The following is a 72089-nucleotide window of genomic DNA, read 5'->3' as shown; positions in this document are numbered from 1 at the left end:
CAATTTTGCCGTACTACGTTACTTTCTCTGGGAATTATTGTAATTCTTTCAGGTTTTCGGGCCCAGGCAGCTTATTGCTTCCACATACTCGACTGTTGGTTTAACACCTTCTTTATTTAATGTTGTTGTTGTTGTTGTGGTCTTCAGTCCAGAGACTAGTTTCTGCATCTACATCTACATCTACATCGATATTCCGCAAGCCATCTGACGGTGTGTGACGGAGGGTACCTTGTGTACCTCTATCGGTTCTCCCTTCTGTTCCAGTCTCGTATTGTTCGTGGGAAAATGGATTGTCGGTACGCCTCTGTGTGGGCTCTAATCTCTCTGATTTTATCCTCATGGTCTCTTCGCGCGATATACGTAGGAGGGAGGAATATACTGCTGGACTCCTCAATGAATGTATGTTCTCGAAACTTCAACAAAAGCACGTACCGAGCTACTGAGCGTCTCTCCTGCAGAGTCTTCCACTGAAGTTTATCATCTCCGTAACGCTTTCACGATTACTAAATGACCCTGTAAGGAAGCGCGCTGCTCTCCGTTGGATCTTCTCTATCTCTTCTATCAACCCTATCTGGTACGGATCCCACACTGCTGTGCAGTATTCAAGCAGTGGCCGAACAAGCGTACTATAACCTACTTCCTTTGTTTTCGGATTGCATTTCCTTAGGATTCTTCCAATGAATCTCAGTCTGGCATCTGCTTTACCGACGATCAACTTTATATGATCATCCCATTTTAAATCACTCCTAATGCGTACTCCCAGATAATTTATGGAATTAACTGCTTCCAGTTGCTGACCTGCTATATTGTAGTTAATGATAAGAGGTCTTTCTTTCTATGTATTCGCAGCACATTACACTTGTCTACATTCAGATTCAATTGCCATTCCCTGCACCATGCGTCAATTCGCTGCAGATCCTCCTGTATTTCAGTACAATTTTCCATTGTTACAACCTCGCGATATACCACAGCATCATTCGCAAAAAGCCTCAGTGAACTTCCGATGTAATCCACATGGTCATTTATGTATATTGTGAATAGCAACGGTCCTACGAGACTCCCCTGCGGCACACCTGAAATCACTCTTACTTCGGAAGACTTCTCTCCACTGAGAATGACGTGCTGCGTTCTGTTATCTAGGAACTCTTCGATCCAATCACACAATTGGTCTGATAGTCCATATGCTCTTACTTTGTTCATTAAACGACTGTGGGGAACTGTATCGAACGCCTTGCGGAAGTCAAGAAACACTGCATCTACCTGGGAACCCGTGGCTATGGCCCTCTGAGTCTCGTGGACGAATAGCGCGAGCTGGGTTTCACACGACCGTCTTTTTCGAAACCCATGCTGATTCCTACAGAGTAGACTTCTAGTTTCCAGAAAAGTCATTATACTCGAACATAAAATGTGTTCCAAAATTCTACAACTAATCGACGTTGGAGATATAGGTCTATAGTTCTGCACATCTGTTCGACGTCCCCTCTTGAAAACGGGGATGACCTGTGCCCTTTTCCAATCCTTTGGAACGCTACGCTCTTCTAAAGACCTACTGTACACCACTGCAAGAAGGGGGGCAAGTTCTTTCGCGTACTCTGTGTAAAATCGAACTGGTATCCCATCAGGTCCAGCGGCCTTTCCTCTTTTGAGCGATTTTAATCGTTTCTCTGTCCCTCTGTCGTCTATTTCGATATCTACCATTTTGTCATCTGTGCGACAATCTAGAGAAGGAACTACAGTGCAGTCTTCCTCTGTGAAACAGCTTTGGATAAAGACATTTAATATTTCGGCCTTTAGTCTGTCATGCTCTGTTTCAGTACCATTTTGGTCACAGAGTGCTGGACATTTTGTTTTGACCCACCTACCGCTTTGACATAACAGCAAAATTTCTTAGGATTTTCTGCCAAGTCAGTACATAGAACTTTACTTTCTAATTCATTGAACGCCTCTCGCATAGCCCTCCTCACACTACATTTCGCTTCTCGTAATTTTTGTTTGTCTGCAAGGCTTTGGCTATGTTTATGTTTGCTGTGAAGTTCCCTTTGCTTCCGCAGCAGCTTTCTAAATCGGTTGTTGTACCACGGTGGCTCTTTTCCATCTCTTACAATCTTGCTTGGCACATACTCATCTAACGCATATTGTACGACGGTTTTGAACTTTGTCCACTGATCCTCAACACTATCTGTACTTGAGACAAAACTTTTGTGTTGAGCCGTCAGGTACTCTGAAATCTGCTTTTTGTCACTTTTGCTAAACAGAAAAATCTTCCTACCTTTTTTAATATTTCTGTTTACGGCTGAAATCATCGATGCAGTAACCGCTTTATGATCGCTGATTCCCTGTTCTGCGTTAACTGTTTCAAATAGTTTGGGTCTGTTTGTCACCAGAAGGTCTAATATGTTATACCCACGAGTCGGTTCTCTGTTTAACTGCTCAAGGTAGTTTTCAGACAAAGCACTTAAAAAAATTTCACTGGATTCTTTGTCCCTGCCACCCGTTATGAACATCTGAGTCTCCTAGTCTACAGGGTGTTACAAAAAGGTAAGGCCAAACTTTCAGGAAACATTCCTCACACACAAATAAAGAAAAAATGTTATGTGGACATGTGTCCGGAAACGCTTAATTTCCATGTTAGAGCTCATTTTAGTTTCGTCCACCTACGCTCAATGGAGCACGTTATGATGATTTCATACGGGGTACTCTACCTGTGCTGCTAAAGAATGTGCCATTACAAGTACGACACAACATGTGGTTCATGCACGATGGAGCTCCTGCACATTTCAGTCGAAGTGTTCGTACGCTTCTCAACAACAGATTCGGTGACCGATGGATTGATAGAGGCGGACCAATTCCGTGGCCTCCACACTCTCCTGACCTCAACCCTCTTGACTTTCATTTATGGGGGCATTTGAAAGCTCTCGTCTACGTAACCCCGGTACCAAATGTAGAGACTCTTCGTGCTCGTATTGTGGACGGCTGTGATACAATACGCCATTCTCCAGGGCTGCATCAGCGCATCAGGGATTCCGTGCGACGGAGGGTGGATGCATGTATCCTCGCTAACGGAGGACATTTTGAACATTTCCTGTAACAAAGTGTTTGAAGTCACGCTGGTACGTTCTGTTGCTGTGTGTTTCCATTCCATGATTAATGTGATTTGAAGAGGAGTAATAAAATGAGCTCCAACATGGAAAGTAAGAGTTTCCGGACACATGTCCACATAACATATTTTCTTTCTTTGTGAGTGAGGAATGTTTCCTGAAAGTTTGTCCGTACCTTTTTGTAACACCATGTATTTCCGGCAAATTAAAATCTCCACCTAGAACTATAACATGGTGGGGAAATCTACTCGAAATATTTTCCAAATTATCCTTCAGGTGCTCAGCCACGACAGCTGCTGAGCCAGGGGGCCTATAGAGACATCCAATTACCATGTCTGAGCCTGCTTTAACCTTGACCTTCACCCAAACTATTTCACATTTCGGATCACTTCTTATCGCTATAAATACGCCTCCCCCTTCACTGTCCAGCCTGTCTCTGCGGTAGACATTCCAATCTGAGTTTAGAATTTCATTGATGTTTACATCTGGATTCAGCCAACTTTCTGTTCCTAGTACTAAGTGGACATTGTGACCGTTTATTAATGAGAGAAGTTCTGGGACCTTTCTATAGACGCTCCTGCAGTTTACTATCAGCAAATTAATATTGTTATTCCCTGTTGCATTTTGTCTACTTCTACCTTGCCGCGTCTCAGGAGGCGTCTTGTCGGGCCTAGGGAGAGAATTCTCTAACCTAAAAAACCCACATGTGCACTCCACACGTACTCCGCTACCCTTGTAGCCGCTTCCTGCGTGTTGTAGTTCACGCCTGACCTATTCAGGGGGACCCTACATTTCTCCACCCGATAGCGGAGGTCGAGAAGTTTGCACCCCAGATCTCCGCAGAATCGTCTGAGCCTCTGGTTTAAGCCACACGGCTCCAAACCAGAGGACCGCGATCGGTTCTGGGAATGATACTACAAATAGTTAGCTCAGATTCCACCCCGCGAGCGAGGCTTTCCGCCTTCACCACCTCCGCCAACCGCCTGTATGAACTGAGGATGACCTCTGAACCCAGACGGTAGGAGTAATTGGTGCCGACACGAGCAACAATTTGCAGTCGGGTGCACCCAGTGCTCTCTATTGCCGCCGGCAGGGCCTCCTCCACATCTCGGATGACACCCCCCGGCAAGCAGACAAAGTGAACACTGGCCTTCTTCCCCAACCTTTCTGCTATTTCCCTAAGGGGCTCCATCACCCGCCTAACGTTGGAGCTCCCAATAACTAATAAACCCCTCCCCCCGTGTGCCTGCTCGGACCTTGCTGAAGGAGCGGCCACATGTCCACTCACAGGCAGAGCGGGCGATGCCACACGGCCAGCCTCCACATTGACCCTCCGCCTCATGCGCCGCGAACGCCGCTGAACCCGCCACTCCCCTTGGGGAGAGGGTGGCCCAACCGCGCCCAGTACCCGCGAAGATGTCTCGACAGCAGGAACAGTGGGTGAAGCATGTAACACCTGGGGTGTACCATGCGACGCACCAGACTCCCCACTGCCGCTACACTCCGAGGCAGCAGCCTGAAGACGGCTGACCGCGGCCATCAACACGCTCAGCTGTTCGCGAACAGTGACCAGCTCCTCCTGCGTCCGTACACAGCAGTCACACGTCCTATCCATCCTAAGAAAACAATTTACTGTAGAGAGTTAATCAACTTTTAACTAGACTGCTAATTCACTAAAGGCGGCTGATTGTTGACTAAACTGATTGCTAGCCACTTCTTGTAGAAAACAATGAAAAAAGCACTACCTGTCTCTGGACTGTATTGAAAACAAACACTAGCACTACTGGCACTATGGTTGACTAAAGGGACTCTCTCTGACTGTATTCAAAACAAACACGAAATCTATGGAACACTATTACTAGCACTCGACAATTAAAGCTTCCTAAAAGCAAAAACAAACGGAAGAAGAAGTGACAAGTAAGAAAAATACAGTTAATACTTAAATTAACGTAGCTCGCTACGCAGCAGACGTGACGCAGACGACAGTTACGACGACACTGAACTCTCCATGCTACTCTATCCTGTGCAAGCTTCTCATCTCCCAGTACCTACTGCAACCTACTTCCTTCTGAATCTGTTCACTGTACTCATATCTTGGTCTTCCTCTACGGTTTTTACCCTAAACGCTGCCCTCCAATACTAAATTGATGATCACTTGATGCTTCAGAATATGCCCTACCAACCGATCCCTTCTTCTAGTCAAGTTGTGCCACAAATTTCTCTTCTCTCCAATTCTATTCAATATCTCCTCATTAGTTATGTGCTATACCCATCTAAAGTTCAGCATTCTTCTGTAGCACCACATTTCGAAAGCTTCTATTCTCTTCTTGTCTAAACTATTTATCGTCCACGTTTCACTTCCATACATGGCTACACTCCATACAAATACTTTCAGAAACGACTTCCTGACACTTAAATCTATACTCGATGTTAACAAATTTCTCTTCTTCAGAAACGCTTTCCTTGCCATTGCCAGTCTACATTTTATATCCTCTCTACTTCGAGCATCATCAGTAATTTTGCTCCCCAAATAGCAAAACTCCTTTACTACTTTAAGTGTCTCATTTCCTACTCTAATTCCCTCAGCATCACCCGACTTAATTCGACTACATTCCATTATCCTCGTTTTGCTTTTGTTGATGTTCATCTTATATCCTCCTTTCAGGACACTGTCCATTCCGTTCAGCTGCTCTTCCAGGTCCTTTGCTGTCTCTGGCAGAATTACAATGTGATCGACGAACCTCAAAATTTTTATTTCTTCCCCATGGATTTTAATTCCTACTCCGAATTTTTCTTTTGTTTCCTTTACTGCTTGCTCATTATGCAGATTGAATAACATCGGTCGGCCGGGAACAGTCTGGAACCGCACGACCGCTACGATCGCAGGTTCGAATCCTGCCTCGGGCATGGATGTGTGTGATGTCCTTAGGTTAGTTAGGTTTAAGTAGCTCTAAGTTCTAGGGGACTGATGACCTTAGAAGTTAAGTCCCATGGTCTCAGAACCATTTGGACCATTTTTTGAATAACATTGAGGATAGGCTACAACCCTGTCTCACTCCCTTCCCAACCCCTGCTTCACTTTCATGCCCCTCGACTCTTATAACTGCCATCTGGTTTCTGTACAAATTGTAAATAGCCTTTCGCTCCCTGTATTTTACCCCTACCACCTTCAGAATTTGAAAGAGTATTCCAGTCAACATTGTCAAAAGCTTTCTCTAAGTCTACAAATGCTAGAAACCAATGTCCTAAATACATGTCGCGAAGATGTAAAAAAATTAAATCCATCCAAACAACAACTTAAAATGTTCGATAGGAATCGTTAAAACAGTCTTTGTAGATTTTCAAGTTATTGAACTCCTGTGAATCCTACGATAAAACGTCATCCAGCTAGTTTCCACACGGAGGAATTCCTGAAATGAGTTTCCAAGTCCCTTTGAAATATGGCTACCACACTTGCGATCCCGAAATGTGGTCTATTGTATCTACACAGTCCATATGGTGCATTTATCTCGCAATAAGTCATCTGCCCTTGGAATAGACCGAGCGAGGTTGCGCAGTGGTTAGCACACTGGACTCGCATTCGGAAGGACGACGGTTCAATCCTGCGTCCGGCCTTCCTGATTTAGGTTTTCCGTGGTTTCCCTAAATCGCTCCAGGCAAATGCCGGGATGGTTCCTTCGAAAGGGCACGGCCGACTTCCTTCCCCGTCCTTCCCTAATCGGATGAGACCGATGACCTCGCTGTTTGGTCTCTTCCCCCAAACAACCCAACCCCTTGGAATAGGGTAGAGGTCGATTCCTCCGGAGATTGATGCTGTACGTAAAATCAAAACGAATGCAGATGGACACAGCCTAGATTCAAACAGCTGTTTATACAGGGTGAACATGAATAAAGCCGACAAACTGTAGGCACTGAATCCTGAATGGAAATGGAGGAAAAAAAGGTCCTATGAACATGTGTCCAGAAATAGACCGTTGCCACGGTAGATGGCGCTGACGAATGACAGTTCCTCTGATCACATGCCGTGTGTTCCTCGTGTGTTGCAGGCCGTGCGATTGACGCGGCGTACTGTAAGCAGCAGAGGGGTCCGCTATTCATGTGGGGAACAAGCCGAGGTGGTGTTTGTGTACGACTAAGCAGTTGGGAACGGTCGATACGCAGCACAGCTATACCAAAACAAGTACCCTCACAGACATCAGCCACATCACGCAACATTTCAAGCTCTTTTTGGGCGCTTGTGTGATCGTGCGTCCTTTCAGACAGACGAACGTGCAGGAAGGCGGTGGACTGTGCGTACACCAGATCTGGAGGACCCGATTCTACAGGACATTGAGAAAATCCCCGGTACAAGCTGGAGGCAAGTGGCCTGCCAGCAAGGTGTAAGCAAAAGTACGATTTGTGTATAAAGCATGACAACCACTACTATTCCTATGACCTGCAATCCCATGCATCTATTGTGACGTGGATGCGATGCAGCTCTATACTGTGTTCGGGCACGATTTGTTGTTGTTGCACTCATACCCTCAATTTCCGGGCACATGTTCATAGAACCTTTTTTCCCTCCATTTCCACTCAGGAATCTATCTCTCCAGTTTGTCGGTTTTATTAGTGTTACACTGTATTTCTCATACAATGTTTTCAAGTTGTTGGACTGACTGAAGAAATTTACATTCTCATTAATCTGAACAACAAACATCCGCCAGGTTAGCCGAGAGCGCTAATGCGCTGTTCCCTGGACTGGGGTAGGCGCGCCGGCCCCGGATCGAATCCGCCCGGTGGCTTAACGATGGAGGCTGGTGTGCCGGCCAGCCTGGATGTGGTTTGTAGGCGGTTTTCCACATCCCACTAGGTGAATACTGGGCTGGTCTCCACGTCCCGCCACAGTTACACGGCTCGCAGACATTTGAACACATTCGCACTATTCCATGGATTACACTCGACACAGACATTTGGGGTACACTTACTTCATCCCAGGGGGTACAGGGTGGCGGCAGGAAGGGCATCCGGCCACCCTTTAAATTAACCTTGCCACATCCTATTAACCATGGCGACCCTGCGTCATTGTGGGACAAAGGCACAAGCAAAAGAAAGAATTAATCTGAACAACAAACAAGGCCAAAATGTTACTTGCTGTTGGTGACGCTACAACTAAAATTCGAGAATGAAATTTTCACTCTAGAGCAGAATGTGTACCTATGTGACCCTTTCTGGCAGAATAAAATTGTATGGCGGACCAAGACTCTAACTCAGGACCTTTGCCTTACGTGGACAGGTATTCTACCAACTGAGCTATTCAAGCACGACTCAAAAGTAGGGAGTGCTAATCCCGCAAGTTTCGCAGGAGAACGTCTGAGAAGTTTGGAAGGTGAGAGACCGGGTACTGGCGGAAATGATGCTGTGAGAAGGGGTCATGCGTCGTGCTTGGGAAGATCAGTCGTTAGAGTGCTTTGGTAGCAGAAGTCCCGAATTCGAGTCGCGGTGCAGCACACAGTTTTCATCTGGCAGTACTCTACACATGTACATTTTTCTAATTCGTTTCAGGGCCATTGCCAGGTGTTTGCCGCCCTAGGCGAAAATTGAAGAAAAATCGCGCCCAATCCCTTTTTTTTTTTTTTTTTTTTTTTTTTTTTTTGGTGCCGTTGGCCTCCGCGATATCCCCCGCTCCGCTCCGCCTGCGGGACAACAATGCAAATCTCCAATTATAAGTTTAATTATTAAACCAAAGTAACGTGACGTCCTCATTTCTGGAGACAGTGCTCAGTTTTCACGAATTGCCCTCAATTCCTTTAAACCTGATTGAGGACAACAAATGTCCTTAATTTCTTATCTTTTGTCCTCAGTTTTTGAAATTTCCCAAAAGAATTGAGATAGGAAGAACATGCTGTACATTTTAAATTAGAATTCGATTGAATATACCAGTGTATCCAAATTTTGCATGAATTACTTATTTTACTTAATTACAAGGTTATGGACTAGTAAACGTGTAGCACTATTTTCTGGTACGAAAGAATTTTTCTTGAACTTAGAAATTATGCTATACTAAAAAATGGTTCAAAGGGCTCTGAGCACTATGGGACTTAACAGCTGTGGTCATCAGTCCCCTAGAACTTAGAACTACTTAAACCTAACTAACCTAAGGACATCACACACATCCATGCGCGAGGCAGGATTCGAACCTGCGACCGTAGCAGTCGCGCTATGCTATACTGATGAGACACATGTCGAAGCATCAAGCAACGTTACCTTGATAATCGTGGGGTTATTTCGTTTCTGTTTCTCTTGAAATATTTTTTAGAATGAGGAATAAACCTCTTATGTTTCAGCATTCGCTTTCTTGTGATTAAATAAATAAATGACGGCTTTTTTGCATTTTCTACTAAAAATTTTACAACTTTTATTAGCCGCTTCGATGGCGCAGTGTTCTAAGGGATTGGCTTCTGACCATTCGTCCGAGATGGGTACGGGTTCGAGTTCCGGTGAGGGATGGATGTTGTGTTTGTCCAAAGGCACTAGCTGGATAAATGTTGTGTTTGTCCAAAGGCACTGGCTGGCTGGATGTTGTGTTTCTCTAAAGGCGCTGACTGTTTCCATTCCCCGGCGTCAGTGGCCCTAAATTAGGGATGGGTGACTGCTTATAGTCGATTGAGTTACTCATGACGGTCATTAAACCCTTGCCGAGGAAAGACAATGCAGTTCAATGCTCGTGCTGCGAGTCTAAAAGAGTGACTTACACACAGACACGAACTCGTTTTTATGTGTTGGTACGATGAACTGCACTTACCTTTTACTCCTCTTAGATATGTTGAAAGAGAAGTATAAAGCCTAGCTTGTGAATACGTTATCGATTATCCACAGGAAACAAAAGTAGAACTAAAAGATCAGTAGGGCCACTCAGTACAACTGACGCTTGACAAAAGACCTGCAGAGACAAAAACAAAAAGAGGAACTGAAGGAGGTATCGTACAAAGTCGCAACATGACCGCAAGCCGCCGCACATGCCCTTCTCCAGCGCTCGGCAGAGGTGAATCAAGGTTATGTTTGTTTCTGTTTCGTACTCATTATCAGTAGCGACTGCTTTAGTTTCGAAGTAGACAGAGGCAATCTGTTTACTTTTGTCAAAAGTAAAAAAAGACATATAAAATAACTCTTCCATATGTATTAAAAACAACTAAAAATGTTTTAATTTTTCCTCTTTTTCTGTTTTTTTTCCTTATTTGTTCAATTTTTTTCAATGTTTGATACGAAATTAATTTTTTTCCGCCGTTTGACGTCCCTGAAATTTTCACGTCCTAGGCGGCCGCCAAATCTTGCCTAATGGTAGAAGCGGCCGCGATTAGTTTGAGAGGCACTCACATGCCTTGCTCATACTGTGGCATCAAGCAGTCAGGCCTGCAAGATGAGTGGTCTGCCAAGGAAGTGGATTTATTCTTATTTATCGCAAAACATCAATGACTGATTATGAGCTCTAGTGCTCACAATTAAGCTACAAATTATTCTCATGTTTGAATATTACGCAACGGAAACGGATAACGCACAACTGACTATTAGTAATTTACTCAACTCTGATTGTTCACTACGCACTGGCAATACCACATTTTCTTTCTTACTCAACGGCTTTTATCAACACGTGGCCATCGCACTCAATGTGAATGGCGCACACATTATAAATTCTGGGTATTATGACTACACACTATTCGAAGAACAAGGCCACCAATCTTTTTCTTTTCGCTGCCTTTTTTATTCCGATAAATTCTATTATGGTTCAAAGATAACCTAAACACACCATTACATTTTATAGAACAATTACACATGAGAAACTCCGCCCAGTGGCTTTACATTGGTGATTCTCTATCTTATGGTCTCGAAACTATCTAACGCTACAGTGCACTTTCTGGATAGGATGGTGGATCTTTTGCTATATCTCACACTCCGACTCTCACACCCATCATCACGAAAATTTACTCCAGACCGAGCGGTACAAAAAGGAACATGCATAACCCACTGCCTCTGAACCTATCTTCCTACTCTCCCATGCAAACCACACATACTTAAATTACATGAAATACATCACACTGGCAACGTAAAATACGACACAAAGAATAGCCGCAACCTTAGAATCACATCACTTTCAGCTTTCCCACTTCAATCAGTATTCATCGCAGTTTCACGCGAGACTGCCCCACTTCGTAACTTTTCTTTTCTACTATGAGCTCTGGAGGATATACAGGGTGTTACAAAAAGGTACGGCCAAACTTTCAGGAAACATTCCTCACACACAAATAAAGAAAAGATGTTATGTGGACATGTATCCGGAAACGCTTAATTTCCATGTTAGAGCTCATTTTAGTTTCGTCGGTATGGCTTCATTCCAACGTGATCAAATTCCAAATTTTCACAATCAACATGTGTGGGCTGACGAGAATCCGCACGGAACTGTGCAATCACGTCATCAACACAGATTTTCTGTGAACGTTTGGGCAGGCATTGTTGGTGATGTCTTGATTGGGCCCCATGTTCTTCAACCTACGCTCAATGGAGCACGTTATCATGATTTCATACGGGATACTCTACCTGTCCTACCCCCATGAACCATGGACCTTGCCGTTGGTGGGGAGGCTTGCGTGCCTCAGCGATACAGATGGCCGTACCGTAGGTGCAACCACAACGAAGGGGTATCTGTTGAGAGGCCAGACAAACGTGTGGTTCCTGAAGAGGGGCAGCAGCCTTTCCAGTAGTTGCAGGGGCAACAGTCTGGATGATTCACTGACCTGACCTTGCAACACTAACCAAAACGGCCTTGCTGTGCTGGTACTGCGAACGGCTGAAAGCAAGGGGAAACTACAGCCGTAATTTTTCCCGAGGGCATGCAGCTTTACTGTATGGTTGGATGATAATGGCTTCCTCTTGGGTAAAATATTCCGGAGGTAAAATAATCCCCATTCGGATCTCTGGGCGGGGACTACTGAAGAGGACGTCGTTATCAGGAGAAAGAAAACTGGCGTTCTACTTATCGGAGCGTGGAATGTCAGATCCCTTAATCGGGCAAGTAGGTTAAAGTTAGATATAGTGGGAATTAGTGAAGTTCGGTGGCAGGAGGAACAAGACTTTTGGTCAGGTGAATACAGGGTTATAAATACAAAATTAAATAGGGGTAATGCAGGAGTAGGTTTAATAATGAATAAAAAAATAGGAGTGCGAGTAAGCTACTACAAACGGCATAGTGAACGCATTATTGTGGCCAAGATAGACACGAAGCCCATGCCTACTACAGTAGTACAAGTTTATATGCCAACTAGCTCTGCAGATGATGAAGAAATTGATGAAAGGAATACAAACGTCTCAAAAATGAGATCGACAGGAAGTGCAAAATGTCTAAGCAGGGATGACTAGAGGACAAATGTAAGGATGTAGAGGCTTATCTCACTAGGGGTAAGATAGATACTGCCTACAGGAAAATTAAAGAGACCTTTGGAGAAAAGAGAGCCACTTGTATGAATATCAAGAGCTCAGATGGAAACCCAATTCTAAGCAAAGAAGGGAAAGCAGAAAGGTGGAAGGAGTATATAGAGGGTCTATACAAGGGCGATGTACTTGAGGACAATATTATGAAAATGGAAGAGGATGTAGATGAAGATGAAATGGGAGATAAGATACTGCGTGAAGAGTTTGACAGAGCACTGAAAGACCTGAGTCGAAACAAGGCCCCGGGAGTAGACAACATTCCATTGGAACTACTGACGGCCTTGGGAGAGCCAGTCCTGACAAAACTCTACCATCTGGTGAGCAATATGTATGAGACAGCCGAAATACCCTCAGACTTCAAGAAGAATATAATAATTCCAATCCCAAAGAAAGCAGGTGTTGACAGATGTGAAAATTACCGAACTATCAGTTTAATAAGTCACAGCTGCAAAATACTAACGCGAATTCCTTAGAGACGAATGGAAAAACTGGTAGAAGCCGATCTCGGCGAAGATCAGTTTGGATTCCGCAGATATGTTGGAACACGTGAGGCAATACTGACCCTACGACTTAACTTAGAAAATAGTTTAAGGAAAGACAAACCTACATTTCTAGCATTTGTAGACTTAGAGAAAGCTTTTGACAATGTTGACTGGAATAATCTCTTTCAAATTCTTAAGGTGGCAGGGATAAAATACAGGGAGCGAAAGGCTATTTACAATTTGTACCGAAACCAGATGGTAGTTATAAGAGTCGAGGGGCATGAAAGGGAAGCAGCGGTTGGGAAGGGAGTGAGACAGGGTTGTAGCCTGTCCCTGATGTTATTCAATCTGTATATTGAGCAAGCAGTAAAGGAAACAAAAGAATAATTCGGAGTAGGTATTATAGTCCATGGAGAAGAAATAAAAACATTGAGGTTCGCCGATGACATTGTAATTCTGTCAGAGACAGCAAAGGACTTGGAAGAGCAGTTGAACGGAATGGACAGTGTCCTGAAAGGAGGATATAAGATGAACATCAACAAAAGCAAAACGAGGATAATGGAATGTAGTCGAATTAAGTCGGGTGATGCTGAGGGAATTAGAGTAGGAAATGAGACACTTAAAGTAGTAAAGGAGTTTTGCTATTTGGGGAGCAAAATTACTGATGATGCTCGAAGTAGAGAGGATATAAAATGTAGACTGGCAATGGCAAGGAAAGTGTTTCTGAAGAAGAGAAATTTGTTAACATCGAGTATTGATTTAAGTGTCAGGAAGTCTTTTCTGAAAGTATTTGTATGGAGTGTAGCTAGGTATGGAAGTGAAACATGAACGATAAATAGTTTGGACAAGAGGAGAATAGAAGCTTTTGAAATGTGGTGCTACAGAAGAATGCTGAAGATTAGATGGGTATATCACGTAACTAATGAGGAGGTATTGAATAGAATTACGGAGAAGAGGAGTTTGAGGCACAACTTGACAAGGAGAAGGCATCGGTTGGTAGGACATGTTCTGAGGCTTCAAGGGATCACAAGTTTAGCATTGGAGGGCAGCGTGGAGGGTAAAAATCGTAGAGGGAGACCAAGAGATGAATACACTAAGCAGATTCAGAAGGATGTAGGTTCCAGTAAGTACTGGGAGATGAAGAAGCTTGCACAGGATAGAGTAGCATAGAGAGCTGTATCAAACCAGTCTCAGGACTGAAGACAACAACAACAACAACAACAACAACTCTACCTGTGCTGCTAGAACATGTGCCTTTACAAGTACGTTACAACATGTGGTTCATGCACGATGGAGCTCCTGCAGATTTGAGTCGAAGTGTTCGTATGCTTCTCAACAACAGATTCGATGACCGATGGGTTGGTAGAGGCGGACCAATTCCATGGCCTCCACGCTCTCCGGACCTCAACCCTCTTGACTTTCATTTATGGGGGCATTTGAAAGCTCTTGTCTACGCAACCTCGGTACCAAATGTAGAGATTCTTCGTGCTCGTATTGTGGTTGGCTGTGATACAATACGCCATTCTCCAGGTCTGCATCAGCGCATCAGGGATTCCATGCGACGGAGGGTGGATGCATGTATCCTCGCTAACAGAGGACATTTTGAACATTTCCTGTAACAAAGTGTTTGAAGTCACGCTGATACGTTCTGTTGCTGTGATTTGAAGAGAAGTAATAAAATGATCTCTAACATGGAAAGTAAGCGTTTCTGGACACATGTCCACATAACATATTTTCTTTCTTTGTGTGTGAGGAATGTTTCCTGAAAGTTTGACCGTACCTTTTTGTAACTCCCTGTATGCACGTCTTCCTGTGCAATGCAAGCCAAGAGGCGTTGCTGGATAGACGGCTGACTCATCTTGCTTCACTCTCAGAGTATTAGAGTTTGAATCCAGCGCCACACAGAAACATAACACGCAAAGTAATATTAAGAACATATTCGTCACACACGCGAGTCCTCAAATGATACCATGGACGAGTACTTCTCTTTATCCTTTGTCTCATACACAGGTTGAGACTCACACAGTACTCACCATTTGGAAGTACTCGTCTCTAATTTCAAGTCCTGCACACGCCATTTCTTAAATATTTCCAACTTATAGTACACACGCCAGTAATTCAGCTTAACTTTAGCACTCGGAAGTATTTCAACTTAGTACTAGCACTCGCAAGTATTTCAACTTATTGCTGCACGTGGTTTCACTGTGACTGTTGGTCACTTCCGAAGACTACTACGATCCCCTTAACATTATCTGCCTGTCATTTAATTCTCCCCCCCCCCCCCCCCAAAAGTTCCTGAAATAGAGAAATAATTATTCCAAACTACTCTTAAGCATTTCACATGCATACCATTTTCTCCACTCTTTTGTCTTTACGGAGCACACCTAAGACAGGTCTTACCAACACAAGGTCCAGCGCCAGAGTGCCGAAACATGGCCGTTCTTCAGGTCAGCTCACACCTCCGTCGAGGTGAGGGAGCAGCATCTTACCGTATTGGTCAACCACATTTCAGGCACTCAAAGCTCAGGTAAATTTCATCTCTTTGGTTCCACCAAAGGTGACCAAAGGACTGTCTCAAAGATGATCATATACTCACATTCACTATCTGCGGTTAGCAGACGACCATACATTCATTCTTCCGCAGATCTCACCAAATTGGACGTAGGGATTTATTTTGTGGCAGTGCACGTGTGATCTATTAAATAAATAAATTGCCATTCTTTCCTACACTGGTATCCGGCTTCGGTGTATTAAGTGAAATTGAGTTATTATTACAAAAACTATGTTGTTCTAACAAGACTAACAAAGAATGCTGTACCTATTTTCAATGTCGGGGGGTACTGTACCCTTTCAAGTTTGCATTACTTGCCGCTGTGATGGTTGGAGAGGAAGCTAGTATGTGTCCATACTGATGGTGAACACTGCAGCGCCCTTAGCGACCAGATTTTTTTTTCATTAACGTTCAGCGTAAACACTGAGTGACTGGTAGTTCCAAAGACTGCTTTGGACGCTTGTTAGATGCTATGAACTGACGTGTTGCATTGGGGTATTGCGCACGGTGGCCTAAATACGGGGCAACCACATGTCCTCTCTTGCTGCAAGCATAGCGTACTGCACTCTGATGTGAGCAGTAGTTACGACTAAGCCTATTAACGACTGTTCGGTCACGACTTGCGTGATGTTGCACTGCATTGTCTACTCCGAAGTGGTTTTGTTTTCAGCGTCATGGAGGAACTGTATTTAAGTTCAAATGGTTCAAATGGCTCTGAGCACTATGGGACTCAACTGCTGAGGTCATTAGTCCCCTAGAACTTAGAACTAGTTAAACCTAACTAACCTAAGGACATCACACACATCCATGCCCAAGGCAGGATTCGAACCTGCGACCGTAGCGGCCACGCGGTTCCAGACTGTAGCGCCAGAACCGCTCGGCCACCAGCGGCCGGCCTGTATTTAAGTGCTGTTTGTCAGTACCTACCAACGTTGAGGGGGTTTTTAACTAATTACTTCTCCAATAACTATTCTATAACATGTCGTAACCTCATTGGTTCATGATGGGCTTTTTACAGTGGAGGATAACCTGTCATCATCTGTTGAATGCTGAAAAAAAAATGGCTCTAAGCACTATGGGACTTAATATCTGAGGTCATCAGTCCCTTAAGCTTAGAACTGGTTAAACCTAACTAACCTAAGGACATCACACACATCCATGCCCGAGGCAGGATTCGAACCTGCGACCATAACAGCAGCACGGTTCCAGACTGAAGCGCCTAGAGCTGCTCGGTCACAGCTGCTGGCTCAGAACTGTGTACGAGGTGCATTCAAGTTCTAAGGCCTCCGATTTTTTTTCTCCCGACTGGAAAGAGATAGAAACATGCGCATTGTTTTAAAATGAGGCCGCGTTCATTGTCAATACGTCCCAGAGCTGGCAGCACCGTACGGCAGATGGAATTTAACCACCAGCGGCGAGAATGAGAACTGTTTTAAATACTTAAAATGGCGACGTTTTCCTTACTTGAACAGTGTGCAACCATTCGTTTTCTGAATTGCGTGGTGTGAAACCAATTGAAATTCATCGACAGTTGAAGGAGACATGTGGTGATGGAGTTATGGATGTGTCGAAAGTGCGTTCGTGGGTGCGACAGTTTAATGAAGGCAGAACATCATGTGACAACAAACCGAAAGAACCTCGGGCTCGCACAAGCTGGTCTGACGACATGATCGAGAAAGTGGAGAGAATTGTTTTTGGGGATCGCCGAATGACTGTTGAAAAGATCGCCTCCAGAGTTGGCATTTCTGTGGGTTCTGTGCACACAATCCTGCATGACGACCTGAAAATGCGAAAAGTGTCATCCAGGTGGGTGCCACGAATGCCGACGGACGACCACATGGCTGCCCGTGTGGCATGTTGCCAAGCAATGTTGATGCGCAACGACAGCATGAATGGGACTTTCTTTTCGTTGGTTGTGACAATGGATGAGACGTGGATGCCATTTTTCAATCCAGAAACAAAGCGCCAGTCAGCTCAATGGAAGCACACAGATTCACCGCCACCAAAAAAATTTCGGGTAACCGCCAGTGCTGAAAAAATTATGGTGTCCATGTTCTGGGACAGCGAGGGCGTAATCCTTACCCATTGCGTTCCAAAGGGCACTGCGGTAACAGGTACATCCTACGAAAATGTTTTGAAGAACGAATTCCTTCCTGCATTGCAACAAAAACGTCCGGGAAGGGTTGCGCGTGTGCTGTTTCACCAAGACAACGCACCCGCACATCGAGCTAACGTTACGCAACAGTTTCTTCGTGATAACAACTTTGAAGTGATTCCTCATGCTCCCTACTCACCCGACCTGGCTCCTAGTGACTTTTGGCTTTTTCCAACAATGAAAGACACTCTTCGTGGCCGCACATTCACCAGCCGTGCTGCTATTGCCTCAGCGATTTTCCAGTGGTCAAAACAGACTCCTAAAGAAGCGTTCGCCGCTGCCATGGAATCATGGCGTCAGCGTTGTGAAAAATGTGTACGTCTGCAGGGCGATTACGTCGAGAAGTAACGCCAGTTTCATCGATTTCGGGTGAGTAGTTAATTAGAAAAAAAATCGGAGGCCTTAGAACTTGAATGCACCTCGTAGTACTTTTGTAAGCACTTCATTATCAGGAAAACATCTCGGATAGGAGGTTCAACGATCACATAGATAATGTTGTGGGGAAAGCAAACCAAAGACTGCGATTTATTGGCAGAAGCCTTGGAAAATGTAACAGGTCTACTTAAGAGACTGCATACTCTACGCTTGTCCGCCCTCTTCTGAAGTATTGCTATGTGGTGTGGTACCCGCATCAGATAAGACTGACGGAGCACATCGATAAACTCCAAAGAAGGGCAGCTCGTTCTGTATTATCGTGAAATAAGGTAGGGAGTGCCACGGATATAATACACGAATTGGGGTGGCAAGCATTAAAACAAAGGCGTTTTCGCTGTGTCAGGACCTTCTCATGGAATTTCAGTGACCAACTTTCTTCTCAGAGCGTGAAAATATTTTGTTAGCGCCCATATACATCGTGAAAAATGATCATCATAATAAAATAAGAGAAATTAGAGCTCACACAAAAAGATTTAAGTTTTCGTTTCTCCCGCTCTCTGTTCGAGAGTGGAACAGTAGCGAAGTAGCTCAAGGTGGGTCAACTAACCCCCTGCCATGTACTTAACTGTCAACTGCAGAGTAATCATACAGATGCAGATGATACCTCACAGGCTTGTCATTTGAAGCAAATCCTTGTAAATCAGCTACCCAGAATGAGTAAGATGGCGCTGGTTAAATGAAAGGCGATCAACTAGTACATAAGTTTACTGTCCATTATGTTTGGACAACAAAATGCAGGTTTATGAAAACGATAAACTTCTAGAATCTAAGAGGGGCCGTAGCTTTTGCACCACCTCATATAATTCTCTGCTAAAAGACGGCAAATGGTTCAAATGGCTCTGACAAGGGGAGGCCGCCAATTGTGAAATTCAGATTCGATTCATACTGCGCATAATAAAAGCTCATGGCCAGAGGTGTAATGTGGCAAAGCACCAAGATGCACTTCTCAGCCGTTGTCGAGAAAATCGACAGTTAAAAGAAACCGTTGTGGTGAAATACTCTCTACGATTAATTATTTTCTACAGCGTTATAGCGCAGCGGTAAGCGCTGGGGTTCGATATCCGAAGGTCACCGCATCGAATCTCGCGCCATGCAATATTTTTTTATTATTAGTTTTTTGCAATTCAAATATATATATATATATATATATATATATATATATATATATATATATATAAACTGTTAATGAATTGCTTATGCATGTTGGTGAAGGCGGATCGCTCTCCAATTGTACCGCCTCCATTTTTCCGTTTGTTTAACAGGCTGTACCAAAGCTCTCACGTCCGCACTGATTTTCGACGTTGTTATAAGTTGTGCTAGGGACCGCAGCATCCACCTTCTTTCGAAGCTAGCAGGCAACTACGCTGTTATGGGGCGGCTCGTTTCGGCCCATTCAACATCTGTCCTTCAAGTGTAACGAGCGAGTAACGGAGTTAATATTTCAAACCTGCCACAGCAAGTTTGTGTTCGTGGGGTCTCCATTCTAATTCGAACGTTTGACTTACGCTATACGTATTCGTTTCTACGTCTTCCGTTAACTATACGTGGTTAACATTACGAAGACAATTAATAACATTTGTGAAATACAACTTTGTTTGTGGAAAACATAATGATGTTCGAAGTCGCCAGTTTTTCCACGACAAACGACTTTCAACAACTTATTATATGCATAATTGTTGCAACTGATTGCCGGGAATTATATATATATATATATATATATATATATATATATATATATATATATATATATATATATATATGAATTACAAAAAAACAAATACTAAAAAAAAGTTGCATGGGACGAGATTCGATCCAACGATCTTCGGAATACGAACCCGAGCGCTTACCGCTGCACCACCACGCTGTAAAAAGATGCTAATCGTAGAGAGTATTTCACCCCAACGGTTTCTTTTAACTGTCGATTTTCTCGACAACGGCTGAGAAGTGCATCTTGGTGCTTTGCCACATTACACCTCTGGCCATGAGCTTTTATTATGCGCAGTATGAATCGAATCTGAATTTCACAATTGGCGGCCTCCCCTTGTGAGCACTATGGGACTTAACATCTAAGGTCATCAGTCCCCTAGAACTTAGAACTACTTAAACCTAACTAACCTAAGGACATCACACACATTCCAGACTGAAGCGCCTAGACCCGCTCGGCGACAGCGGCCGGCCAAAAGACGGCAGTTATGCCCTTGATGCATAGGGTCTTGAATCACTTGCCTGATAGTACGGCAAAAAATCAAAGGGGTGAACTTCACAGGCCTCCTTCATTTCGTCGAAACTTGGTCAACGTGCTGGCAGCGAAGAGGCTGGTGATGGCGTACCTTGAGCCTTGTTCTGCTGCCTAATAATCTACAGCAGCTGCAGTGACTGTTGTTGTTGTTGACGCAGCGGCATTTCCTGGGGCTTCTGCAGGTACAACACCACTTGCTGTTGTCAGAACTTTAAGAACTCCGGACCCGTGCTGTTTTGTTTTAGAACGGGTCGCAACATTTGTATCCCGCAAGATACAAACAAACACTACCAGTATCTGTTACACGCGCGAAACAAGAGACCCGGAAGGCACTGGGAGGGTTCGACTCCACAACCATTAAACGCAGATGGATTGGCTGGGGAACGTGACGGTCACATCAGATCCGTGCTTGCCTGGCTGTGGGGGCGGCGACTTCACAGGAAATGCTGCGAGCCAACTGATTTGTAAACACAGTGAAGTCGATCAACAGAAGAGAACGAGCCGTCTCAAGTGAAATTCAGTACAAAATTCAAGTACACAATGAGGTGGTCAACACTGGGCTGATTCGACGCGTTCTGAACAGCTGTCGGACACTGCAGGGAACTTTACAGATCACTTGACGCCCGAGTGTATGCTCTGCAAGAGTCGGCGTCTGCTCGACTCTGCCTCCCAGCGAAATGCCCTGTGTTGGTCATATCGATGTCCAGTGGCGGCTCGGGATTATACAGTATATTCTGGGTGTTCACAAATTTTTACATTCAGATAAACGTGAGAGTGTGAAACTAATATCATTTGCTGTACAACAGTTATGCTTATCAACAAGTTCATACAAATATAGTCACTGCCAATAACAATAACAAGAGTAATTATAATAATAATAATAGTAATAATAAGATGCATAATTTATCTGACAAAAGGAAGAATTGTTTTTGTAGAATTTTGTTGTTTTGTACATAATTAAGTACATTTTAGGACAGTAACGAAATAATGTGTAAGCTTTCGCAGTTCTCCATTTCGTATTTTTCTGTAAGTGGGAGTCTTCGTGTTTTTCCAATTTTTTTTTTCGGACAAATCTCCAAGATCCCCCAGAGAGGTGTTAGTTCACGAATTTATTTCTAAACTGAAAATCAGATATGTTTACGCTGGACGCACACAACAACTTGTGTTAACTGTACACTTCCCCGATAAATGTTCGCTTGTAGTAATGCTTATTTGATTTCGTCACTCAATTAAAGGATCTGTTCTAGGAGGCCCTATTCCTTTGCGGTTAACTTTTCCTTGTAATTTACTTTTCTATTTCCAGATTGAGATTTTCACTCTTCAGCGGGGTGTGCGCTGATATGAAACTTCATGGCAGGTTAAAACTGTGTGCTGGACCGAGACTCGAATTCGGGACCTTTACCTTTCGCGGGCAAGTGCTCTACCGACTAAGCTACCCAAGAACGACTCACGACCCGTCCTCACAGCTTTACTTTTCTGTTAGCATTTAAAGTACATTCAACATAGTTCATGTTTACACTGCACACGAAATCCCATTCCGCAAGGTAAACAACCAACTGCAAACACAAACTACCATTTGTGGTAATGATTAAACTCAAGTAGTAATGTCTACCAACATAGTCAGTTGACTACAATATAAATGAGGTGCTGAGGTCCATAAGGGCCTAAAGCACACCACCGTCGATCCCGCATTTAAGTGGATATCGGAGAAACTAGTGATACAGCTTTTCGTGAATTTTCATATACACAATGTGGGCCCACAGCACAGATAAACCTCACTCACCATAAGATCAACAGATTTCCGTAGCACGAATAAATGCTACAATCTCAAAATCGATGGTGGTGTGCTTTAGGCCATTATGATTCTCAACGCCTCAAATCGATTGCTGTCTGATAAAATTCATAACTTAATATCCTATAACTCATTCAAAGACCCATAAAATAGGTTTACTGTCAGTATGCCTTTATTATATATTGACATCTGGAGTGTGCTATCATCTAGCAGGATTTATGCCGAGCGAACGGGGATAAAAGTCTTCGACAGTGTGCTACCACCTCCTGGCACTGAAATGAAGTTTTAGTTCAGTGACAAGGACTACCTGTGTACATCGTGAACCGTGCGTGTTGTTTATAAAATCCGTATGTATTTGCCCCGTAAAGCAATTACGCCATGCGAGTTGCGCACGCGCAAAAGCTCCTTAAAACATGCGCGGGGAAGCCCCTTAAAAGATGGGCAACTGAAGATTAGATTAGATTAGATTAGTACTTGTTCCATAGATCATGAATACGACACTTCGTAATGATGCGGAACGTGTCAGATTAATAAAAGGTGACTATACAAGATAAGACATTACACAAAATATTACATGACACTTAATATTATTAATTTTTTTGTGGGGGTTGGGGAAATTACCCACTTATTATATCCAAAAATTCATCTAATGAGCAGAAGGAGTTGCCATTAAGAAATTCTTTTAATTTCCTTTTAAATGCTATATGGCTATCTGTCAGACTTTTGATGCTATTAGGTAAGTGACCAAAGACTTTCGTGGCAGCATAATTTACCCCCTTCTGAGCCATGTTACATTTAACCATGAGTAGTGAAGATCATCCTTTCTCCTAGTGTTGTAGCCATATACACTGCTATTACTTTTGAATTCGCTCGGATTGTTAATAACAAATTTCATAAGCGAATATATATACATTGTGAGGCTACAGTGAAGATCTCTAGCTCTTTAAATAAGTGTCTGCAGGATGATCTTGGATGAGCTCCAGCAATTATTCTGATTACACACTTTTTTGCAATGAACACTCTTTTACTCAATGATGAGTTACCTCAGAATATGATGCCATAGGAAAGCAGAGAATGAAAGTAGGCATGATGAGCTAGTTTACTCAGATGTATATCACCAAAATTTCCAATGACCCTAATAGCATAAGTAGCTGAACTCAAACGTTTCAGCAGATCCTCAGTGTGTTTTTTCCAGTTCAACCCCTCATCAATGCATACACCTAGAAATTTTGAATATTCTACCTTAGCTACCGATTTCTGATCGAAGTCTATATTTATCAGTGGTGTCATTCCATTTACTGTGTGGAACTGTATATACTGTGTTTTGTCAAAGTTTAATGAGAGCCCATTTGCAGAGAACCACTTAATGATTTTCTGAAAAACATCATTTACAATTTCACCAGTTAATTCTTGTCTGTTAGGTGTGATAGCTATACTTGTATCATCGGCAAAAAGTACCAGCTTTGCATCTTCGTGGATATAGAATGGCAAGTCATTAATATATATGAAGAACAGCAGAGGACCCAAGACCGAACCTTGCGGCACCCCATTCTTTATTGTTCCCCAGTTTGAGAAATCACCAGTTTTTTTGCATATTATGTGAACTGCTTATTTCAACTTTCTGCACTCTTCCAGCTAGGTATGATTTAAACCATTGGAGCACTGTCCCATTCATACCACACTACTTGAGCTTATCTAGAAGTATTCCATGATTTACACAATCAAAATCCTTTGATAGATCACAAAAAATCCCAATGGGTGACTTCCGGTTACTCAGAGCATTTAATATTTCATTAGTGAAAGTATATATAGCATTTTCCGTTGAAAAATCCTTTTGGAAACCAAACTGACATTTTGTTAAAACTTTATTTTTACAAAGGTGTGAAGCTGCTCTACAATACATTACTTTTTCAAAATTTTTGGATAAGGCAGTCAGAAGAGAGATTGGGCGGTAGTTGTTGACATCAGACGTATCCCCTTTTTTATGCAGTGGTTTAACAATGGCATACTTCAGTCTATCTGGGAACATACCCTGCTTCAGAGAGCTATTACATATGTGGCTAAGAATCCCACTTATTTCTTCGGAACAAGCTTTTATTATCCTGCTGGAAATGCCATCAATTCCATGTGAGCTTTTATTCTTGATACAGTTTATTATCTTCCTAATTTCAGCAGGAGAGGTGGGTGGAATTTCAGTTGTATCAAATGTTGTGGGTAAGGCCTCTTCCATTAACTGCCTCGCTTCTTCTAATGAACATTTAGATCCTATTTTCTCTACAACATTTAAAAAATGATTATTCAAAATGTTTTCGGCTTCTGGCTTGTTGTTTATCAAGTTTCCATTCGCTTTGGTGGTGATGCCATCATCCTGTACTCTTGGTTGCCCTGTCTCCCTTGTAATAATATTCCAAATTGTTTTGATTTTATCAGAGGTATTAATTTCAGACATGATGCACATGCTTCAGGACTTTTTAATAACCTTTCTTAATGTAGTACACTAGTTTTTATAATATTTGGCGGTTTCTGGGTCATTACTCTTTCTTGTTGTTAGATACAGTTCCCTTTTGTGGTTACAAGATATTTTTATTCCTTTAGTAAGCCAAGGTTTTTTGCATGATTTCTTATAATTTGATTAACTACTTTCTTGGGGAAACAGGTTTCAAATTCTCTTACAAGTGTATCATGAAATAAGTTATATTTTAAATTAGCACCGGGTTTCTTGTACACCTCATCCCAGTCTAACTGCTGAAGATTTTCTCTGAAATTTCTAATTGTTGTTGTGTTCGCGACCCTGAGAGAGTCTAGAGGAGCAGTAGCGCGGTAGATTTAAGTGCCATACCTTTCAGATGGCAGTGTCTAAGTTACATTTAACAGCATTCAAAGAAAAATAACCAATAAATCCACTAGGTGTCGAAATTTAGGGTGCTCACGTGCTTTTGTGCTCTTACGCAGCAGCGGGTACTGTCGATATCTTCACCCGATGGTAGATCAAACACCTCTGCTTCTTCGTCGCTCAAGGATGGGGATACAACAGTTTGTGTTTTCATCGGGTTTCAAGCAATGTTGAGAGAGAAGTTATTAAAGGAGTAGGAGGAGGAGATGAGCATTTACCTGAAACGATTTAGGGGAATCACGGAAAATCTAAATCAGAATGACCGGAGACGGGTTTGAACCGTCGTCCTCACGATCGCGAGTCCAGTGTGCTAACCACTGTGCCACCTCGCTCGGCATTAAAGAAGGAGTCGTGGCAATATACATGATAAAGGAGAACAGTGTGGCTATCTGTCTAAACATCATGAAATATACAACAGGACATAAATAGGTGAGGGAACAGTTGCCAGTTAAGTTTAGAAAAGCCAAGGAATTCCTAAATTATAATGCCTAGACGGGAATTTCGATCCTGCACTTCCTGAATGTTAATACAGTGTCGTAACTGCTGGACAACCTGACCAAGTGACATAGTAGAGTCACCCAAATAAATACATTATATTTAAGTAACTGTCGGTACTCGACCTGTGATGCATATTGAAACCTGTTTCTTATATATTTCATATACAGTGTACATAGTTACAACACTAGGAGAAAGGATGATCTTCACTACTCAAGGTTAAATCTAACTTTGGCTCAGAAGGGGGTAAATTATGCTGCCACAAAAGTCTTTGGTCACTTACCTAATAGCAACAAAAGTCTGACAGATAGCTATATAGCATTTAAAAGGAAATTAAAAGAATTTCTTAATGGCAACTCCTTCTACTCATTAGATGAAGTTTTGGATATAGTAAGTGGGTAATTTCTCAACCTCCACAAAAAAGAAAATTGAGTGTCATGTAATATTTTGTGTAATGTAATATCTTGTATAGACACCTATTTATTAACCTGACACTTTCCACATCATTACGAAGTGTCGTATTCATGATCTATGGAACAAGAACTAATATAATCTAATCTGTACCGGTACCACCTTAGATTTTTGTTGGTACATGCATACTTGTAATGAATAACCCGTTCTACTCGGATATTTACATCACATAACTTGTCATTTCAAATTATTGGCAGTAATATACAATTTTTTAACTATTGGCATTAATGTACAATTTTTGAGTAGAAAATTAATACTTTTTGGTAATGATTTGAGTACTTTGTTTTGTCCTGAATTTAAGTACCAAAATTTGCGTAATAGACAACCTATAATATTAATATGCAGATGCCTTATTATCTTAAGTCATGTAGATTCATAATTTATCATACAAAAATAGTGTCATTACAACTGGGATAAAACAGAGCTTGAGTGATCTTATATAATGTGCAATTGCTACAAACATGAAATAATTGAACAAACTTTAAGACAAGTACAAATTTAAATAAAACTGGAATAGTTTGTGAATATTATGCAAAGCATCACTTCTCTCAGAGAGACGGATTTTGAAGACGATTTTGATGACGACAAATTTAAACGAGAATACTTAAATGCTTAAAATTGATTGTGAGAATAAAATCTTAAAAAGCAAAAATTTATTTTTGCCAAATAATGGCGGCTGCGGCCATTGACTCTTTATTATTTTAAGCGCAGTTATAGTTCAGCTGTGTGTCAGTTTTGGTTCATTATCGTCACACTCTCAGCTACAGCTCATTGTTCTCTTTCTTCAGTTTTGCTTCGCACACTCTTGTTTTAGATGGTCTCAGTGTTTGTTTGTTGTGATATGCATTATTCAGTTTTTAGTGCTTTGTTGAGTTATTGTTACAAACGCCTGAAGTCAAGTGAAGCAGAAATGTTTTTTATTCGCGTTTTTACTCATGTATCAATATCCGAGGACAGAAGATCAACCCCACAAATGAGCTAAAAAACCACTCTGCAAATAATATTAATGCACTAAATAAATATTAAATTTACTAAAAGTTGCAAAGGTTTAATGTGATTTGTATGTGCAAACAAACAAATGATTGTGATTTCAAACAAAGTTTCATGATATATTCAAGAGAAAGAGCTTCACAAATTGAGCAAATCAATAATGTGTTGGTTCACTTCTGGTCCTTATGCAAGCAATTATTCCGCTTGGCACTGATTGATGTGTTCGCTGTTGCCCTGGGGGATATCGTGGCAAATTCTTTTCCACTGGCGGGTGAGATCGTCAAAATTTCGAGATGGTGAGAGGGACCTGCCTATAATGCTCCAACGTACCCAGCTGGGGAGAGATCTAGCGACTTGGCTGGCGGAGGTAGGGTTTGGACAAGCAGTAAAAATTCTCGCTGTGAGTGTGGGCGGACATTATCTTGCTGAAATGTCAGTCCAGGATGGCTTGCTATGAAGGGCAAACACACTAGGTGTAGAACATTGCCGATGTACCACTGTGCTGTAAGGGTGCTGAAGATGACAATAACAGGGGTCCTACTACGAAAAAAAAATGGTACTGCAGACGTCACTCCTGGTTGTCGGGAATATGGTGGACGACACAGTCGGCTTAGTATCTCAGTCCTGTCCGGGGCGTCTCTAAAACACTTCATCACTGGTCATCCGGTCTTAATTCGAAGCGGGACTCGTCACAGGAGACAATTCTACTGCAATCAGTGAGATTCCAGGCCGAAGACGTGTTTAGAGATGCGCCGGACAGGTGTGTGAAGCCAACCAGATTGTCGTTGTGGTGTGCGTACTGTAAGACCTTCGGTACACACGCCATCAGATTATTTGACTTGTCGCTCTAACGAAGTAGGCGAGTGTCAGCAATACGTCTCGTGGTCTTACCGTGGCGTGTTTATCTTCTGCCGTGAGGTCAGACGATAGAAATGCCACTTGCACGCTTACAGTAGCAGATCGACGGAGACCAACTTTAAACAGAACTTGATTATTAAAATAATAAAAAGCATAGAAATTACTTAACTTGATTCTGGATGCTATTTACAATTGACAATCTGAAGTTCCTTTGGTCTTGGTACGTTAATCTTATTCTCACATATCTCTGATACTTGACAAAGCGTCTATACATTTCTCTTCATGGCTATGTACAGGAATATGATAATCTTATTAGGTGCAGACTGAAACTTGACTGTAGACTGGTACAGACAAATGCAGACTAATGCAAAATGGTACAGACTAATGCAGACTGACTAATCGGAGGTCTGGATACTTGTTATAATACCTCGCGCGTTCATGTATCACTGTGCGAGTGTGATCCGCGAGGAGAAAAGGTTCTACGTTAGCAGCAATCTCATTGGCTGCGTGACATATTGATACGCGGATCGGCGGAAGCAGATTTTGGTCCATCTCTATGACAGCGCCATCTCATAGTGCGGAGACGGACGAGCGCTGCGCCTGCGCTGTTGTGCTTAGCGGGGCGCGCTCTAGTGGGAAAGTTACGTACGCGCTGACTACGCGGAACTATGTACACGATAGTCGTGCACCATACGGCCCGACAACCGAGAGTGATGGTCTGTAGTGGCATTTCTTTTCATAACAGGAGACTTTGGTTGTCATCCACGGCACCCTTACAGCACAGCAGTGTGTCGACGATATTCTACGCCCCATTTTGTCGCCCTTCATGGCAAGCCATCCTGGGCTTACATTTCCGCAGGATAATGCTCGCCCACACACAGCAAGAGTTTTACTGCAGGTCTCCATGCTTGGCAAATCCTACCTTCGCCAGCAAGGTCGCCGGATTGCTCCCAGTTGAGAACGTTTGGATCATTATGGGCAGGGGCTTCTAACCATCTCGGGATTTTGATGATCTAACTCACCAGTTGGGCAGAATCTGGCACGATATCCCTCACGAGGGCACCCAACAACTTTTTCAATCAATGCCAACATGAATAACTTGTTGCGTAAGGGCCAGGTGTGGAGCAATGTGTCACTGACTTGATCAACTTGTGAAGCTCTTTCTGTTGAATAAATCATTCAGTGTTTCTCAAATCTGTTTTTTGTACGTCTACATCGAATCTAGTAATTTTGGTCTCATTCGTATATTCCCTAGCAGTGTGTATTTCTTTTTTTCGTCTTCTTCCTCTTCTTGGAGTGTATGTCGTCCATTGGAAATTTGCACAAACCCACAGATAATATTACAACAAGAACGATGATATATTTCTGGCATTGATTTTATAACAAGTTAGCAGTCAATCAGAACATTTTATTTTATTGCTTAAGATTAATGGCCACTAGCTTGTAAACAAATAAAAAAGCACAGTGTGGTCAGCCTCCGTCTTGAGGCACATAAGATGTCATGATGATGATGATGATGATGAGGTCCCATCACACTAAATTAAGAGCCAAGTCGTTCGAGAGTTCGCAGTCCATACTGGAGAAAGCGTAGAGCAAGGTTCGCCCCTGCAGGCTGTCTGGCGTCTCGCACTGGGCGGTCAGTACGTGGGTCACGTTGCGCTCCTGGGCCCACTGGAAGACGGGCTGCAGCCCGCAGTCACACCGGAGAGGGTTCCGGCGCAGGCTCAACCTGCAAAGCACAATACCCGCACCCCATTACCTGTTGTTGTTGTTGTGGTCTTCAGTCCTGAGACTGGTTTGATGCAGCTCTCCATGCTGCTCTATCCTGTGCAAGCTTCTTCATCTCCCAGTATTTACTGCAACCTACATCCTTCTGAATCTGCTTAGTGTATTCATATCTAGGTCTCCCTCTAAGATTTTTACCCTCTACACTGCCCTCCAATAATAAATTGGTGATCCCTCGATGCCTCAGAATATGCCCTACCAACCGATCCCTTCTTCTAGTCAAGTTGTGCCACAAATTTCTCTTCTCCCCAATCCTATTCAATACCTCCTCGTTAGTTACGTGATCTACCCATCTAATCTTCAGCATTCTTCTGTAGCACCGCATTTCGAAAGCTTCTAATCTCTTCTTGTCCAAACTATTTATCGTCCATGTTTCACTTCCATACATGCCTACACTCCATACAAATACTTTCAGAAAAGACTTCCTGACACTTAAATCTATACTCGATGTTAACAAATTTCTCTTCTTCAGAAACGCTTTCCTTGCCATTGCCAGTCTACATTTTATATCCTCTCTACTTCGACCATCATCAGTTATTTCGCTCGTCAAGTGGCAAAACTCCTTTACTACTTTAAGTGTCTCATTTCCTAATCTAATTCCCTCAGCATCATCCGATTTAATTCGACTACATTCCATTATCCTCGTTTTGCTTTTGTTGATGTTCATCATATATCCTCCTTTCAAGACACGATCCATTCCGCTCAGCTGCTCTTCCAAGTCCTTTGCTGTCTCTGACAGAATTACAATGTCATCGGCGAACCTCAAAGTTTTTATTTCTTCTCCATGGATTTTAATGCCTACTCCGAATTTTTCTTTTGTTTCCTTTACTCCCCATTTCTTAGCCTCTAAGTAAGTAACACTGGTTTAGCTTTACGGCAGAGCCCTGTGAAGGAGGACATCCACATGTCTAATTTGCAAATATTACTTCAACTACAACACTGCTGAATCTCGGAACTAGTGTAGCATCTATTGCGACAGAAGGAGAAAACAGTGGCAACAGCCCAGCAAGCCACAACAGCCTAGCAGCCAACATACTAGGTGTGTTAAAAAATAATGGGAATTTTTGTTTTGCGGAAAGAGTTATTCATCTGCATCAATGTCATTACCTTGAAAATATCCCCAGGTTCACATTACACACTTGTGCCAACGCTATTTCCAATCGCCAAAACACTTCTGGAACTCGATCTTTGGGACAGTGTTCAGTTCTTCCAGCTACGCGTTTCTTTATCAAGCCTGTGCTTGCAAAACAACAGCCTTTAAGATTTTCTTAATTTTTGGGAAAGGAGAAGTGTCTCGCGGGGGCCACGTCTGGTGAATATAGAGGTATAAATATAGTTTTTTTTTTAACCAAAAATACGCCAACAAGAAACGACGTGTGAGCAGGTACATTATTGTACCAGTACGGCCCTTCAAAGACAATGAAATGTTTCGCCACAAATCCGGGTGTTATTTTCGGATTGCATCAAGCAAACGGCATTGAATCTGTAAGCAGTACTCGTTTATTCACCATTCGGGTTGTGTCAAGAATTAATGGTGCACTATGCCGTTAAAACTCGCAGACCGCAGTGAGCATAAACTTCACTTTTGACTGCACTCGTCGATCTGTTTTCGGTCATGTGAATCCAGAATTCTTTCAGCGGACGATTGTCGTCATATCCGTAAACTCACGTTTCGTCGTCTGTCATGACATTTTTCAGTGGTTTGGCATCATTGTTAACTTCGTCTAGCAATAGACAGCCGCCGCTGATTTTGTTCGAAATTCAACAATTTTGTAACAAATTTTACTGTCACACATTTCACACCCAAAACATTCGACAAAAATGTCGCGGCATGAGGCAGTTGATATGGCACTATCACTAATAACTTCTCTGACTATGATTAGACGATCGTTCATAGTCTTTTCTTCCGCTTTTTTCACGATTTCATCATTGATTATGTGCTGCTGTGTCTAGTGCGTTCGTTTCGAAACACTGAGACGACTCGCAAACCATTGTTTTACTCTTATCAGACTCACCAAAAGCAGTATTTAATATTTCCAAAACTTAACTGCACTTTACCTCAGTTCGTATAGCGAAATTTTATTAGACATCCTCTGACCCATTTTTATACAAAATATATAACCACAGATACCACTATAACGTGCAATCTTTCTGGCAGCTGAGAAAGACTAATTCATTGCAGTGTGGAAGTGCTGTAACAAATACGTCTGAAATAGCCACATGCTGAATCGCTGTATCGGGTGGTGGGTCCTCGGTTCCTATTTGAGATAAGAACAAGGAGTAAAAAATTTTTGGTTTAGCTCGGACTAGTGGCCATTTCATTTGTATGGCCATTCAAACATCTGTCTTTTGTTGTAGCTATGTTACAGTATATTAAAGGAAGTTTGAACGACGAATTGGCAAATTGTGCAAATCGATTAATTCCTCTCGCAAAAGATTTTAATTTGACGGAAACTAATTCTCCGCTGATGACAGCATTTGAATGTGCACCGTTCGTATTTTACGTGCAAAAACAAGAAAAAATGAGGTTTTTGAAGCACGCCACTTCTATACTTTAAATTTTTACGAATCGGTTCGTACTTTGTACGAATGTATAAAGTCAAAAAGAATTTTTTTTAATCCAATAATCTTTATCCGATGTCGAGATACGATGATTTAAAGTTGAGCTAAATGTAGACTGTAAATTTTGTACTTGGTGAACTGCTTAAAGCGAATCCAATGAATAAAAAATGCGTTCTCCTGCTAAAATTGGAGACTCGCTTTCAAAAATTTAACTTCATTCGGATTTTACGTGCAAAAGACATGTTCAAATATTGTAATTATTGGTCGATTTGTTTTTTGTGAAGCTTTATCCATCGCCACAATACAAACAACATGGTTCGAAAGACAACTAAGGAGAAGCATATACCGGATCAGTCGTCGCTCGAGCTAACAAAATCTTCAATGAATACCAAGCTACGGCACTCTGACTTCAAAACTGTGGTAGAACAAAAGCTGATAACCAGAATGAAAAAAGGCTCTTATCGTAGAACAAAAAAAGATGGATATGTCCTGAGCAGAGTTAGTGTTGTAAAAGAAGTGGACTAGCTTTTCGACTTAACTGGCAGATTCAAAGTCATTTAAATCAAAACATCTTGACACATTCATTCTTTTTTACGAGTTAACCCCACGTCCCCAGCACAGCACAGTGAGCTCTTTTGGCTGCAGGGTGTTGGCACACCTGCGTCTTGCAATTTATGGGCTAAGGTCTCTGATCCTGAGCCCAAAGTCTAGAAGATACAGTAAACAATATGTAAAGTCATATGTATAAAGAGCGCACATGTTGCAGCTAAAAAAGTTTTTCTGAGGGGATAGAATTTCTGAGGGTCTATTTGTTCCTGGGGGGACGCTATATCAGTTTTTTGATTTTTTTTGGGGGGGGGGGGGAGGGGGGAAGGCGATCTTTTTCAGTGAGGGGACCACCTTTCCCCCAAACTCACCCCCTGTTACAAATATGTTGAGAGGTGTAAGAACAATTAGTCACAAATTTATGTGCTTCCTAAGAGTTGGATGCATGTGCTACAGGAAGTATCCGAAAGTTGGGATCCATTTGCAATAGAACGTACCTCAGAGTGGGGTTTTATGATTCCTAAACTTTAATGACACATCGTGTCATATTGTATGACATGACAAATGCCATGTTGGATGGCGTAATGGCATGTGTCATGTTATACGACATTACATCATGTATCATGTTACTTTGCTTAACACGATGCATTACATGTATATGGTTACTAATACTTACTAGCAAAAAACCACAAATATGTCAAGATTATTTGATTCAAATGTCTTTGAAGCTGCCAGATAAATTGAAAACCTAGTTCCCTTCTTTTATATCCCTAAATTTGTCCATGACGTCTTCGCCTTTATGTTACGATAAGAGCATTTTTCATTGTGTTAGTAATAAATAGCCAACACTGTATAGCCTCAGCACTTAACGACATATTTACCAACACAAAAATTGCGCATAACAAACCCTGCATTACGTACTTTTAGAACACACATAGTAATAGCCTATACATCATGAACTCCTCAAAACAGTATGTGCAGGAGTCAGACACAAATATACATTCATTTATTTTCTTTAGATACATCCAGTGCATACAATGAACTCAGTCAACTGTCTGTCCTAGACTGACGATTGACTGGTTGATATTTTTTTCATTCGTAGAACAATACAAATCATATGGCTGTCATCAGTTGTTGGTATAATGTTCCCTATGAAATAAGCGTACATAAATTCTTACAATTTTTGCTGGTTGAACGCCTTTGATAAATCCATTAAAATTCTAGTCACACGGTCACCTTTGCCCTGTGCCTCAAGTCTGCTTTTGTGATCTGTGCAATAGCAGATTCTGTACTTCTTCGAAGTCAAAGCATTATGAAGGCTGTCAGCCTCGAGATTAAATGTTGCCTCTTGGCGCTGCAGATACGTGACATGTTAAATAAAGTTCGTAAATGTAGTGGAGGCAAGTGGGAATCATTCTAGCAGTGATACGGGTCGCAAATGTGGAAATCCGCTGATGAAAGCGACTTGAACAAAGGGCAGATTGTTATAATCCAGTGCCTTTTGTTGTTGTTGTTGTGGTCTTCAGTCCTGAGACTGGTTTGATGCAGCTCTCCATGCTACTCTATCCTGTTCAAGCTTTTTCATCTCCCAGTACCTACTGCAACCTACATCCTTCTGAATCTGCTTAGTGTATTCATCTCTTGGTCTCCCTCTACGATTTTTACCCTCCACGCTGCCCTCCAATACTAAATCGGTGATCCCTTGATGCCTCAGAACATGTCCTACCAACCGATCCCTTCTTCTGGTCAAGTTGTGCCACAAACTTCTCTTCTCCCCAATCCTATTCAATACTTCCTCATTAGTTATGTGATCTACCCATCTAATCTTCAGCATTCTTCTGTAGCACCACATTTCGAAAGCTTCTATTCTCTTCTTGTCCAAACTATTTATCGTCCATGTTTCACTTCCATACATGGCTACACTCCATACGAATACTTTCAGAAATGACTTCCTGACACTTAAATCAATACTGGATGTTAACAAATTTCCCTTCTTCAGAAACGCTTTCCTTGCCATTGCCAGCCTACATTTTAGATCCTCTCTACTTCGACCATCATCAGTTATTTTGCTCCCCAAATAGCAAAACTCCTTTACTACTTTAGGTGACTCATTTCCTAATTTAATTCCCTCAGCATCACCCGACTTAATTAGACTACATTCCATTATCCTTGTTTTGCTTTTGTTGATGTTCATCTTACATCCTCCTTTCAAGACACTGTCCATTCCATTCAACTGCTCTTCCAAGTCCTTTGCTGTCTCTGTACCTAGTAAAGAGTATCTCAGAAACGGCGAAGCTGCCAACTGTTCATCTGGTACTGTAGGGAGTACCTATAGGATGTGGCTTAAGGATGGTGAAACAAGTAGGTGACAAGATGCTGTATGTCCACACCCCAACATGGAACATAAAGATTGGAGGTTTGCATGTTCTGTAAAGCTGGATAGGTGGCTATTGTGGCAGATCCAGTGATGGAGTAATGCTGGTGCAGGCATAAATGTTTCGAAGAACACTGTTTAATGCACATTGTTGAGCATAGGATTCCGCAGCAAATGACTCCTTTGTGTTTTCATGTGTTAACCCATGCCGTTTTTGCTTACGATTGCAGTGGGCACATCATAATTGAGATAGGTGTTGGATCAATGATAACTAATTGCCCAGTTAGATGAATAACATTTCTTGTTACATCAAGTTGATGGTCATGTCTGTGGACACCACCATCCAAGTGAACAGTGTCTCAAAACATACAGTGCGCCACTGATGTAGGTAGTAATATGCTATGGGGGACATTCACCTGAAATTACGCGCAGCTAGTGGTAGTAATGCAAGGACCACAATAGCTGTGGAGTATGAGAACATTACTGCAGACCACCATCATCCCTTTATGCATAATGTTTATCCAAACAGCAATGGCATCTTTCAGCAGGATAACTGTCGGCATCACAAGTTTAATCATACTTCAGATGTTTGAGGAGCGTGATACCGAGCTCATATTGATGCCTTGGCCTCCAAATTCGCCTGATCTGGAACACTATTGGGAACCAGCACATAATTTATGGAAATTAAGCAACATGTACGTAGACATCGGGTACTACATACCTCCGGAATATACCAAGGACTTATAGAATACATGCCATGCATAATAATTTATGTATTGCATTACTAAGACATAATCCCTCTTATATTGCATTCCAAATGCAGAGTAACATTCTATTAAGAAGGTGGTCATAATGTTTTGGCTCCTCAGGTTATTTGTCATCAATTTATTGAAACGCTCCTACCATTATATCCTTATTACCTACTGGTTGGCAGTCAGTTTTGGTAATACTTCTTGCTGTATATTTGTTTCTTCTTCCTCTCCAACTTTTTTCCCCCAGCTGTACAGAAGTCATGAGTGGTGAGTAATTCCCCACTCATGATTTCACAGTTAGTTTTAGTTGCATTCTTTTGATAGTCAGTGTTCTATGATTGTTCTTTTAAACTGGATTGTAAAGATGTGACACAATACTAACAATAACAAAGGAATACCTTGAAATTTACTCACATACTAATCCAAAATAAAAATGAGTAGGAAGAAGATAAAAAAAATGTTTAGTACTAGCTCAGGTTGGACACAGATGGGAAAGAAAATCACTTACAGTTTTTTAAAAGGAATAATCATCCTGGAATTCCCTTGAAGTGATTAAGGAAAACCTAAATCAAAGTGATCGGAGCAGAATTTGAGCCTCGAACCTCAAGAATGCTCGAATGCTAGACCCTTGTCACTGTGCCACCTCACACAGAAAAATAAAAGTGGTGACAATAAAAAAGATATGATTGTGAAAAAAGTAATATAAAATCAACCATAGTGTCATTAATGAAAACGCAGGTTCTGACATTCAGGAAAATATGAGAATATAGGAGGAAGAGGAAGCCTCACATACCACAGAAATATCCAGTATGTTCATGCTCTTTATTAAGTTTATGTACATAGAACATTTTAGTAGGACATGGTCAAGTGTATCTGAGTGTTCACAGTAACACCAAAAACAGATCTTTCAATTCTGAATATGTATAATGGGCAAGGACATTCCCTGTCATATACATTTAACAAAATCGTTTGTGAAAGATATGTAATTTGATTCCTTGGTATCTAGAAATAATAATGCATTTACTTTCTCGTAAAGGAGAAATATTACCTGTTTAGTCCCTTTAATGTACAAACCAAACCAAGTATTATCTGCCTTACCTGATGTCTATGATATATTCAGAGAGAAAAAATACCCATTACCTACTTTGTTTTAAATCTTTGTTTGAAATGTATGGATTACATTTCTGCAATTATTATGATGCTGCTTTTTTCCTCACTCATGACTCAAGTCTAAGAAATTCATACAAAACTGACAATCCAACAGTCCATGTTGTACACAAAAGATATAAGCAGAATATAACTCACTAACTTATCTGCAACATGAAGTGCATTTTTTCCTCCTACTCACCATTTAAGGAAGCACAATGGTTATAACATGGGGCACATATTGAAGATCTACATCTACATACATACTCTGCAATCCACCATATGGTGCGTGGTGGAGGATACCTCATACCACAACTAGCATCTTCTCTCCCTGTTCCACTCCCAAACAGAACGAGGGAAAAATGACTGCCTATATGCCTCTGTACAAGCCCTAATCCCTCTTATCTTATCTTTGTGATCTTTCTGCGAAATCTAAGTTGGTGGCAGTAAAACTGTACTGCAGTCAGCCTCAAATGCTGCTTCTCTAAATTTCCTCAGTAGCGATTCACGAAAAGAATGCCTCCTTTCCTCTAGAGACTTCCACCCGAGTTCCTGAAGCATTTCTGTAACACTCATGTGTATGGCACTCCAGATGATACCCTCACCTCTGATGAACACTCACCATTGAGGACAACATACTGGGTTCTATTACTTAAGAAGTCTTTGAGCCACTTACATACTTGGGAACCAATCCCATATGCTCGTACCTTATTTAGGAGTCTCCAGTGGGGCACCAAGTCAAACACTTTCCGGAAGTCAAGGAATATGACATCCATCTGATACCCTTCATCCATGGTTCGCAAGATATCATGTGAAAAAAGGGCGAGTTGCATTTCACAGGAGTGTTGCTTTCTAAAGTCGTGCTGATGCATGGACACTAACTTCTCTGTCTCAAGGAAATTCATTATATTCTAACTGAGAATATGTTCGAGAATCCTGCAACTAACCGATGTTAAGGATATTGGTCTGTAATTTTGAGGATCCGTCCTTCTACCCTTCTTATATACAGGCATCACCTGCGCTTTTTTCCAGTCTCTCAGGACTCTACGTTGGGCAAGAGATTCGCGATAAATGCAAGCTAAGTAAGGAGCCAATGCAGTAGAGTACTCTCTGTAAAACTGAATTGGAATCCCATCGGGACCCGGCAATTTATTTATTTTCAACCCATTCAGCTGCTTCACAACCCCAGGGATGTCTATCAATATGTCCTCCATACAGGAATCTGTACGAGACCCAAACGGTGATTTGTTTGTACGATCCTCCTGCGTGAAAGATTTCTCAAACGCTAAATTTAAAATTTCAGCTTTCCTTTTGCTGCCTTCCATTGCCAGGCCAGACTGATCAGTGAGTGACTGGATGGAAGCCTTCGACCCGCTTACCGATTTTACGTAAGACCAGAATTTCCTTGGATTTTCAGCAAGATCTTTTGCTAAGGTATGGCGGTGGTAGTGGTTGAATGCTTCACGCATCGCTCTTTTTACAGCAGCACGCATCTCTACTAACTTTTGCCTATCCTCATTCTCCCGATCTTTCTTGTACCGCGAGTGCAACTGCCTTTGCTTCCTGAGCATTCTCCGAATTGCGCTGTTAAACCACGGAGGGTCTTTCCCATCCGTAACCCACTTTTTTGGCACACACTTGTCCAATGCGTGATTTACAATGTGTTTAAAATTTGCCCATAATTCGTCCACGCCCATCATACCCGAAGTAAATGAAGTGGATTCATTTACTAAGTGGGATGCTAACAACTGCTTATCTGATCTTTCTAGTAAGAATACTCTCCTAGCCTTCTTGACTGACTTTTTAACTTTTGTAACCATAGTCATAATGACAGCATCATGATCACTAATCCCTGTCTCAACACTGACACCGTCGATGAAGTCTGGTCTGTTCGTGGCTACCAGATCTAAAATATTTCTATTACACGTTGGCTGTCAATTTAGCTGCTCAAGACAGTTTTTGGATAATGTGTTCAAAAGTAATTCACACGACAGCTTTGTCTGTACCACCTGTAATGAATCCATAGACATCCCAATCTATACTAGGTAGGTTGAAGTCGCCTCCAACCAATATAGCATGATCCGGGTACTTCTGCGATACAGAATGTAGACTCCCTCTGAATGATTCTAGAACTGTCACGATGGAACCTGATGGGCAGTAATAACATCCCACAATTAACTTTATTTCCCCTAACCATGGTAAACATGTCCAGATAACTTCACAATCACACTCTACTTCAACCTCAGTAGACACAATATTTTTGTCAACTGCAATGAAGACACCACCTCCTACGGTGTCTAATCTGTCTTTCCGATGCACGTTCCAACCTTCACTAAATATTTCAGAACTTCCTATCTCAGGGTTCAGACAGGTCTCAGTCCCGAGAATAATTTGCGCGCCATGTGCTTCCTGGAGGGCAGTAAATTCAGGAACTTTATTCTGAACACTCTGAAAATTTACTGCTAATATCTTGATAGTTGAAGCGTCTTTACACTGAGCGCGTCTTGATTTCCCTGCCTGCACGTGGACTGGTGAGTGTTCATCAGGACACCTCGCACTACTGCCTAGCCTAAAAAACCCCCATGTGCACACCACAAGTACTCTGCTACACGGGTAGCCGCTTCCTTTGTGTAGTGCAGCCCTGACCTATCTAGGGGTGTCCTACAATTCCCCACCCAATAGCGCAAGTCTAGAAATCTGCAGCCAAGACCGTCACAGAGTCGACGAAGCCTCTGGTTGAGACCCTCCACTCGGCTCCAAACCAAAGAACTCCGATCCACTCTGGGAACAACGCTGCAAATAGAGAGCTCTGCTTGCACCCTACATGCAAGGCCAGTGGTCCTCACCATATCCGCCAGCCGAACTGAGGATCGGCTCAGAACCCAAGTGACAGGCATCATTGGTGCCAACATGAGCAAGATAACCAGGTTTCAAATTCCCATCCAGTTATCCTGATATAGGTGTTCCATAGTTTTTCTAAAGTGCTTCAGGAAATTGCTGGAATGGTACTTTTCAGACAACCACAGCTGACTTTCAGCTTCAAGTTTGTACAAGTGAAATAGTGATTCACATAATTTCTGGATTCCACATTCAAACTGTTGTGAATGATCATGAAACAATTGTAACAGCAATGACTACCAAAGTACGAAGGCATCCAATACAAGTTGTAATGTTTAATATGTTCAGTAAATTAGATAAAGACTAAGTAGTGTCATATCTCAAGGAAAAGTAGTTGTCCAGGCACTCATGGATGTCACAGAAACAGGAATAGATTATATCAAAATAAATGCAAAAATGGTTAAATTTGTTTTCAAAAGTTCCTTCAGAAAGAAAGATTCAGGAATACTGTTCCAGTTTAGTTCAGGCTCTGCTGCAGAGCTGAATGATATAGATTTTAGTGTCAATGCTGTTGAGAAATAGCTGAAATCATTAAACCTGAAGAAGGCTCCAGGGCATGATGAAATTTCCATAAAATTTTATATCCAGTTTGCAGCTGAATTAAAATCTCTTTAAGCCCTAACGCATCATAGCTGCCACAAATCAGAAACTGTGCTCAGTAATTGGGATTGGCACAGGTCACACCCATCTGCTGAAAATTCGGGCTTATATGAAGGCATATAGATAGTCATTTTTCTCTCACTCGCTTTGTATGTGTACACTGCTCATACAAAACAGGACATCTACATTTCTCACATCACATCCTGCTAGCTACAGTACAAGACCCGGTAGATGAAGTATTTTTTCACTTCCAAAAAGTGTTTGACCAACACTTATTAATGAAAGTATGATTATACAGAGTTTCAAATGAAATTTGTGATTTAATTGGAGTTTTCTTGGTAGAAAGGACACAGATATTATCTTAGATGAAGAGTCACTGACAGATGTAACTTCAGGAGTACCCCATAGAAGTGTGTTGGGACCATTGTTGTACATGCTGTATGTTGATTACCTACTAGGTTATATTAATATTAACATCAGACTTTTTCTGTAGACAATGCAGTTATCTGTGCTGAAGTATTATTAGAAATAAGCTGTATAAATATTCAGTCAGCTTTTGATAAGCTCTCACAGTGGAGCAACGATTAGCAACTTTCTTTAAATGTTCACAAATGTAAAATTTTCACTTCAAAAAGTGCAGAAATGTAGTATCCTATGACTACAAGATCAGTGTATCACAGGTGGAACCACTACACCTGCATGAATACCTGGTTGTAACAAATTGTGATGTCAAAGCATTTGGTGATGTTCAGTTAATTGGCATAGTATAAAAATAAAGAAAATAGTTTAGCACCAATCCTGATTTTTATATAGACTGCTGGTCATTTATAATGCAACATCATAAAGGCAGTATGCAATCAATGTTTAATTGGTATGAAGTGTACTACTAGCTTTTTATGCAATTTCTGTGTATCTGTTCAATGTAGGTAGGAGTAAAGTCATCTACATACTGTCTCTAAGGAAAGATCATGCAGCAGATTTTGTATTCCAAAATCACATTTGAATGCTGTTTGCTTCTAAAAAAAAGTGTTATGCTGCATGTAAGAAGAAGGAAAACCTACCAGTGAATGCTGAAATTTGATAGCAGTAGGGTCCTTGCCTGTCAGAGCTGCAGCTTATCATTCTGTCAAATCATTGCTCTCATTGGTAGGGATTCCATTACTGTCACACAAATATTGAATCAGTAGGTTCAGGAAGCCCATGGTCGTGTCCATCTAGAATCTCAACAGCCTCACATGACTAGCACCTTAGAGGCTATGCGAGATTGTATGGGCTCATCAGGAAAGGGGCTCATGAATATCATCACAGACAGTGTGAAGATATTGTGGGCATTGTGGACTGTCAACCAGAAGCAGAGACTGATGCACTGACGGTCATGCACCTCAAGACTACATTGGATGCAGTAGGGGCACCATGTCATCTTTCCAATTTATTGTTTCCTGTACATGAACACAATAGGAAGTATCATGTATAGAAGCTTTGAGAAAAATGAATGTTGCTGGATTGCATTCATCATCATCATATGGGCTAGCACCTAGCGTGATGGTATGGGATACCACTGACTACTTATCACCCCAAAGCTGGTAATATGGACAGCTGCCCTTATGCCCTTAAATTCTTGATGTATTGAGGCTGGTCACTGTATCCTATCTTCCAAGCCTCCATGATATTATCTTTCAACAAGATAATGCAAGACTACACTTTGCCCATTCCATCCTGCCCTACCTTTATACAGAGAATATTTCACTGTTGGCCTGACCAGCACATACTCCAGGTCTCCTACGCACTAAAAACATCTGGTCATGGGTTACCAAGAGACTGGCATGCCAGGACTTCACCAGCCATTGTAACTGATGAACTTTGCATAGAGTTGTAGCAGCAACAAATGACCTACTCGTGTATGTCACCTAAGCTCAGTTCAATTCTGTGCATAACTAGCTTAGAGCCATTATTTCTGCCAGAGATGGGAGTTCCATGTAATAAATTTCACACCCTGTACACCTCCAGGTCAACTACAAACAAATTTAATGATGTATTCTTCTTACTGCACTGTATACGTACAATAAGTAACATTCTGTTTATTGTCTATACCACCTGAAACTGCAGTTGTATTGACCAGCAATTTATGTCTGTGATTTTCCAGATAGTATCTGCTATAAAAAAAAAAATTGTCTGCAGATGTTAGTAATACAATCAGAGCGAACAAAATAATGGAAGGGCTACAGTCAAAAGTAAATTAGCATTCTTTGATCCTCACAAAATCAGATTCTGATGAATTAACAATCAAAGCTAAAAAGTCAAACAGAACAATTTCTTAGCACTCAAAAATGAGAATGAGATTGTAGATCAGACAGAGAGAGAAGAAACTGAATGTGTAGCAAAAATGAAATTTCTAGATGTGGCTATTGATTATTGACTGAAATAGGATTGGCATGTTTTGACAATAGCAAAAGTATTTTCGTGGCTTGTTATGCTCTAGGAGTCTAATGTAGTACTAACAGTGTTTGCCTCTAAACCAAACACCCTATTTTTCACACAATGATTTGTTCCAAAGATGTGGCATTTGCATTTGGAGAAAAAAGTCCTTACAATCTTTTCACCAATCTCAATTAAGTGAAACAGTAAGAATCATAACAAGAAGAAAAAGAAACGTATGGTACTAATCTCTTCAGAATATCTGGTATCCTTGCAGTCCTTTTGCACTTATTTCCTTCAAAGCAGGGGCCCAGCGCAAGGCATGTGTGAAACGTGTGGCCGCACGGGGTGGCAACCCCAACCCCCCCCCCTTTTTTTTAAGAACAAACTCAACATTCATGCCCAAGTGGGGATTCGAAACCAAACCTCAGAGGGAGCAGCTTTGGGAACTGTGGCATGGCACCTTGATTATCTGCCAGCCACCCCTGTTGAACAAGGGGAGGGAGGAGGACTAATTTCTTCCTTGTCATTGTGGCAGCACCATCATGTTTATGCCAGAGGAACAGAGACAGGGAAGCAGTCTGGCATACACGCCAGTATTCTTATGAGTGCAGCGCTGCCAGCCTGTTACGTGCCATGCGTTTACACACAACTAATTTTGCAGAAGACGAAATCTAATTTGGAAATTCGAATGCAATGTTCAATACTGCAGTTAAATGTTAAGCCTGAAGCACTTTTGCTAAGCCCTTCAATGGCAGTTTCCGAGTGTTTTATTCTTCCCGCATTATGGAAAAAAAATGGTTGAACATTACTATAGTCAAACAGATCCAACACCTACAATGGCTAGAAGTATTCCAAATGGGTAAATAGACTACGAGTAATTACAAGGGATAAAGACATTGCTAAGAAGCCTGGCATAAGTTGGGTTTTGACGTATTTTTGAAAATTTTTACTATCCGTTTCTGAGAGATAGTCGAACGTTTTGCTTTTTGAGCCATGAAACACCTGTCTCCGCCTGCATGACCAACAATTAAACTCTGACCGGCACTTTTGTTTGACAATACTACTTGCACACTATCACTTTGCCAACATTTATTTACTGTATAATGCATGTGAATCCATGTTTCATCTTAGTGAACTACTGGTCACTTTGATTCTGATGAAAACCTGAGAAAGTATGGTATTTTAGCAACAATACCCTCTCGTCCTCACAAAATAAAACGTTCATTTTGACACCTTCTAAAACGAAAATCCATCGATAGAACATTGCTTCTAAGGGTTTCCTTGCTAGCTTTGAAGCTCATTTCTGTCTGACAAAAGTTGTGCAGTTTTTGCCAAGTTCATATTTCTTTCTATTGTTTGTAATGCCATAGAAATTGCTGCCTGATAATACATTTATCCATATCATCAGCACATACTTATTGTGAGCTTCTTGCTTCTTCTTCTTGGGCACTAGTTTAACCGTAGCCTCGCTGTACTTCGTCACATGACCTATGGCACTGTCGCATCACCACCTTTCCAGGCAATAGGTATTGTTGCGTTCTCTACAATAAAAACTACAGAATTCATTTCAGTAGTTGGCTGAGGGAGTCAATATTGGTCATAAGCACTTTCATTGTGTTCCGTAAGAACAGAAGAATTGGTGCATCCGAATTTCTTGCAACTTGGGATGTAATAGGTAAGTGCTTTCCATATAACGTGCAATTAGTATTGCGCATGCATGTTACTCATAAGTTAGAATTTTTCAACATCAAGATTGCAGAATAGGAAAATTTCAGTTCTGCCTGATGTTTCAATCTCGGAGCTTTCATAACAAAGCAGGTCTTGCATCCAGACGAGGTTCTGTTGAACATGTTATGGATGGCCCACCATCAGCATTGCTACTGTATGCAGTAGTTGCAGTACTGTGTTCATCAGCTTTCTGGTCATGTCCAGAAGATAAAGATGTAGCTACAGTAGCTCCACTAGTTTCTGCACTTTCAGGATCTATTTTTCCACCGTCGCCGCTCCTAGGTCATTCCCTCTTTGGCTTGAAATATTGTTGTAGTGCATCCTTTTGCTTCATATTGTCATCTTCCTTCAGCACCTGTCTTTTCCTGTATTCACTGCCAGGTCATCGGACATGTTTCAATCCAGCCTGTGGCCGGCCGGGGTGGCCGAGCGGTTCTAGGCGCTACAGTCTGGAACCACGCGACCACTACGGTTGCAGGTTCGAATCCTGCCTCGGGCATGGCACAGCAAATAAGCACATGTCATTCCAATAGCTAGAATGAAAATAAACCGAAGAAAAGTGAAGTGATGACTAATTTGTTACTCCTCATTCCATAATCAGACACGAAAGAAGTGACACATGGAAATTATGACTGATGTCGAGTGTCAGTTCTTTGAAATGAACAACCACAGTGCAGTGAGTTAATATATTTTGACTAGCATTAGTACCCGTCAATGCCTGGGTGTGTATTTATTGCATTATTCTGTTACTCCATCTCCCTATTCTTCATCTCTCCATTGTCTTTTGCCCCACTCTTTGACCATTTCACCTGCATCTGTAGTGAAATTCGGCCTGAAAATCAATTTCACGTGACTCAATTCTTATGGCACCATCTCCTGAACAGTGTATCCTACAGTAATATAATTTTCCGTTTACGTGCAGTGGAATATCAGGAAATTGTCTGTGAAGTGTATTGCAAATAAAGTTAGTACACTGACATCAACAGTTAGTTTCATGTAATCATTCTTTACAGGCTGGATCAAATGGTTCAAATGGCTCTGAGCACTATGGGACTTAACATCTAAGGTCATCAGTCCCCTAGACTTAGCACTATTTAAACCTAACTAACCTAAGACCATCACACACACACATCCATGCCCGAGGCAGGATTCGAACCTGCGACCGTAGTGGTCGCGCGGTTCCAGACTGTAGCACTTAGAACCGCTCGGCCATCCCGGCCGGCCACAGGCTGGATTGAAACATGTCCAACAACCTGGCAGTGAATACAGGAAAAGACAGGTGCTGAAGTAAGATGACAATATGAAGCAAAAGGATGCACTACAACAATATTTCAAGCCAAAGAGAAAATGACCTAGCAGCGGCAACGGTGGAAAAATAGTTCCTGAAAGTACAGAAACTAGTGGAGCTACTGAAGCTACATCTTTATCTTCTGGACATGACCAGAAAGCTGATGAACACAGTACTGCAACTACTGCATACAGTAGCAATGCTGATGGTGGGCCATCCATAACATGTTCAACAGACCTCGTCTGGACGCAAGACCTGCTTTGTGACGAAAGCTCCGAGATTGAAACATCAGGCAGAACTGAAATTAATTGACCCAATTTGGAAAATACCAGAGGAACATCAGCCGAGGTACTCACCACCAGAGAAGGGATTGAAGGTGAGCCTAAACTGGAAGACACAATTGACTCAGATACCAGAAGATGGCTGGAAATTATTACCGACTGCATTCGAACGACTTTGGTCATGCGAGGTCCTCCCAAGTGCATTAAAGAAGCTGAAGAATGTCCTAAAACATGGACAACCCACGTTTCAGCCCTATGCACTACAGCTATTCTTTGAAGCATTTAGAACAAGCAGATAGACATTGGTTGGTGTACTCAAAGAGCAAGGATTCTGTGTTCTGCTTTTGTTGCAAACTTTTTGCATCATCTACAGTAAAAATTGCAAAGAACAGTATAAGCGACTGGCGGCACCTTGCTTCATATCTCAAAAGTCACGGGAATACCAAGCATTTGAATTCACATAAAAAGTGGATCGTGTTTTCCGAGGGACTGAAAAAGTTATGAACTGTCGACACCCATCATCAAAGGCTTCTGAATACTGAAAGTGAACACTGGAAACGTGTCCTTGAGCACTTAATAGCAATAATTCATTTCCTGGGTCGGCACTGTCTGCCTTTGAGAGGAAGTAGAGATACACTCTTTCAACCTGACAACGGAAACTTCTTTAAACTCGTTGAATTATTTGGAAAGCTTGACACTGTGGTGAGGGAGCACCTGCACAGAACAAAGCAAGGTGAGAACAAGGGTCATCATTATCTTGGAAGAGAAACACAGAATGAAATAATTCTTCTTATTGGATCATCTATAACCTACAACATTCTATTAGTGATGAAATCTGCAAAGTATTACAGTATAATTCTGGACTGCACACCAGATATTTCAAAAGTTGAGCAGATGACAGTTGTGGTACATTTCGTCCAGGAGACAAGACTCGATGGGGTATAAGATGTCCGAATTCAGGAGCATTTCCTGGGATTTCTTCCAGTGCCCGATTCTTCAGGGTCCACTTTGACACAGGTCATACTCAAGTTCTTTGAAGATAAAAAAATCCTATCGTGTAATATGAGAGGGCAAGGATACGACAATGGGGCAAACATGAAAGGAAAGAAGTCTGGTCTCCAAAAAATAATTTCAGATAAGAACAAGAGAGCATTTTATGTACCATGTAGCAGTCACTCATTTAATCTTGTTGTAAACAATGCCGTTATGTCTTCTAAATATGCTGTTTCCATGTTTTTGACAGTGAAAAGCTTGTATGACTTCTTCTCGTCCTCCATTCGAAGTTGGGATGTCTTGAAGAAGTATCTGCCTAACCTGTTGCTGAAGCCACTGAGCGATACTGGGTTGGAAAGTCACATCGATGCACTTACTCCACTAAGGTTCCAAATTGGAGGCGTTTATGATGCACTGGATCAGATATCAGAAGAATTCTATGGTATGACTGCTCATGAAGCAACGTCACTTATGAATCAAATAAAAAATTATACCTTTCTCACTTCTCTGGTAATCTGGTAGACATTCTGCTTCGCATCAGTGTAGTCAGTAAGACCTGCCAGACCACTGACATAAATGTTTCTGAGGCCATGGAAATGCTTGAAAAAACATAAGCATATTTCGAGAACAGAAGAAAAGTTTGTGTCTTTCTTGATGGATTCCAAAGGATTGGCTACAGAATTATAGCTAGAAGATCTCACCTTACCACAGATAAGTGTTTCCAGCGACGAAGTAAGAAGCCAATACACTCTACCTATGAAGGAAGGGATGCGACAATAGATGACCCAACAAAATGTTACAAGATTGAATTCTGATATTATCTTTTAGATATAGTAACCACATATTTGGATGAGAGATTCAGTCAACTGAAATCTCATTGTGATTATTTTGATTTTCTCTATGACATCGGCGAGCTGAAGAATGCACCTGCTGACAGCCTGGACACAAAGTGTAAAAACCTTGCAGCGATTTTGCAAGATCATGAGTCAAGCAACATTGATGGACTGGAGTTGAGGGAAGAACTAAAAGTGCTTTAAACATTTTTGAAACCTGGAATAGGTCCAGAAGAGACTCTGAAGTTTATCGGAAGACATAATTTTTGCCCTAATGTTAACATCACTCCGAGAATTCTCCTAACACTCCCAGTGACAGTTGCGAGTGGAGAGAGGAGTTTCTCAAAACTGATATTGATAAAGACATACCTCCAATCAATGATGAGCCAAACTTGTTTCAATGATCTTGCAACAATATCGATGGAGCACGAGCTTGCAGAGGACTTCACACAGATCGTGTGAAAGAGTTTGCACAATCAAAAGTCAGGAAGATTCGATTTGTCTAGTATTTTTTCAGATTTTTATATTATGATCAGTGTCTTGGTTATTTACTGTGTTGTTTCTTATTTTGTTCAACATTAAATAGTTATTGTAAATATTATTGTTCAAACCAAATTATCATTAAATTGTAAGTATATTTTGTTTTCTCTTGAATACATTATCTGTTCACAACCACTGAAAATTGTTTATTTGCGTTAACTGTAAGATCATGCCGCTGGGATTAGCTGAGTGGTCTAAGGCGCTGCAGTCATGGACTGTGCGGTTGGTCCCGGCAGAGGTTCAAGTCGTCCTCCGGGCATGGGTGTGTGTGTTTGTCCTTAGGATAATTTAGGTTAAGTAGTGGTAAGCTTAGGGACTGATGACCTTAGCAGTTAAGTCCCATAAGATTTCACACACATTTGAACATTTTTGTAAATTCACAAGGCTTATTAAAATTAGCTAGATTTCTTCAATCAGGTTTGACTCCATTTTTGAGCTGGTGCCCAGCGACTGTTTTGCACGAATCTGTAGAGAATGTCATCAATCAGTCACAATTTTTGTCTTTATTTCCCAGATATACATAGATTTCGGACACAGTGTGGCTATGGTCAGTGGTTTGAGTTATGTTTACATCTACACAGTCATGCTGAACTTAACTGTCAACATGACGGTTTAGATGTAAGCACATATTAAAAGCTTTGAGACTGGCCACTCAGTGGCCAGAACCTAGGTATATCTGAAAAGTAAAAACAAAAATTGTGATTGTTTGCTGACATTTTCTACAGATTTGTTTAAATAAAATTACACAACGTTTTGGGGAAAAAAAAACGGTGGGGGGGGGGGGGGGGGGCGCCGAAATTTAGCAGCTCACATGGAGCAGCACTTGGGCTTGTGACGGCCCTGATTCAAAGTATAACATACGGTATAATCATATGATTAGCTGTTCTGTTTACTACAAGTGTAGTCCAAAAAGTCCCAGTGTGGATCGAAAGAAACAACCTACCTCAGTGAACCTTTTCTAATTTTCAATGTAGGTTCCCTTTACACCAATGCTCTTGGCCTGGTGATGTTCCAATGCTTCTAAAAAAAGTGTTCAATTCCTTTAGGCCTGCAAAATACCCATCAACTTTGTCTTTAACTGAAGAACTGACAGTCAATCATCATCCACAGAGGAAAATTTTGAGATTCAGGAAGAAATGAAAATATAATGGACCCAAATCAGGTGAATAAGAGGGGGATGTGACAGCAATCCATATTTTAGTTCAAACAATGAAAAATCCAGGATGTAATAATGACAATTTTATGAAAAGAACTGATTGCTACTCATCAGATAGTGGAGATGTTGAGTCACAGGTGGGTGCAACAAAAAGATTTCTAGACCACTAAGTGTTCGGGGGAAAGTCCTTCTTCTGGATTACACATTATACACACACACACACACACACACACACACACACACACACACACACACACACATTCATGCAAATGCAACTCACACAAACATGACCACTGTCTCTGGCTGCTGAGACTGGACTGCAAGCAACAGAACGTGATGGGATAAGCAATTTGTGTGGTGGGGGTAAGGAGGAGTCTGGGTGGGGAGGTAGAGGGATATGCTTGTGGGTCCAGAGAGGAACGAAGTGGGAAGAGGGTAGGGCAGCTAGTTGCAGTCGGGAGGTTAGGTAGAGTATGGAGGAGGGGGGGAGGGGGAAGGAGAGAAGTAAATAGACTGTGAGTGGTGCGTTGGTGGAACAGAAGGGTGTGTAATGCTGGAGAGGGAACACTGAAGGGGATAGGTGGGTGAAGGACAGTGGCTAATGAAGGTTGAGGCCAGAAGGGTCATCTACTCAACCACAATTACTTCTCTTTTGAGGACATCTCATACAAACAAATCCACGGTATCGCAATGACACCCACATGTCTCCCCCCTATGCTGACTTGTTCATGGGCCATCTAGAGGAATGGTCTCTAACTACCCAGAATCCCAAACCCTCACCTGGTTCAGGCTGTCTACCCGCACGAATGGCCACTGATAAACTGTGGTCAAGGCACAGCTGGACCACCCAACTGCTGAGCATGCCCCCAGCACAGTCTTCGTCATTTTAGTGACTGTTTCACAACCTGTGCCTTCTGCATCCTTCCTACCAACATAAGATTTTCTGAATTGTGCAGGTGGGAACTCTCCCTGTGATGTACCTACCTCCCTGTAACCCTCCTGGCCGCAATCTTCGTTAGTCACTGTCCTTCACCCACCTATCTCCTTTGCTGTTCCCACTCCAGTAGTACACAGCCTTCTATTCCATCAATGCACCCAAAGCCTTTTTACTTCTCTCCTTTTTCAACCCTCCCCACCCTCCACCTAACCTCCCGACTGCAATCAGCTGCATTACCCTCTCCCCATCTCCTCATCCCGGCATGCACCCACATGCAGCACTTTATCAACCCCCACCCTTACCCTGCTATCCCTTCCCTCTTCACCCCAACCTTCTCCTTATCCCCACCATCCAGACTGCTTCTCCCATTATGCACTGTTGCTCACAGTCTGTGCTCAGCAGGCAGAGACAGTGGTCATGTGTGTGTGTGAGATGCATTTGTGTGTATGTTGTCTAATTCAGAAGAAGGCCTTTCGACTGAAAGCTTACTTATCTAGCAGTCTTTTTGTTGCACTCGTCTGCTACTCAGCATCTCCACTGTGTGGTGAGTAGCAGTCTGTCCTTTTCATAATGTCTTAGTTCATGTATTTTTGTCATGAGAATAACATTTGTGTGTGGGTGTGCTTGATGAAACATGACTTTCTTCCTTGCCAAACCTGGCCTTTTTTTTTTTACTGCAAAAAATCTTGTTGGTTGCTTTGAAAATGGTTCAACGTTGCTTGGACATTTTCATTCTGATGCATTTGTGATACTGTGTTAAGAATAGTGGCACCCATCTAGCAGATAATTTACTCATATACAATTCCACAGTTACAAAGCGATATGCCCATTCAGATGACATCCGTATAGCTTCAGCAATTTCTTGTACTTTCATTCAGTGATCCTCCATGATCATTTTATGCACTTTTGCAATAATTTATTGGGCAGTAGCACATCATGGCCGAGAGCTATGCAGATCATCATCTAACCTGACCCTATCAAATTTAAACTAGGTCAAATTCAAACTAGTTTGTCCACTTGCCCACAATTTAATATAAAGGAGAAGAGCCCCCTGTGTTTTGAAAATTGACATGAATTTCCTTTGCTTTCAAACATTTCTTTAGAAAGTATTTAATCACTGCTCGAATCTCAATTTTTTCCATCATCGCAAATCACTACATGGAAACAACAGAGAGATATCCACACCATGGATTTTACCCAGAGCACTGACACATCACATTTTTACTCATATAAGGATGACCTATTATGTTGTGGGCACTTGTGCTGACATGTGGTTGTGATTCCATGAACTTTTCAAATTGCCCTCATATCATAAGGTAATAACAAGGAAGGCACTCATATTCCAAAGCGGGAAAAACCTAAAATCTTGAAAAACCTTTCCTACTAAGTGATAAAATTTGTTAATAATCTTCAATGATAACTTAAATGACTGAAATAACACATAACTTTTAGAAAAGCTTTTAAACAGTGTTTAATGGAAACTCGTTTTATTTGGATCAAGAGTAAGTCTGCATGATTGTGTGTAAGTAAAAGGAGAAGAACTGCTGAACAAATTAAAAGGTGATAAACCTTATGTGGATATCAGGCTTCTTTTATAAAATGTGCTTTGTTTGTATTGCATAAAAAAGTAACAATCAACCCAAAATTGAAATCATTTGAGTTCATTTACTCATATAACTGTGGAAATTTCTGTGTATGACTTCTGTATATGTGTTGATAGACAATCATGTGTGATCTTTTAATCCAATAAATATTGTTTATAATTATTAGAAAAATATAAATATGCGCAGACTTAAATTTTGTGAACTGACAAAAACCATGCAAAGTAAACTGTTAATAGACAAATTCTAATAAGCCATTTCAGGTCTTGTATTTGGTCATTATTGTTTCCTTCACTTCTAATTGAAATGACTGTTACCTATAACATACCTCTTAAGTGAGGAAAGTGGGGCCAGCATTTCGACGTCCAGTGTCTCAATCTTATTCCGATCCAGGGTAAGAATTTCAAGAGATGTTGTGGTCCTTACAGCCAGTGGTATTTCTGTGAGTTCATTTGCCCACAAATCCAAGTTCTTCAGCCAAAGCAAGCCAGCAAAAAGGTTGTTTGGCAATGATTTTAAATTATTCCAACCCATTGAAATCCACTCTATATATGGGTTTCCAGAAAACAAATTCCCTGGCAGATGTGTGTTTACTCCATTTACCTGTATCAAATGTGAGCAGTTACAAAATTATAAATTGTGGCACATAGTATTTCCAAACACAATGGTACAATAAATAATTCATTTTTTATTATCAGCATCTCTGCTATATCATGAGTAGCAACTTTCCTTTTCATAATATTGTTACACATTTTATTATATGCATGATCTTTAACTTGACTTAAGAGAGGGGTATGGAGGGCAAAGGATGAGATGAAAGAAATCTTGCCCTGATTGCAGACTGCTGTGGGAAAATTAGGGGCACAAGCAACACACCTGTGCTTTTTGCTTCATAGCAAACTGCTACAAAAGCTGAAATGACACCAAGAAGTTAACAAATGTTTAAGTGTTTATTAACTGCAAAAGAAACTGCCTTATATACTGGAATGTTAAGTAATTATACACACTGTAGCAAATTAAATATCACTGAAATGAAATAATAATAATAAACAATAGCTATTACACTGTTACTGAACACAGTTTTGTTTGGTAGCTATGATTTGCAGTGGCCAGTGGTAGATATAATTTGCAGTGGCCATGCATAAAATGACGCCAGCCAGAAGTACCTCGAATGTGAATCCTATGTGTTTCGGACAAGTAATGGTAAGTCTCCATATTAGTGTTGTGTTGCAAAACCGTCGAACAGTGTTTACATTTCAGTAGCACATTAGATGGATATGCCGTATTCGAAGAATATTTACTTATTTGCATGATATACGAGAGAGAATTGTCGGAGCATGTGCTTTGATAAGTGCTGAAGTGATAAGCAATACCACTTAATCCATGATAAGAAGATTGCAGCACTGCATTGATACCAATGGTCATCACTTCGAAAACCTTCTGCAAATGGTTGATCATGCCACCTTTGTGACTTTTGTTGACCTTCTAAGATCTTACTGTTACACATCATTGGATTCATCTTGATAGCCGTTATCAGAAAATAGGTACCAAACTATAGAATCCCATTTAAAAAAACAAAGTTGACCTTCATATCTCTGAAGCAACCCCACCTAGCAACAAAAAACCAATGTCATATTATGGCCCCTGTTGTCCCATGCAACATTTGTCCCAAAACTTTTCAGCTCCTATCATAATTTCAGAGTTATTCTTGGTGGTAATAGTTAGTGACTCATCCTGTATGCAGTAGAATCATCTGTGAGTAGTCTCACAATATTGTAAGCAGTAACAGTCCTACAACACATCTTTAGTGTACTCCTGTACACATCTGTTAATTTTGCCCCATTAAGAACATGTTGCATTCAATAAACAACATTTTTGAACAAAACTAACAAAATTACTACTGAAGTTTAAAATGAACAACATTGCAATATGTGGAGACAACAGTAAATAATCAAAATCCCAACAAACAATGGAAAATCCAGGATGCAATAATTACAATGTTGTGAAAAGGATAGATTGCTACTAACCACACAGCACAGATGCTAAGTCACAGACAGGCATGACAAAAAGGCCATTATACACATAAGCTTTCAGCCAGAGGGCCTACTTCCAAACTAGACATCACACACACACACACACACACACACACACACACACACACACACACACACAGTCACAAACATAGCTCACACACGTGTCCAACATCTCTGCTATAAGGAGAGTAACAATCTATCCTTTTCATAATATTGCCGAAAACAAAACAACATTAAAAGAAGCATTATTACAGTGTAATATAAAAATAATAGTAAATGTACCCACAAGACTGACTGATAGAAGCCAGACATTCATTGATATTGTTATCACCATTATTGATAATAGTGACTGTGGTGTAAAAGTTCTGCAAACAATAATCTCCACACATTATGGGTTTATGTGTTACATTTACAAAAATAGGAGCTCTATAACAAAAACAATGGTACAAAAGAGAGAAATCAGAGTTATAAAACAATAAAAAACGACAGTTTTAAAATTACACTGAGGTAGGAAAAGTCGTACTAAACCTGTTCGAGCACAAGGCACAACTGAGAAGTAAGATTCATTTCCTAGCACACTAATGTGCCATTTTCAAGTTGCATTCCAAAAACAACCTCTCAGAAAAAGCAAGGTCACCATAGACAATGGATTACCAAAGAAATAATCAAAGTCCAATATAAACCAAGGGAATTACATCCTTTAGTCAGGCACTTTATCAAATGCCAAGATTTTTTGTTTGCAGATGATAAACACAAACATGACAGCAAACAGCGTCAACTACATTTTAAAAACGTTGGTTAATGATATATTCATAGATGCAAATAAATGATTCCTAGCCAAATGTTGTCAGATGTGGGTAATATAAAAATTTTAAAAAAAGCTAACACACTTCATTTAGGCCCTTTTATTCCATAATGCATACAGATTCATTTGTTGGGGATAGCTCATCAAACCAACCTAAAGTTTTCCAAGTCCAAAAGTGTGTAATATGATCATACAGTGTAAGCTTTAATGGCTGCTACAGACATTGCTTAAAACTTTCAGGCTAACTGGCTATGTTCACTGTATAAAAATGTTAGGAGAAAGTTTTGTACATCAGCCATGGCCTATTAGCCTGGAAGTTTTAAGTGGTGTGTATGAGTTATTGCTTGTGTGAAAACAGAAATTACCTCCAGAGGGAGTGCGCTCATGAGACTTTTAGCCCTGTTCACAACTCTATGATGCAACTCTGGGAAGTCAGAGCCTAGGTTTTCACAGAATCCTTGAAGTCTCTGGTTGAAGCCTTTCACTTAACTCAGAACTGGAAGGCCATGATCAGTTCTGTGGACAATGCTGCAAATTGTGAGCTTTGTTGAAATTCCTGCCTGTCTTCAGCAAAGTATTTGAAGTTGTGCTGCTGACACAACTTAGTGACTATTTCTTGAAAAATAAGTTCCTAACAGACACACAACATGGATTCCGAAATGATCATAGTACTATCACAGCAATTACGGAATTTCTTCACAAAATGTATGGTGCCTTTGATCAAGGAATGCAAACAGCTGGCATATTTCTAGACCTCACTAAAGCCTTTGACTCAGTAAACCATGAGTTACTTTTAAGTAAACTTGAGTCATACAATGTAAATGCTGCATCCATGCAATTGCTGGCTACATATTTATTTAACCGCAAGCAGTGTACAAAGCTGACTTACAAAATCAATAATCAGATCATTAATTTCCAGTCCAAATATGAGACAGTCACGCAAGGTGTACCCCAGGGCTCAATTTTGGGCCCTTTCCTTTTCCTAGTGTTCATAAATGATATAGAGCAACCTTTCAACTCCCAATTGGTAACCTATGCAGACGATACATCACTGTTATTTCTTGGTAAACAAAATGATGAGTTAACGTTGGTAGCAACTGAGGGCCTACGTCAAATAACTACTTATTTTCAAGATCAAGGTTTGAAAGTTAATATCAGTAAATCTCAGTTATTGCCATTTAAACTTACAAACTCACACCAAACCTCTATCAGTGACATAGGTGGAATTGAAGCAGTGGACACAGAAGGCTGCAGATTTCTAGATATTCACCTAGATGAAAATCTAAGACGGGTAAGCCATGTCAAATTTTTATGCAATAAAATCAGCAGTTCATTACATCTAATCAGCCAGTTATCAAAAGTAGTCCCACATCAGACATTAAAAACAATTTATTATGGAACCATTTTTGCACAGATTAATTACGGGATAGAGATATGGGGTTGTGCTGCCGACATACGTATGAACAGAATATTAACCCTACAGAAAAGGGCAATCAGAATTATCCATGGATTAGGGTATAGAGATTCATGCAGGGAAATCTTTGTTCATCATAAATACCTCACAGTCTACTCATTGTATCTTTACAAATTAATTATATTTTTTGTGAGACATCAAAACAAAGCCACAAAGTGCTCTGATATGCATGCCTATAATACAAGAAATAAAGACTGCTACTACAGACAAAGAACAAAATTAAAAACAACAGACCATAGTCCATGCATTAGTGGTCAAATATGGTACAGAAGATTACCGAGCTCTATAAGGTGCCACAAAGGGAACTTATTCAAAGTGAAGCTGAAATATTTCTTGATTGACAAGTGTTTATATTCTTTAAGTGTCTGTATATGTGTGGATGGATATGTGTGTGTGTGCGAGTGTATACCCGTCCTTTTTTCCCCCTAAAGTAAGTCTTTCCGCTCCCGGGATTGAAATGACTCCTTACCCTCTCCCTTAAAACCCTCATCCTTTCGTCTTTCCCTCTCCTTCCTTCTTTCCTGGTGAGGCAACAGTTTGTTGCGAAAGCTTGAATTTTGTGTGTATGTTTGTGTGTCTGTCGACCTGACAGCACTTTCATTTGGTAAGTCACATCATCTTTGTTTATATATACATATATATAGTTGTGTAAAATCTGAATATTTGTAATAGGTACGATGTAACACCCAATATTGTGCCTTATTAGGTACAATGGTACATTTGTATCATGTATATGTAATCACATATGTATATATGACTGTACTAAAATTCTATGACGTTTGCAAAAGACACCAGTTGGTGTCTCCATGCAAAAAAAAAAAAAAAAAAAAAAAAAAAAATACAATAAATAAATAAATGAACATGACTGGTCTTCTCAATCTTGTCTGCCAGTTGCTGGAATATTCTAAGTGTGGCGTCAAAGCCCAGATCACAGCTTTGTTCATTCCATCTGCTATACTTATCAAATGGCTGGTGGTGCTGTCTCTTTAACATGTTGAATGAGGCCTTCAGAAATACACATTCAATGCATAGGGTGATCCTTTCTAACTGTTGCTAACATTTCTCTTAGGGGTCCCTGTTTTTTGTAAGTTCATACTTCTAATGATTAACAGAAAAAAACCTACTATGCTTGCTTTCCCTTGAAATGGGAATTTGTTTAGCATATAGATCTGTTTATTCAATATGAATAATGCTGTGGTGAGACTTAAGATACACAAATTATATTGTTTGATTTTGGGTTTCATATGGCATGAAGTGCCACCTGGTAGATGAGGTTGCTTGTTCTCTAGTTTTGGTTCCTATGAAATACAGACAGCAAAAGAGACAGTCAAATCTTATAGGATGAAGACCTTAGAAACATGATTACAAATTACATACTTTAAGACTTGTACTGAAGTTACAGTTTCCACAGAAAGAAAATGCAGTTTATTTCTGCAAAAGAAACATAGAGTTTGCTAGTTGTGGATAGGAAAATGCACATCTTGTGAATTCTTTATCAGTTATTTGAGACCAGTGATGTAAGATTGTAAAAATTCTGGCCACTTTTGGCATATTTTATCAAAATACAAGAGGGGTCTCCTTGTCCACGGTGCACTACCTACAGATAAGTGCAGATTTCATGGGAGAGGAACAACTCATTATACATACAGACAGAATGTGAAGTTTTTCTACTGTTGATAATCAAGTTAGGGGGAACATTTTCAACAGAGTGCAGAGAATGATATTAATGATATGTTTTTAAGTAAATATTTGTCCATCAAAAGCTGTGTTCTATTGCAAAATGGCATTTAATGGCGTTATATTAAGAGGACTTTAGCGAGAGTTGGGCCAGTAGTGCCTACAGACCAGCAGATATATGTAAAGTTTTCTTAATTTGTTAAGATTGTGCTTTTGTTCCTTGTGGATGTAGAAATAGATGTAGGTTGTGGTGTGCTACACAACCTATAGGCTAGTATTTCCCTACACAAATATGCCTGCAGCAGCTGCACCCCCAACAAATCTGGCTGAAAAGTTGGTGGTTAAAAGTAGGCTGTTGTCAATCATGTAGACTACACTAAATTTACAGTTCAACCAGTTTACTTGCACTGAGATGTTGAATGAACTATTGTTAACAACCAGATTGAGTCTCATCTAATTAAATTATGCACAGAAAAATGGATACCCATATACTAAACTCAGCTGATGTTCTATAATGTGATTGTTCGAGTGCAGTAAACTAACATTTTTTACAAAATTAACACAATCCGAAATTAAAACTCTTAATTCACTGTCTTTCAGATCCATCCTTAAAATAGATATGAACAAAATGTGCACAGGATTATCATTTGGAAATAACACAGTTCACAGTGTGATCCTATTGTCATAGCGAGCAATATTGAAGTTTGACACAGTCCATAATAATAATTACACACTCTATGTCCCATTAAGCAATTAGAACAGTTACTGGATAATTGAATGAACTCCTGGACATGAAATCTAGACAAATCACATTACATTTTCTCACTTTTAACTTATACTGCATCGTCTGTGGTACATTTTCCCATACTGGCTACTTTCAAATTCACCAGTCTGACCTTACATGGCTTACAACAAGCTTCCTTAATCAAAACTGAAATTAGCTACTGCTGTTTATTAGATTTTCGTAAATTACAATTAAAGATTTGCACTTCTGAGTAACTGAATATCAGAGGGAGATTCATTTTAAAAAGGATTTACTGGATAGTTTGTCTAAATATGGGATTCTATTTCCGTAATAATGTTTTGACTAAGGATCTTAATTACTCTGGAACTAAATGAATGCAAGAGTGCCAACATATTTTTGTCACAGATTGTATGAATGTTTTAGTTATTTGTGTAGCTTTTTCACCTACTTCATCAGGAAGTTAGTACTTGAGTATATGTTTACAAAGGAACAATGAGAATGAAATCCGAAATTACTGGTATTTTGTAATTAACATGGTTTGTAGGCAAACTAATTACACTTATGGATTCTAAATAACCAAAAGAAGGAAGCAAAGCAGACAATAAAGTTAAGTTGAATAAGCCCTGAGCCAATATTTGAAATATTTATAATATTTTGTAGTCAGTACATGGGTGGGATATGAGCTCCCAATCCTGAAGGCAGACATCAGTAATTTTCAAAACTTTTCCATGATTTCTTATTGATCTGTTACTGTGTGGGACCAGTGATAAATGAGAATAAAATATAACAATGAACACAATCGACTTTTGACAATTAATGTAATGGGATAGATAAAAAATCTACTCACCAAGTGGTGCCAGTACATACACATAAAAGAAGGTTATAATTAGGCAAGTTTTCAGAGCCAGTGGCTCCTTCTTCAGGCAAAAGAGGTGAAAGGGAAGGAAGAGGGGTGAAGGAAAATGACTGAAGATGTCTAGGAAAAGGGGTAGATTTCAGAAAAATCACCCAGAACCCTGGATCAGAGGTAAGTCTCTGCTACCCTGTGGTTCTGGGTTACTTTTCCAAAATCTACCCCTTTTCCTAGACCTCTCCAGTCCTTTTCCTTCATCCCTCTTCCTTCCACTTCAACTCTTTGCCTGAAGAAAGAGACACTGACTCTAAAAGCTTGCATAATTATAACCTTCTTCTATGTGTGTGTCCTGCCGTCGCTTGGTGGGTAAACTTTTTATCTATCCAATTACCTTAACTGAGAATAAATTATGACAGTTAAGAAATGATTCGACAATCACACTAGGTCTCTCAGTGAACAATCTAGCATCTTTCCACTGGGAATGACAGTATAAAGCTTGACTCCATTTCATATGTTGACAAGGTTGATTATATGGAGAATACCCAAATATCAATGTATGGTCTGATTCGTAATTTGTATCTGAAGGTAATATCAATAATAGCTATCATCAAAGATATTGTTTTACTGCATCCACATTTCGAAAGACTAAATTGACAACTTACACATTTGCCAGGAATGCAGGTACTATAAAGAGTGCTTTTAGTTTTGCAGTCACATTATTCAGTTGCTGTTTAAGTACTACTGCAAACTTAGAATTTACAGGAGTTCTCTGATAATTTTCAGAGGATAACAGTTATAAGCATCCTATTATCTGAGTCCTATTTTTACAGTTAATTTCTCTCATTATTTACCTTTGTTGTCTTTGCCTCTTATTTGCAACTTTACCTATTCAATTCTAGTTTTTTGGACTGAGACCCAGTACAATAATTACCATACTAAGATTTACTAAATGTGAATATTACTTAGACAGAAAAGGAACCAATTAGAATAACTGTAATATAAAAATATATCATTCTTTCTTATAATATTTTCAAGCACTACAGTTTTCAGGAAGGTCTCTTGTTTTTGAAGACAATAAAACAAACTGGCATATTTAATACATAATTTTGAAATATTGAGAAGTTCCAAGTTTCCTGAACAATGTTGACAAATTTCTAAAAAATCTGTTGTATCATTACAATGAATTTCATCAAGTTATAAGTCGATTCCACTATTTTGATAAAATGTATATTTTTCTTAATGGCAGGTGGAATTTTACTGTTTGTAACAAATATACAATTTTTCAGTATAATTTTACAAACAATATTAGTCTTTGTGCCAAAATGTACAACAAAAGTTTCTCTTTTTCAATGTTTTCCCTCACTTAATACTTCCAACTGTTCAGAATCACTTTCCCTTCAGAACAATCCACAACATGTTAAACAAGAAATTGAGAATCTCTATAAAGTCAAACAATACTTAAAACTGCTCTTTATAGGAATTATCTGGTTATCTAGATTCAAGAATTGAAGATTCTGTTACATGCATGTCAACTAACAGTGTTCATTGTAATTAGGCTTCTTTCCTTGCAGGATAGATAACTGTTGACATATGATAAATATCAGTGTTTGTATGTTGATATTAAACTAGTGATAGGAAGTACAAACATGAAAGCAACTCCCCCCCCCACCCCCACCCCCCCTAAAAAAAAAGTGAGCAACAGTTTATAATAGTTCAATTATAGTTATTTATTAATGCAGTGTCTAGCTGCTGCTTCATTGTTTAAGTGTGTAAGTTACTGATTCCACATTCCAATATGATGTATAATTTAACACTTTTTTAATTTTATGATCTATGTTGTTATTATTTGCTATACAAAATATAATACAATTAGCACTGTCATAACACAACTTGAATCAATTTGTTACAAAATGTGTAGATATGGTTGTACTCAATACTTACTTTTCGCATGATAAGTTTTGTCAGGTTTTCAAAACGATGGAAAGTCTCTTTATTTAAAAGCAGTGGATTTCCTGAGACAAGGAGCATTTGGACTTCATGGGGAACACAGTCAGGCACAGATGTTAAGTTACGGTACTCGCAGTTTGCTGTGTGACCGCTAGGACTCACATCACATATACAGCCCCCATCATCAACAGTATTACTCCCAGCAGAGAGTACGGCCAAGAACAGTATCAACAGGTGCTTCCTACATTATAAAAAATATTAATGTTACACTTCTAAGCAACTTAAGTCTAAGTTTGTTAATGTGATGATAAAAAATCCATTTGTCAATAATAATAGTGAAATCGTATTTCAATGAGTTCATATGTTTACCACATGCACCATACAGATGAATGGAGAATATAACGACAATGTCTTTAGTCTGTATTAAACACACAATCTTCACTTTTTTATTCATAATATTTTGTGCAAGGATAAACAGCAGTGTAACATTTAAAGCAAATAATTGTGTATTCTATTACAGCTGTATCCTATTCAATTATTTCAATTATCACATGCACAAATGTAAGTCACTTTTATGACACTTTTATTAAATCAGAAGACTGAATTATAAGCTACTCTTAAATTCACAGCAAAATTGTGCAAAGAAAGTGAGAAAAACAAAGGGATGGGTGCAATAATCATCAGAATTTATTGAAAACTCTAATCTCTATAACGTACTTACATCTTAAGTGATGTTGCTAACTATCCAGATTCTATAATAACAATACTGTGTGAAGCACAGGACTTTTATCTAGACAGGCGCCATGAGAGATAAGAAAGGTTATCCAAACAGTAGCTGGTTTTCCCCTCTTATAAAACAAAAATTAAAATGACCTAAAAACAAGGATGCTTCATTCCACGAAATACTCATGCATTGGAAATTCCTGATATTTCAAGTAGCCAACAAACAACATTTGCTGTTGGGATAAATTACTAGTACTTCTTCATTTTATTGTATGGATTATGATAAGTGGCCAAGAGAAACTTTGTCTTCTGGGAAATGATAATTTCATTTCTGCAAAGCTGAATAATTATTCTATCAATCGTTGATTATAAGTAATCCATTTTATTTATTTATTAAATGAAGAGTGGAGATAGTTACTTCTTATTTACTAAGCAAAATGCTTACTGGGTAGTTTACTTAGTTACCATTTAAATGACATGAAAACTCATGTTTTGTTGTGTTTATTGTTTTGTTGTCATAAGTTTAACCAAATGTTTTCCCCCTTGTATTTGCTACAGAGAGTTATGAGACTACCTCAGACAATGAAATTTTCCAATCATGATTACCAACCAGCAGCTTCTCAGCTGAATTTAATTTGAAGTTTAAACTGTTTTTCTTCAGTAAAAGGTACTGATCGCACACTTTAACTTGGCACCTGTAAGGAGGAATTCTAGAACCAGAAGTTATCATCAGCTTATAGTACATTAGCTACTTGGAGAAGCCCCACCTCCTTCTTCCAGGTCAGCCTGTTTTCATCTTGTAAAAGGAATGAACATGTAACAGTTTAATGTGTCAAAAGTTAATGGCAAGCCACTAAAAAGGATCAGGTACTGGTAAAGCCTCTTTACTGATTTTTGTAATTAATAGTGAGACTCACTACACACAACGCCACACACAAATAACACTATTCACTTATTGCTATGGCACACAATACTGCCATGTATGTTGAATCAAGAATTTTTATTCGCCATTGATTATTTTGCGTGAAATAGGCTTTGCCACTGGAGTAAAGTACAGGACATAGTAACACTTACTGGTACATAATAATAAAAGAAACTAATGTCAATAAATTTCAGTACATATATTAAGCATGTAAATAATAAAATACACTGCAGAAAAATTTCTAATAATTGGACAGAGTATACAGGACATAATTATACACCACATAACCACAGCACACAATAATACAATAAACTATAGGAGAAATTGTTGAATGCTAATAACCTATTCAGGGAGTTCAAAGAATTCTTTAAAATGGTAAAATGGATGATCTGATAGTCATCTGTACTACCACTTAATTTTAAAAACTTTTAGATCCATAGACCAAACAAGGCACAAGTTCTTGCTAACTTGTGCCTTGGTTGATGTGTTCATTAATTCCTCCCCCGCCTCCACCCCCCACCCCACCCTCCACTCCCCAATCAGCAAAATCTGATCTCTTTTCTTTTTTTTTAAAAAAAAAAAAAAAAAAAGCACAGTACACAAATACACAGATGTATAAATTTGTAGTTGTGAGTATTCTGAGCCTGGGAAAAAGAGGATGACAGTGTTCCACATGACCTGTTTTACACATTATGGGTAACACTTTTCTGTATTTTTAACATACTCTTGCTGTGAGAGAAGTATCCTGACACAATCAGACCTTATGAAACATGTCACTTGAGTAGTCCAAACTATGTCACTCTAGGGTAAACCAAACTCACTACATTTCTAAGTTTCAAAATGAAGTACGACATCTGAGATATTTTTTAGATATGTGATTGATATGTTCTTCCCAGCAGTGTTCGGAGTCAAAGCAAACACCTAAAAGTTTTACTGACTTATTTTCTACTTCATTTGACACTCTCATCAGCAGTTGTTGGGTTTTATTGGATTACACAGGAGTTAATTGGTTGTAAACTAGCCCAAGTCCATATGAAAAGTTTCTTTTGTAATTCTATTCAGGTCTGAAATTCTCTGATGTGTGGTAATTAGTATTGCATCATCAGCATATCATTGACCTAGTGAGCAATGTTGTTAGGCAAATCAGCAGTGACAGTAAACATTCCAAGGTGCCCAAAGTCAGCTTACTTTCATCAATAAGATAGGCGCCAAGCGAAAGTGTGTGATGTACATTTTGAGAAAAAAAATAGAGAAGAATAAAAATTAAGTAACTATAACAGTTCTCATGGAAAATTTGCATCTATTGCAGGAATATAGTAATGAAAGCAACTTTCCCATTACAATGCAATATCTGTTTTTCAGTACTGTAATTAAAGACTGTACCCTGATCAGAACAGGAAGCAAGGGAGGACTCATACTACTTTTTTTTTTATTTTATTTTTTTTTTGTTTTTTGCTTTTTTTTTTTTTTTTTGTTTTTTTTTTTTTCCTTTCTAGAAGGAAAAGAAGTGAAGGAAATGAAGATAGTTTCTTACTAAATAATATTCAGAACCACTGTAAAACTATGTTTACCACTTATTAAAAATACTAATTGTGGTATTGAAGCTGTGTTCTTTGCCAGCACTCAGCATGTTAAGTGTCACTCTCACTTTCATTGAAAAATTTTTAAATTGGCTGCAATGAACCAGTGCTGCAGAGGGGTCTCCAGATGCTGCCAGATGTCACTACATGTGGCACCAGAGGAAGGTGACTTCACATCACCTCACTGTTTGCAAATGTGACTGAGCCAAGCATCTTTTTAAGGCAACACATTCAGCACTCCACTTCAGATTGTCCTCAAATTATGTCTGGCTTATCATTAGACTACTGTCTGATAATATCAAGCATGCAGGCAACACTGCAGTGAGATTTGAGATGCAGCACGAAGTCAGAGAGAACTTACAACTCTGGTTTGACACCATTGCTAGTCAATACTGTAAATCCAGTGTTAGTGGAACAGAGAGAGAGCAGTAGGGGGGGGGGGGGGGGGGGCTACTGGATACGAACATGCATATGCATATTGAATATATTGTAAATATATGGATTTAAGTTTCAATCCTTCTAGAGTGTTTGATGTATTCTAGAATGTTTATCCACCTCATTATACTGACAGACACAACAGACATTTCTATGAAAATGTGATGTCTTTGCATACTACACTAATCAATATTTCTTTCCATGTTGATGCAATTAATTCAAGTTTTTCTTTCCCACAAACAGCCAGGAGCATAGATAGTCTAGATATCTTCATTTTTTCATTATTATTACCATGTTCCTAATTTGTTATCTCTACTCTTGAGGAGATTTAAATTTTGTATGCAATGGTAATTTCTGGAGAACAAATACTCACTGATCTTATTCAGTTTCAGAGCCAACATATTCAGGCTTTGCTAAACACCATAAGTAAACTGGTGGAAGCTCAGTGATCAACAAAAAAAGCAGCACAGAATGCCAAATGAAAAGTAAGAGCAATGAATGGAGTGCCATATTCAACTTGAACAAAATCACGGGTGACTCACAATGCTCTTTCTTCTATTCTTGGATAGAAGTGTCAATTTTCATGCTATGTCAGAAGTTGTTCCCTCAAGTAGAGCCCCAAACCCTACCCTATGAGGAATTCATTAGCAAGCTTGCTGAAGTTTTGGAAGCACAGATTCGTGTAGCTTCTGCTCATTTCAAATTTTTTTGTATGTAGCATCATATGAGGGTTGCCCAGTTTCAAAATGGCATCTACAGGTGATGTACATTATAAGCAAAGTGCCATCATTGAATTTCTCACTGTAAAGAAAGAAACTGTGCAGAATATTCACAAATGCTTGTTAAATGTCTATGGAGCATCTGCTGCCAACAGAAGTACAGTTAGTCACTGGGCATGGAGGGTGAGATCTTCAGAAGGCAGTTTGGCCGAGCTCCACAATTTGCAGTGGAGACGATCCACAGCTGTCACACCTGACATGTTGCAGTGAGCTCATGTTGTCATTTGCAAGGATATACACATTATGACTTGGCTATTGGTGCTGCATCTGTCAATCAGCAAAGGAACTGTGGTCGCAATTATCTGCAGTGTTGGATATTCAAAAGCGTGTGCAAGATGGGTCCTGCACTGTCTAATGGTGGATCACAAATCACACAGAAAAAACATTTTTGTCTTGATTTGTTGCAATGTTTTGAAGCTGAGAGGGAGGCCCACTTGTCCCAGATTTTGAGGACAATGAGGAGGTAATTCACACAGTGAAGCACTAGCTCCACTACCAGAACAACGATAGGTACTGACAGAGCATACACACCCTTGTTTTGCACTGGAGGAAGGCTATAGAACAGGATGGAGATTATGTGGAAAAATGGGGTGTGTAGATAAAACACCATTCTTTCATGTGTGTAATTCTCCTTATGTTCAATAAAGAACTGTTGAAAAAAATATGGCACATTACTTCCTGGGCAACCTTCATAGCAATCAATTTTATCATAGTAACCAACCTTACAGGGAAATTTACGGCATGACCAGGAACTGTATATTTCATTGCACTTGTGGACCTTCTTTTCAAGATGAAATGCTTTGCAATCCCATTATTCGAAACCCTGCAGACAACAGAATGTGGGCTGAGGTTCTAAAGCATTACAACTCTTGTCTCTAAGTACTCAAAGTAATCAAAGCTCAAGAAGTACAAGGCTTCACAGAAACTGATTTTCATGTGCCTATGGTTGCAACACTCACTGCTGCTAGTTCTAAGTGGTCTCTGCCTCAAATACCTCGTGTCTGCTGAGTAAATTGAGGTTAATATTATCTCACAATCTGAATCTTAATATTTACCTGCTCTTCCTGGCACTTCTCATAGAAATCTGAGACATAGCATGTTGAAAACCATCTGTTATGTTTTCTGCTCCAAAGCATAACTACATTTTTTTCACTTTCTCATTCTACATCTAATTCAGGTGCACAAGTAATATACAATATGCACAGAATGTGTAAAATTATAATTTATGCAAAATCTTATTTAAACTTATAGCTGAGTTGTTTATATTTATGTTCCTGAATATAATGATGCATTTTACTGAAACACTGAATAATTACAAGTGACATCTAATTGAAGTTACAACGGCATCATACAGAAGGAAAAGTGTTGTGATCAAATAATCAGTAGAGGAAGTATTGTTACCCCACATTCGAAAACAGGGACTTCAAATTTTTTGAGAACATGTTTAGAATTATCTGAAATGAATCAAGTTACAAAATAATTGGCGTCAAAAATCTGGACACTCAGAATGAAATTCACAAGATTCTGAACTTAGACGGCACTAATTTTCTGTATTTTCTCTGAATCGGAGAACACCTCTCACTAATTAATTCAGTCAATAATTAAGATTTCAAATAATTTAGAATCATAAAGTATTTATTTGAAGATGGTTGCCATGCTCGTAATAGGGGAATTCAGAAGACCCCTAATAATAATGTTCCATGTACTTTTGTGAATTACTAACCTGACACCTTTTTCATAATTCAAACAATAGTAAAGTCTTAGAGTCCATACAAAATATTAAAATCTGACCTAACGAAATTTCAAAGCACCAAGTGAGGTGATGCAGGGGTTAGTACACTAGACTCACATTCAGGAGGACAGTTCAAACCCGCATCCAGCCATCTCGATTTAGGTTGGTATCATTTTGAAATTTCAAATTGGTTAACTAATTGCTACATCACTATTGCTGTAATACGTAGAGCCGCTATACGAGAGAAAATAAATAATCTTCGTTTTGGTTTTCCACCTTATATTACAATTCCTATGTTGCCTCTTTATGTTTAATGATGTAATCACCGACTTGCTCCTGTGATTTATACATAGGCCATTTATATTCCTTTTTAATGAACATCGCTTCATCATGTGGGGGAACCTATGCACTGTGAGGTAATCACAACCCTATATTATCAGTCATGGAACTTGGACATCTGGTTTGAAGTTCATATATGTATAGACATTCCTCACTAACCAGCATGATCAATTTAAGTCTTCCTATACTTTACTAGTTTAGAGCACTCTTCACAAATGGCAAACAAAATTCACTACCACTTCTTACATCTGTAAGAACTATTTAAACACTTTCTTCTGTATAAAGATGCTTCTCAATCAGTTACAATCCTTACACTGCTGTTGTTCCTCTCAAAATCTATTTCCCTTAACACAGTACAGGTCAGCCCTCCTATGGGTCCACCTAAGTCAGTATAGGTCCCCCCTTCCCTGGGTCCATCTAATATTTACCTCCAATGTATAATTTATTCAAGGTACAATATGCCAATTAAAAAAAATAGAGATGAAGTACCCTCCTCCTTCCCTATTCATCAGTCTGAAGGACTCTTTTTCTTATCAGTATGACTTCACCCGATCTATTAGATCTATTTACAAACCAGTTTCCTCCCTCCTCTGTAACACACAACCTCCTCCACCTATGTTCCTCCTCTAATATTCTGAGATGATGAATCTTCTCATCTCTTTGGTAATGATCTACAGAACACTCAAAAAATAGAGGGATATACTTCACCATTTAGTTTAAATTTAGGAAACTGTTTTGACAAATTCATCTCATTTCCCAACTGAATTTCTTCTACTGTGAAGTCTCTTCAAAAAATTCTGGAATTTTGTCCACAAATTTTTTATACACTTACCTTTTGTTTATTGTGCATGGTCTCCTCTGAAATATTCTCCTCAACAATTAATGCACAGCTCCTAATGCCATTTCCACTTTTGGAAGGGGACTTGGTATTCCTCTTGCTCGATAGCTTGAAGTGCCATCTGTAAATTTTCTTTTATCTTATCTATTACTGCAAATCTTTGTCCTTTCAATGGGGTTTTCAGCTTTGGGGGGAAAAAAACAATTCACAGGTGCCAGATCTGGAGAGTACAGAGGATGAGGCAGCACAGTGATTTCGTTTTTTGTGCAGTAGTCACACACCAACAGGGATGAATGTGCCACTGCATTACCATGGTTCAGGAGCAATTACTTGCCTCACCACATTTTAGACTTTTCCCACATTTTCTCACAGGCATTGCAACACATCCTGATAGTACCATCAATTAACAGTTTGTCCCTGTGGCATAAATTCATGATGAACTAATCCTCCAAAGTCAAATAAAATTATTAGCATGGTTTTGACACTTGACCTGACCTGCTGAACATTTTTCGGTCTTGGAGAATGTTCCCTGACTCATTGTGGAGACTGAACCTTGGCCTCAACATCATAATCATAGACCCACATCTCATTACCAGTTATGATTCTCTTAAGGAGCATCTAGCTCTTATTTGCATGACCCAAAAGTTCTTCACAAATTGTGAGGTGAAGGTCTTTCTGGTCTTGACTCATGAGCCGTGGGACGAACTTTGCGGCAACATGATGCATTCCAAGATGCTGTGACAGGATTTTATAACTTGATCCAACTGAAATGTTACATTCTTCTGCAATCTCTTGGACAGTCAGTCTACAATTGGCTTGCACAATTTCGATGAGATTTCCGACATGAGCATGATTGGTAGATGTCAAAGGGTGTCCTGAATTAAGGTCACCTTTAACTTTCATCCAGTCATTTTGAAAGCATGTGAACCACACATAAAACCAAGTACATCTTAAGCACACATCACTGTACGCTTCCTGTACATTTGGTTTGTCTCTATAAAGGCTTTATTGAGTTTCACACAAAATTTAATGCAGGTGCTTTGCTCCTTTAACTCTACCATCTCGAAATTCAAAAACTGTGTGACACGACATTCTACTCAATGCAGCACTGAACAATAACTAACAGAAGTACAACAATGAAACTTCTGGCAGTTACACATTAAACTCAGGCATGTGCAGGGATGCCAACTGCATTTTGCTCCAATACAGTACACATGCAAAGTTACGAATGTTCCAAAATTTTTTGAAGAGACCTCGTGAATCTCTTTATAATCCATTATAATCTTTAACTTGTTTTTTGCTTAATTCTTCTTTGTTTTCTCCAGTTCCTCACAGATCTTCTGAAATTCCCTTTCTTTTTTAACAGTATCTTTAGCACAATTAGGTGTATTAATAGGAGAATCAATTCTATCCTTCAACTACCATTCAGCTAACTCATTTAAACATTCCTCAAAACAAGCTAACATAGGGTGTGGATATTTGTTACATTCCATTCAAGTTGTTAGTCTGCTCTATGTTCATCCCCACCTTGGCATTGTTGAACATTGTTAAATTGCCATTCCACACATCATCTCATTTGTTTCAAGTCATTATTTAATTCACAAAATTGCTCATTGACCTCATTTCACACTAAATCACATTGCTTGTTCCCCTCTGCATGTAACACCTCATTCAGCTTACTTATAGCTGTTAGCAATACTGAAATCTTAGCATTACTCTCTTTCTTTCCTGTCTGCACTCCTTGATGTTCTCCAGGTTCGCCTTTGTTGCACCTAGCCGGCCGGACAATTCATCTTTACTAGTTTCTCTCTTAGTACTTAAGTTATTATGAACGTCATCAACCTAGATTTTCACACTACAAGTTACCTCTTTTCTTAATCTAGCATTGGAATTATCTATTTTATTGTTTATTTGGTTAGTTTGTTCCTCAATTTTTTAAAACAATTCCAGTAAATTCAGCAATATGCTTCTAATAACAATTAACTTAGTCTTATAGCAGTATAAAATCACTAATCAGTACTATCAATTAAAAATTTAACTCATCATTAAATTGCTAAATGCTGAGCTACTACCACACAACCACACTCAATAACACAAAAACAACTCATTCATCACCAACACAGCTCACTTGAGTTGTGGTGAAATGCTGACCTGAAGGTAACTCATTGCTGCTCACAACTTGTCAGCAGGCTTGAAAGTGTCACCAAAGTCGGAACAGTGCCAGGTTCCAGCATGGCTTCACAGCAGGCCATTAGCAATGTGTTGTGGCAAAGCTGTTGCAACAGGCAGAGGTTGTACAAACTGCCGTCATTGCTTTTCCTAGTCATGAACTGGTCAAACCTCTTCCACGCTGTAATCTGTAGTAGTATTAAAAAAGACTTTTAGCCAATCTACTACCTATAATTTCTTCTCTTTCTTCACTGGCAGTGTGTTTTAATAGTGTTCACGTAGAAACTTATCTGTTGCCATTGACCCTCATTGTCAAGGACAATAGCGTACTGCTCTAGTTTCTTCTCAATAAATTTCTCAAAAAATATCCTTCCCCCTCCCTCCTCCCCCTCTGTGTAGCACCACTACACTCACATCCTTCACTAGGAAGCCAACAATATGCTGTCCGAAACTTGACTATTGATAAAAAAAAATGTATTAAATATCACACTCAACTTTCATCGTTTAGAAGGACCATGAGTATAACCACACATTTTCCTTAAAATGATGTGCTGCCACTCAAACTATACTATAAATAGCATCAAGTCTCACATAACTTTTTTTGCTGGCATGTTAGCTTACCTTGAGATGACCAGAACTTCATTATCTCACATACTGTACTGTACACTAAACAAGAGGA

At 40.1% G+C, this 72089-nt stretch overlaps 1 protein-coding gene across 1 annotated transcript; it reads right to left on the bottom strand.

The window, feature by feature from the left end:
* Positions 1–29308: 29308 nt before the first annotated feature.
* LOC124605851 (leucine-rich repeat-containing protein 38-like) lies at positions 29309–62759 on the bottom strand. Its single transcript, XM_047137784.1, has 4 exons — positions 62615–62759; positions 61888–62134; positions 52688–52962; positions 29309–29650 (listed from the first exon to the last, which is right to left on the bottom strand). Coding segments are annotated over exons 1-4 (723 nt in total). The 5' UTR covers positions 62617–62759; the 3' UTR covers positions 29309–29451.
* Positions 62760–72089: the final 9330 nt, after the last annotated feature.

The sequence above is a fragment of the Schistocerca americana genome, chromosome 3, assembly GCF_021461395.2.
Source record: "Schistocerca americana isolate TAMUIC-IGC-003095 chromosome 3, iqSchAmer2.1, whole genome shotgun sequence".
Taxonomy (NCBI): Eukaryota; Metazoa; Arthropoda; class Insecta; order Orthoptera; family Acrididae; genus Schistocerca; species Schistocerca americana.
This window is presented reverse-complemented; position numbering and strand designations above follow the sequence as displayed.

Bases quoted from the DNA above. Each gene is read 5' to 3' on its own strand.
- LOC124605851 (XM_047137784.1), bottom strand. The intron at 52,963-61,887 runs GTAAGTATTGAG...CATTTGATACAG, and splicing joins CAAAACTTATCATGCGAAAA to GTAAATGGAGTAAACACACA. The intron at 29,651-52,687 runs GTATGTTATAGG...TGTGCTTTGCAG, and splicing joins CCACTTTCCTCACTTAAGAG to GTTGAGCCTGCGCCGGAACC.